The sequence below is a fragment of the Akebia trifoliata genome, chromosome 10 (genome assembly GCF_017979445.1).
Source record: "Akebia trifoliata isolate Shusen 1 chromosome 10, ASM1797944v1, whole genome shotgun sequence".
NCBI lineage: Eukaryota > Viridiplantae > Streptophyta > Magnoliopsida > Ranunculales > Lardizabalaceae > Akebia > Akebia trifoliata.
The window spans coordinates 29,739,645-29,810,477 of record NC_141384.1 but is presented as its reverse complement, the minus strand read 5'-3'; the positions used below and the strand labels follow the sequence as shown (position 1 = coordinate 29,810,477).

The window sequence follows — 70,833 nt, the reverse complement described above, 5'->3', positions numbered from 1 at the left end:
ATCCTGATCCTCTATACATATATATATATATATATATACACCAACTAATGTTGGGAGCCAACATTTTGTCCTATACGCGTTATAAGTTTCGAGATCTTCTTATTTTTTTGAGGATAATCTCTTCGCCATAGAGATAATTCTAAAAATATAAAAAAATCAGCCCATTCTAAAACTTCTAACCCTAACAAAAGTGATTTATAAGTTGAAGAATTGTAACCAATTAACTTTTACTGTTAATTTGTAAACCACTTTTGATGGGGTTAGAGGTTTAGAAATGGATTGATTTCCATGATAAAGAAATCATCCTCACAAAAAAAATTAGCCCATTTGAAAACTTCTAACACATATAAGAAAAAAAACGTCGGTTCCCAACATTACTTTTCTTCATTGACTGGCGAACTTGACTCAGGGAGTTATAGGAAAAAAGTGCTATAGAAGATTTGCTCTCAAATCTATGATAACATCGCCCATATGCTTTACTAAGCTACTTGGCACCTTGGTAGTGTATCTCATTATGATATCTTGAAGAAATAGATTAACAACAATTAGCACTAATTAGATTAGATTTTCCTTCCACATTAATGGATTTTGTTCAATCTTATATAAATTTGACATGCGTAATGTAATCCAAACATGAGGTACAAATCTTAATTGCTGGACCCTTTTCTCAAGGGAACCACTCTCACTTCAAAAGCTCGATCTCGCAATAAGGCCCTAACCACTAAGGGCTACATCTTCTACAAATGAAAATCAAGAACTAAGAAGCAAACGTAAAGATCAAAAATTTGTTTCATAGTTCAAAAGATGGACTATATAAATTTCAAATCTTAAATACAAGAACAAACCCCCAAATTAGGATTTTGACAGATTTTTTCATAATAAAAATACCTTTATTACACAACAGCTAATGGGCCTAGCATTTTTCGTTCTCCTATCTTGTCCTAACGTAAGGGCGTTCTACACTTTCTCCCATATAGTGCCTTGTTCGACGCCATCTAAATTCTGGCTTTATAGTTATAATTATATGCAAATTCTCTAAAGGGTATGTAGTTATGCTAATTACCTTTGAAATTCATGCAACATGTTTGGAGTTAATGAAGGAAATCGCAAATAAGATCCAACTGATTTGTACTAGATTGTAAGCCTCTCAGAGTAAGTAAAAAAACTGCGTTGATAGCAAAATGAGAGACCTCGAAATCCAAATCGAAGAGCACGTATTCTTAAACGTATGTCCATTGAGAAGGGTTAATAGATTTGGAAAGCAAAGTAAATTGAGTCCCCACTTCATAAGACCTTTTTAGGTATTAGCTAGAGTAAGGATAGTGACGTACGGACCATTGAGTTTAGTTTCACATCAAACACAAATTATCTTGTCTCTCTCCTTATAAGCTCCTGGGTCTCTTCACTCATTGCCAATTGGGTTTGAGTTGAACCCCAAAATTTATCATGATATTAGAGTGGTCATTTCTCTCCTCTATATCACCCAGTTCATATATCCACGTGCTTTGGTGCAGTCCAGTCCACACATGTGGAGGTGGAGGGGGAGGGGGAGGGGGGGGGTGAGTTTAGTCCCACATCGGACACAAATTATCTTGTCTCTCTCCTTATAAGCTCTTGGGACTCTCCACTCATAGCCAATTGATTTTGAGTTGGACCCCCAAAATTATCAGACTTGCACTACCACTTATACTAGTAAGGTGTATGACGTATTTCACATATCCTTATTGAGAAGATACTAGTTGCACCCAACCCACGTAATCCAACATAAGCAAATAGAGATGCATGGGGATTTGTCGTACCAAGAACGTCCTATTAAAATTGCAGATCGCAAAATCCAAGCACTCTGAAATGAGATAATTCTCCTAGTCAAGATAATTTGACAACACCATGGCCTAAAGGAAGCAACTTGAGAACAAGATAATTTGCCAACACCATAAATCTTTTTTCTTGAGTATCCCGAAGCAAAAGATCTACGGTTTTATGATGGAAGTGTATGAAAAAAGAGAGTCAGATTATCACGACTCTTAATAAATGGATATATTAACATATAGAACCGTGATAATCTGACTTTTTTTCTTTCTTATTAGTTATTAATTGAAAGTCTTCTAATTGGATTAGTGTTTTTTTTTTTTCCTTTATATTTGTTTTATTTCTGCTTTTTAAAATTAAAAAAATACATAAATAAGCAAACATAAGCCTTTTCGCTAAAAATCATACAATTCATTGTCATCATTTAAGCCTTATTGTAAAGATTTGGTGAAAACCACATCTTATGCCTTGGCAAGTACCGAATGAAATGAATGATTGGGATTCATTACAGTATGTGTCAAGTTTTTAATATCGATCGTGAACTTGACACTGTCTTTTCTTATTTGGGACCAACAATATAGTGCAAAGGAAACACTACACAGCCAAAGTAGGCTCCACATAGTGACCAAACAAAGTTTATAAAGTTCAGATCGGAATAGATCTTAACAAATCCCGATTTTGAATTCCCAAACGTGTCCTTAGAAATGTTATTCCCACATTTCTTTGGGTATTTTAGAAACACTCCCTATAAAATTTGTGATATTAGACTCACTTCCTTGTAAATTGCATGATTAGGCTTACCTCTTGACCATAAGTCAACATTGCATTTTCTTGATGATTTAATGCTGAAATTTTGAAGTTTTTGAAAATGTTGTTTAAATACTTAAATTACTAGATTAAAATTTGGAAAAGATCAAAATTTCTACGTTAAATCATTAAGAAAAAGCAAGGTTGATTTATGGTTTAGGGGGGTAAACATGATCTTGCATTTTGCAAGGTGGTATACCTAATATCACCAATTTTACAGGGTGATGTTTCTAAAATACCCTATTTCTTTTTATATTTCTCCCCTTGTTTGCAATTCGGAATATGGAAAAATTTTGATACATGAAAAATTCAAATTCTATTTGATTTTGGATTTGCAAAAATCAGGTCAAAATTTTGATAAACGAAAAATATACGACATATGCTTTATATGTGTATTATCTGTCTTATTTCAAGAATTCGAAAACCAAAAACCCGATTATATGACAGTGATGTTAATAGTGATGATGAAGGTGACGATACACTGGTGATTGTAATAATGATGGTTGTGAGCCCCATAATAAGTGCAGTGATGTTATTCTTCCATTGGTTTATAAAAGATGACCAAAGTCAAGGGATAAATCATCTATTCAGAAAATTAAGGTTATATTTTGCATAAATGTAGATGTGCATGTCATAATTTTTAAAAAGATGAAAAATCTAATATACAACATTTAAATATTGAAAAACGTTGATAAATATTTTTAGAAAGTATTGATAGCAAGAACTTGTTGATAATACGTTAAATCTACACACACACACACACAAAATCATTTTTTTGTTTGCTTATGTCAACTCTTCAAGGTCAACATGTATTAAGTCATGCCGATAAGATATATCTTACATGGATTAAACCATATAAGATGTGTCATTTCGACAATTTTTTGTTTTTTTTGTTTTTTGGTAGTTCTCGGGAATCATTCATTTGAGTTCAAACAAATGAAATAAATCAATAAGAAATTCTAGTAATAGAATGAGATTTCAATAGTAACCAACTTTCATTATCATAGTTAGTCGAAATATTGATTTTTAGAACCTTTTAAACTCTAAAATCAACAGAAAATGAAAGAACTAAGAGGAGTTCTTTTCGTCTTACCCAATGGATGAGCAAAAGTTTAGGGTTTTAGATTTCAAATGGTTAGTTATAATGGTGGGTCCAAGTACTAATACCAACGGGACCCATTCATCGTTGTCTTTTTTTTTAAAGTGGGTGTAGATGTCTCAAAAAGTGAGTGCCAGTATTCTCACTCAAACTAAAAATCACTTTTAGAACAAAACTAATTCCCGAGCACGATACCATATATCTCAATTCAGACTTCTTACTTGTACATTGCCTTGCTAATCTTTTAATCGAAAGGAAATTTTATTTGAAATTTATCAAATGATGGATCCTCACCTTATTATTAATAAGCAGTGATGACGATCTTGGGAGCATCTAATGAACAAACAACTGATCTCTCTCGTTTCGATGTGACGAGATCATCGGGCTGAGTTGCGATGATGGTTTCTCTAAGATTGTTTGCATGCTAAGGGTAGGACTGACAATGGATCAGTTGGGAATCGGATCAGAACCACTCCAATACTGATCCAAAATTTGTTAACCATGTACCCAATCCGATCCAATTGGATTAATGAATATGTGAACCTAATTCGATCAGTTTTAATTCATCCTTAACCCAAAATCGATCTAACCCAAACACATACCTTATTTTCAAATTATTAAGGTTCAAAAAATATAAAATCATATAAAATTTATAAAAAAAAAATCTACTTTCCAACTACAAATATAGAGAGAAAACAAAAAAGACTAAAATGTTTTATCTATATATATATTTATATGAAATTAAGAATAACAAAAAAATTATAAAAATATGTTTGGATCAAAAAATTTTCGGATTAGATTGGGGTACATCTGAATCTGATCCGAAATTGTTTCAGATCTAAGATTTCATCTAATTCGAAAATCCAAATTTTCATGTTTTTTCAGATCGAACTGATTTGGACATTAGATATATTTCAGATCATTGCCAACCTTAGTTAAGGGTAACATAAGCAAAAAAAATTGTCATCTCAAATAGATATTTTCAAAAAATTAAAAAAAAAAAAAAAAAAAATTTAAAAGGGAAAAAAAGAGTTAAAGGAAGTAATCTCTCCACCTCATTAGGTAGAACATTGTTAATTGTTAATTGTTAGTTGTTAAGCTTGAGATCGACTTATATTAGCAAACCCATTAAAAAGGGTAGATGGGAGTTATTAGCTGACTTTATGCACTCAATGAATCTGAGCTGACAATTTTAAGGGGAGGCAGGAATACTATGAGAGACAATGAGTGGTGTGTACATATCACACACGTCTTGTTTTATTGGCCAAAACCGAGCTGACAATTAATGCCCTTGTTATGGATCAACTAATATAACTTTCACTGCGTTTGACTAAATGGGTCTAGTCCAAATCAATGACGTTAGTCAGTGCCGACGCCATTAAAAGATTTCAAGCTTTTCTTCATCAATTGCTGGCTACCCACTTATTCGATTATTTATCAACAACAACAATAATAATAATAAAATCTTATCCTATAGATTTGGGATTAGTTAAACGAATCTTATTCTTTGATTTTATTCTTTCAAAATCCAAATCTTCTATTATTAAGAAACATGTTTATCAAAATAAATAAATTAGTGACCTATTAATCTTACTCTCTTATAGTTCATGAGGTTTGATGTATCTTAGAGGTGATGGTGAAAAAATTAAACATTTTTAATCAAGAATTTTAAAGAGATTTTATATGTAGACCAACTTGTATTTATAATAACACATCAATTCATGAATTTTTGTATAACACACCAAAAATATGTTACAAAGACACCTTAACTCCACCTTTTTTTTTTCCTTCTCACATCTCCTTGATCCCTCTTCCGATCTTAATTTTAGTTGCGGAGAAATCATGGTAGAGAAAGAATGCACAAGAATGAAAAATAAGAAAAGATTGGTGTCCCCATTAATCTAAATTAGAAATCAAATTACTGAAATCATTGATGTGATACAATGAAAGTTGGTGTGGCAATAAAAGTTCTTGATTTAAATTAAGTCATAATTTTCTTACTTAAGTATTTTCACTCAATTTAACATGACAAGGGTATGGAACGTTGATCATTTTTTCGGGATGCACAAGAAACTGATCAACGATTATGTGCACTTGCCATGTTAAACCGAGTGAAAATACTAGAGTCAGAAAATCATTAGCCTTAATTGAAGAAATTGGATCTTGAGCGAAGTTTCAACGTTGAAGGTGCTATATGAACGAGATTATAAATTTGGATTGATTGTAAAGTCTGTGTGGTAATACCACAAACGAAGATTAAAACCTCACCTTCACACTTAAACCAACAAAAATAAAAAAAAATTAATGAAACTCCTGGCTCATTGTTTCTTCGATGTGAAGGTTGTATTATTAGTTAGTGTGATCTGTAAAGATGATCGGTTCGCAATTAAATAACCTGTTTCTTGATAGTTAAGCCTTAATTTATGAATCATGCTTTTCTAACTATCTTTTTTCATACGCTCCTTAACCTGGCAATTGCAGAACCATAAATCTTTTTTTTTGGGTATCCTGCAGCAAATAATCTACATTTATATGATAGAAACATATGAAAAAAAAGAGTCAGATTATCACAACTCTTAATAAATTGACATATTAACATATAGAGCCGTGATAATCTGACTCTCTTTTTTCAGATGCCCCCATCACAAAATTGTAAATCCTTTGTTTCGGGATACACAAGAAAAACATTTATGGTTATGTAACTATCAGGTCAGGAAGCATTTGGGGGGCATTTGACAAAAGACCATTAGTCAAACATATATAATAGCCAGTAGATTACCAGTCCAAATATGCCATAACCATACACCACTATAACATGTGCCCACATTAAGGTGTATCAAATACACTTTGAAAATAAGCATTTGCGGGTATTTTTAGTATACAAATTTTGAGATACCCACTGCTCACATGTTAACAAAAACCTTTCAAATTTTATTACCCTTTTCTTCGTCTCCAAAATCCAGAAAAACTTGTATGGGTCATCGATTTTACCACTCAATTGAATTTGATGAGCGGGTGAATTGGTGTGCCTAACAGACCCATGTGCTTTTTGGCTAAAAATCATACAATTCATTGCCATCATTTAAGTCATATCTTAAAGATTTGGGGTTGGTTGAATAAAACAAAACACGTTAATCAATTGAATTATAGTGAAAACCACATGTTACACCTTGGCAAGTACCGAATGAAATATATGATCGGGATTCATTGCAGTATGTGTCAAGTTTTTAATACCGATTGTGAACTTGACACTATCCTTTCTTATTTGGGACCAATAATATAGGGCAAAGGAAACACTACACAGCCAAAGTAGGCTCCACATAGTGGCCAAACAAGGTTTATAAAGTTTAAATTGGAATCGATCTTGACTAACCCCGATTTTGAATTCCCAAACGTGTCCTTGGAAATGTTATTCCCACATTTCTTTGGGTATTTTTGAAACACTCATTATAAAATTTGTGATATCAGGTCCACCTCCTTGTAAAATGCATGATTAGGCTTGCCTCTTGATCGTAAGTCAACATTGCATTTTCTTGATAATTTAATGATAAAATTTTGATGTTTTTGAAAATGTTGTTTAAATACTTAAATTACTAGATTAGAATTTGGAAAAGATAAAAATTTCTATGTTAAATCATTAAGAAAAAGCAAGGTTGATTTATGGTCTAGGGGGGTAAACATGATCTTGCATTTTACAAGGGGGTAAACCTCATATCACCAATTTTACAAGGCGATGTTTCTAAAATACCCTATCTTTTTTTATATTTCTCCCCTTGTTAGTAATCTGGAATATGGAAAATTTTGAGTTTTATTCAATTTTTTATTGCAAAAATTCGATAAATGAATAATATGCAACATGCTTTATACGTGTATTATCTGTTTCATTTCAAGAATTCAATAATCAAAAACCGGATAACATGATAGTGATGATGTAGGTGATAATATAGTGGTGATTGTAATAATGATGGTGGTGAGCACCATAATGAGGACATTAAGGTCATTGTTCCATTGGTATATTAAAGAATACTTAAGTGAAGGGATAAATTATTAGTTTGAAAAATTAAGATTATATTTTACATAAATGTAAATATGTAGGTCATAAATTTTTAAAGAGGAAAATGACATTTATCACCTAAAAATGTGGATAACTCCAGATTTTTGAAGCAATGCATCCAATTTATGTTACATGTTCCAACTTGCAAGTTTACACTTTACAATATACAAGAAGTTATAATACCATTTTTTTCGATCGAGTTTTATAAAATTTCGTAAAAAAAAAAACTCATTTTATTCTTTTCTGTCTTTAAATACGTGAATTATTCTGAATAATTCAATATTCCGGAGAATAATTTGAAAAACAAAAAAACAAATGACAAAAATTCATGAATTTTTTGCAAATTAGACGGGAGATTGCTAACAAGGATTTCTACACGTCGAGAGCGTCGGATTTTGCTGAGTTAGGTTAACATTAATCTTTTGAGAAAACTACTTTCGATTATTTCAAGATTGAAGATTGAAGATTGAAGATATTTCCCTCCGCAATCGAGACCCAACAACAGGAAACTAAAAGAAGGGACATTTATTAGGCCACAACAGTGCCTCATGAAACCAATTAATGAATCTCAACTACATCACATGAACTGTAATATTTAAGATGCCCACAACCCTCTAACTCCTTACTTTCAATTCTCATCTTAATCTTCTCAATTGAGTTTGAATCATCAAATCATGGCCACTGACCAAGGCAAGAAGGAGGAGGTTATGAAGGTGAAGATCATTAACAAAACTAGTGTTACACCAAGTAAGAAACTAGGAAGACAAGAATGCCCTTTGGTTACATTTGATCTTCCCTATGTGACCTTCTATTACAACCAAAAGGTTTTAGTTTACAAAGGTGGTGATTTTGAGGAATTGGTGGGGAAATTGAAAGAAGGGTTAGGGGTAGTTTTGGTAGATTTTTATTTTCTTGCAGGTAGGTTGGGGAAAGACGAGGAAGGAGTGTTGAGGGTGGAATATGATGATGCTGATGAGGAAAATATTGGGGTAGAGGTGATTGAAGCAGTGGCTGAGGAGATAGAGGTATCTACACTGGCAGTGGAGAAAGCCTCTCCTGTTCTTCAAGAAATCGTGCCGTATACAGGTGTCATGAACTTAGAGGGTCTACATCGACCACTATTGGCTGTGCAGGTTAGTTTCTCTTATTTTTTACTACTTAATTTCTTACCTATTTCAAGGTTGCATTTGCGTTCATAGTCACTTTAAACATACGTGGGAATCTGATAGAACTTACTTAAATGACTCAAAAATCCAAAATACTACTAAAGGTCGGATTCAGTTGACTCAAAACATAACACATGATCCCAACCATGTAAGAATGACGTCCAAAGGTTGAGATTTTGTGTAAGATAATACATATCTTGATGATACTTATCTCGGGATCATGTATTATTTCTTGAGTCAACAAAACAATAATTTTTCCACACTTACATTATTATGGTAATTTTACAATCCATATATGTTTATACTATTATTAGGTAGGTGGCTGAAATTTGTTTTTTTTAATTATATGGACAAAATTAATCTTTAGATAATCTTGGAATATTTTCAAAATATAATTTTTTTTTTTTTTTTGTTTTGACGATGTATCAATGATTTAAAGACACTCCAAGTAGGTTTAAATTGCACCAGGAACAATTGAAGAAAGGATGGTGAGTTTTGTTTAGTTAAGCCTATGATTTGGTATTGGTGTGTGTATATTAAATTGGATCTAAGTGAGCTTCTACTGGCGCACCAACTTTAACTATAACACACCAGTTCTTTTCAGACTAAATGCTTATTCATATCTATATTGGCATGTTAAAAGTAAAAGTTGGTGTGTTAATAGAAACTCTCTTAAATAATATTGGTGGTCATTTATGATTTGGTTGTCATTCTTTTAAGACCCCTCATAAATTTCTGAGGTCTGTATTTAATAACCCTATCAACATTTTAAATGAAAGTCAAGATTTCTTGGTGAAATCTATACACATAACAAACATTTGTATCCATTTTTGGAGTTGTTAATAGTGGCGGTCCATGATGGTGTCCCATTCCTATAGCAACCTATGATGTTTATGTGGCACGTGTTTATTAGTTATTGGGGATTAAACACATCAAATTGCGTGTGACTAGAAAAATGACTTGGTTGGGATCGCGATGCGTTTAAAACTCCAATCAAAACATATGCCACAAAGACCAAACACAATTTATACTCTATAGGAATTGGACAGTGAATGTGACTTTTATTCATTGTTTATATGTGTCTTAAGAGCACACCTTAAAAGTGCATTATTCCCTAAGTGTTTAATGCACTTTAACATGAGCCCTTGAGATAAAAAAAACTTTGAAGGGGTTAATCCACATCAAAATTTTGGAAGAACCACCCTCTTTAGATTACACGTGTTGAATTGAGGGAGGTATTTCAAATATTAATAAAAAATAAGAGAGTGAAATAAACATGAAAAGTCACATGTCAAGTTGAGAAGAAGGTTCCTCGGGATAAGTGTAGACCCATCCCCTTAACTGCTCAAAAATGGCTTTGAACGTCCAAATCATCCATATTCAAAAGTTCTCTCTAAATGTAAGCCCAATTATTTAATGGATTAGTACAAGGATCGAAACATGGTAATACATGACGGGTCAGGTCAAAACCCGATCCATTGACCGCCATTACTGTACTGATCCAATCTCCTTGGTTGGTTAAATCAGGTTATATTGGGTCACCATCTAATAGATGAGTAATTATGTAATATGACTCGTCAGGTGGCATATTCAATGGACTCTCTCTGACGTGATAAGTTGAGAACCGTAGATCTGTGTGCCTCGGGATATATGTTACACTTTTTCGTATAAAAAAAAATTATATCCCAAGACGTACAGATCTACGATTAATATGTGCTGTGTATCTCGAGGAAATAGATTTATGATTCCGTGTTCGTGCCACGTCAGTCGATTATTAAACGAGTGAAAGACTTACTGGTTAGAATATCATTAATCATTTGGTACTGTGCGCAGTTCACCAAACTGAAAGACGGAATCGCGATAGGGTGCGCTTTCAACCACGCCATCCTAGATGGAAACTCCACGTGGCACTTCATGGGCTCCTGGGCTGAAATCTGTCGTGGATCCCAAACCATCTCGGTCCCACCTTTCCTCGACCGTACCAAAGCCAGAAACACTCGTGTGAAGCTGGACCTACCAGAATCCGCTGCGGCCTTCGAGATGTCTACTCCATCATCCAACGGTGAAATCAAGCCAGTCCCACATCTAGTAGAAAAGATCTTCAGATTCTCTGGGCCCACAGTCGACAAAATCAAATCAGCAATCAACTCAAACCAATCCAACGGCTCAAAACCATTCTCCACCTTTCAATCTTTAGGGGTCCATCTGTGGCGCGCCGTCACACGTTCACGCCATCTAAAGCCGGAGGATTACACCGTCTTCACAGTCTTCGTTGACTGCCGTAAACGAGTTGATCCACCGATGCCGGAAAACTACTTCGGAAACTTAATTCAGGCGATATTTACGGTGACGGCGGCCGGACTATTGTTGCATAATCCGCCGGAGTTCGGTGCGTCGATGTTGCAGAAGGTCATAGAATCTCATGATTGGAAGGCGATCGATGATCGGAGCAAAGAGTGGGAGAAATCTCCGAAGCTGTTTCAGTTCAAGGACGCCGGAATCAACTGTGTGGCGATCGGAAGTTCGCCGAGGTTTAAGGTTTACGAAGTGGATTTCGGGTGGGGGAAGCCCGAGACGGTGAGGAGTGGATCGAATAACAAGTTTGATGGGATGGTGTATTTATATCAGGGGAAGGAAGGAGGGAGGGGTGTGGATGTGGAAGTGACTTTGGAGGCTGGGGCTATGGAGAATTTAGAGAAAGATGAGGGGTTTCTTATGATTTAGTTTAGTAGTATATAGCTTTTTTTTAAGGAGATCTTTTGTTGTTGTTGTCGTTGTGGTTGTTGTTGCGTGACTTGTGTGATGTGTTTATGTGGGACTTCTTTCTGTTTGACTATGTTTCCTGACCATCTTCTACAATAATTGGTGAAACGTTTTTATTTTTTTAATTATTTTCTCTGCTTAGATTTATTATTGGAGCTGTTTTTTTTTATGCCTATATAAATTATAATACCTATTTGACAGAGTTAAATTGGGGATTATGGGTGCATTTGCAATAATGTTTATGAGATGCATTCTATCATTATTGTGGTGCATTTTTTTATTTTTTATTATTGGAAAATATATTTTTAATGAGTTCAATAACTCGACGTTGGAGGGATTTCAACGTTGATCTTTGATATCATCACTCATAGGTTTTACCAACTAAGGCAATTGACACCTGCATATTATTTTATGTTATTCTGATGAAGGCAAGAATCACCCAAGTCTATGGGAAGCAGATCCTCCTTTGTAACACACTTTTACTATTGTTCCTTGTAGCACATTTTAACAATTGAGAGAGTGCCACGTCATCAAGATATTAAAGATTTTATCGTTTAAATTTTGAAATTTAATGACCATCCATTTTTAAAGTTTTCTTATCAGACCAAGATATATATATATATATATATATACCAACCAATGTTGGGAGCCAACATTTTGTCCTATATGGGTTAGAAGTTTCGAAATCTTTTTTTTTTTTTTTTTTAGAATAATCTCTTCACCGTAAAGATCATTTAAAAAAAAAAAAAATCAGCCCATTCTAAAACTTCTAACCCTAACAAAAATGATTTATAAGTTGAAGAATTATGAACAATTAACTTTTATTATTAATTTGTAAATCACTTTTGATGGGGTTAGAGATTTAGGAATGGACTGAATTTCAATGACAAAGAGATCATCTTCACAAAAAACAATTAGTCCATTTGAAAACTTTTAACCCATATAAGAAAAAAAACATTCATTCGTTACTTTCTTCATTGAGTGGCAAACCTTACCTAAGGAGTTATAGGTATAAAGTGTTATTGATGATTTGCTCTCAGATCTATGATAACATTGCCCATATACTTTACTAAGCTACCTGGCACCTTTGTTATAGTGTATCTATCTTAAAGAAATAGATTAACAACAATTAGCACTAATTAGATAAAGAACCAAACGTAAAGATAAAAAATTTGTTCCATAGTTCAAAAGATGGACTGTATAAATTTCAAATCTTAAATACAAGAACAAACCCCCAAATTAGGATTTTGACAGATTTTCTCATAATAAAAATACCTTTATTATACAACAGGTTATGGGCCAAGCATTTTTCGTTCTCCTATCTTGTCCTAATGTAAGGGCGTTCTACTCTTTCTCCCGTATAGTGCCTTGTTCGACGGGATCTAAATTCTAGCTTTATAGCTATAATTATACGTAAATTCTATAAAGGGTATGTAGTTATGCCAATTACCTTTGAAATCCATGCAACATGTTTGGAGTTAATCAAGGAAATCACAAGTAAGATCTGACTGATTCATACTAAATTGTAAGCCTCCAAGAGTAAGCGAAAGAACTGCGTTGATGGCAAAATGAGAAATCTTGAAATCCAAACATATTCTGAAACGTATGTCCATTGAGAAGGGTCAAAAGATTTGGAAAGCAAAGTAAGTTGAGTCCCTGCTTCGTAAGACTATTTTAAGTATTGGCTAAAGTAGGGATAGTGGCATACGGACTATTGAGTTTAGTCTCACATCAAACACAAATTGCCTTGTCTCTTTCCTTATAAGCTCCTGGGCCTCTTCGCTCATTACCAATTGGTTTTGAGTTGGACCCCAAATTTATCAAACTTGCATTACTACCTACACTAGGTAAGGTGCATGACGTATTTCACATATCTTTGTTGAGAAGGTACATGTTGGACCCAACCCACGCAATTCAACATAAGCAAATAGAGATGCATGGTGATTTGTTGTATCAAGAAAGTCCTATTAAAATTGTAGATTGCAAAATCCAAACTCTTCGAAATAAGATAATTCTCCAAATCAAAATAATTTGACAACACCATGGCCTAAAGGAAACAACTTGAGAACACAAGAATGAAATACGGAAGAAACCAACCCCGAAGGGTTGGCTTAATGGCAATTTCAAATCCAATAAGTGACAAGAGTCTGTAGATTGTGTGTTCGATACCCAATATGAGCAACGACCTCTTAAAGCCACTCACGAGGGTATACCTTCACTTGGTGAGTGCAATGTACGGGTGTTACATGTGCCCAAGGGAGGGACCCATATGCTTTGGACCAGGTTCTGGGTGTCTCCCGTATTAATCACCTTAGGTAAGCAAGGACCTTTCATTTTGGGACCTTTCATGGATTTAAGTTTTTGAGGCATTGAGTAAGATTTTAACTATGATTTGGACATCTCAATTATTGTCTAAGATATTAGTTTTCGTTTGCCTAGTCATGTGTGTACGAGATAAGTCCTCCACGTCAACTTGGTCTTGCTGCGGTGTCAAGAATGGGATTCGAAAACTACGTTGGGGATCACCTAGAAAATTTACAAAAGTCAATCCTTTATTTAATTATTATTAAATTAATATATAGACTTTGTCTCAAGTTCTTCCATTCCCATCAAAGGAGAAAGAGAATGATTAGTCTTGTAAAAAAAGGATTTGCACTTACTTGGGGAACATTTTATAATGACTTGCGGATTAAGTTTTGAACCAATCAAAAGAAGCATTTTAACTGTTTTTAGAAAAAAAAAAAAAAAAAAAATTTTGAAACGGGCAGACTGCATCAAAAGTTTAAAGTAATCCTCTTCATTGTATTACACGTGACATTTTTAAGGAGGTATTTCAAATTTTAATAAAAATGTAAGGGCGTGAAGTAAATTTAAAATGCCACGTGTCTTATAACAAAAATGATTTCATCAAAATTTTGAAGCGGGCCACCCTCTTCAAAGGTGGACCCTGCCCTTTATGTAATGGGTATTAGGATTTGAATTCAGATCATTAAAAGGAGTGGTAGTCAAGTATTGAAAGCATCCTTAGCAATATGTATAGTCAATCAAGGCATCTATACTCTTATAATGAAGAGTACTGATTTTCTAACTCAATTTAATAGAATAACACAAGAATCATAGATTTTTTTCCCCTTGGGATGCACAAAGCACAACTGCACATGTTTATGGGGATGTGCAATTGTGTATCCCAAGAGAAAAATCAATGATTCTTACACATGCCACGTCATTGAGTTATTCTGTCTGAGTTGAGTTAGAAAATCATTACACTATAATGAAGCAACTTACCTTTAACATATGAAGGTCATTTTTAGGTCAAAAGTCTATAATTTCAATCTCACGACCTCCCAAACACGTTAGTTACTTTCTATCTTTATAAAATGACTCCTCCCTTTGACAAACTCCCCCCCGAAACTCTCCTAACATAATTGTGCATAAAACCATAGATTTTTTCTCAAGATATATAATTGAACATATTTATGGGGATATGCAATTGTGTATCATGAGAAAAAATCTATGATTCTATGCACAGCCAAGTCAAGGGAGTTTGTCGGGGAGTTAGAAAATCATAGACTCTTATAAAATTAAAATCACCTTATTTAATATTTATCTAATTTGCTATTGGTCCAAGTGTATTGAAGGCATTTCGACATGGGTATTTTTTCCAGAAATCATTTTGTTGTGGAATTTATTTTCCCAGGACTATTTTTCCCATGAGCAAGCATTTGGTGAGGGGGTATTATGTAAATGGTGCCTAAGTTTGAGGGCTGCACAGTAAAAGACTAAATATTATTCCACAAGTGCTCACTCCTCAAGTCAAGAAACGTACAACTGCCTACAGCCGGTAAAACCGTAACGGTTGAAGTGTTGAACACGCTATTACTGGTCAAGCCGGTTTCCTTTTATCTCTTGCTCGGTATAAAAACTTCTCTCTATCCTCTCTGTGAATTTTTTCTAACAGTTCAACTCTCGTCTGATTTTATCTGGAAAAAACCCTAAAATTATCCCCTTTTATTGCCGAAGAGCACCAACGACAGTTACTTTTTCGGTATATTTTGAATAATTTCTTATTTTATTTCTTTTGTAGAACAGATCTATAAAAAATTATTGATCTTATCTGATGCATATTGTTTGATTTCCTGGTTGATGTTTTACGTTTTTCTTTTATATTTTAGTTCGGTTTGAATTGGTTAATTTTATGTTTTTCGATTATAGTTGGATCTGTATGTCTTTGTTTTCGATGGAAAGGCTCTTTGAGAACGGTTAATTAGGGTTTGATTTGTTTTCTGATTAATTGATTGTAGATACAATAAGAATTCTCATAGAGCGGATAGAAAGCAAATTTTCTTATTTTAAATCTGAACTTAATATCATTTTTTATGGAGATTATATCATGTATTTTTCAATTATATTTGGAAAAATCTCTTTACTTGTCAAGAATTTATTCATCAAAAGAGCTGTGTTGATCACTTGCTTTTGATTGATTACATTGATTTCCCCTAAGATTTGATATGTTTCAGACGATCTTGATTGGTTCATGGAGGGAATTTCTTGGTTTCGATTCCGTTTATGTTTGGTACACTTGGATCGATGTAGTAGATCATCCTAAAGTTGTTTGTGGAGCTAAAGTTATGAAATTTGTCATAGTTATGTGTCAGAAAATGTTTTCATATTTTGAATGAAATGTCGTAATATTTTTATTTTTGTAGTTCATGTGGAATCATGGTTTTAAAACTCGTTTTGACATCTCGTCTCGTCTCGACTATGAAAGAGACCGAGTCGTCTCGGACGAGATTTTAAAAAATGCCTTAAATTAGAACAAACCTTATCTTTGAGATGATTTGTCAATTCATCTCATTGGTGGACGATACCGAGACAACTCGGACAAGTCATCTCGGTCTCAGACAAGATTTAAAACCATGTGTTCTTGATTTAGTGTTGCATACTTGTTTGATCACTTTTCAATGCTAGAAATGATTTTTCTTGATTTATTTTGTGCCAGAAGGCATTGGTTGTGATCCTTTGAGTTTTAGAGTAAAATGGGTTATATAAATTTTTTACTTCATTTCCATTCTTCCACATTTGTATCGTAGCAATCTTTTCTTTTTCACCAATTATTTTGGTATTAGTAAGCTTATCTAAAGGAAATTCTGTCATATTGACAGATTTTGTATTTGAAAATCAATGATCCATTATTTCTATTGAGTCCCTACTAATCCAATCAAACTTTCAATTTGCCCCATGGTGAATGATAATAAGGTCTCGTTTTCCAGTTTTTGGCCTTGAAAGCTTTTCATACAAAGGGATGCCATCTGCAGGGCCTAATCCTAATTGTTAACAACTGTTGATGTTGTTTCAATGTGTTATAATGCTTTGTAATATTGGAACTTGAAATAATAAGTTGAACCAAACCTTTGTAACGTTTGAATGGTGTCTTTTAATCGTTAACTAAGGTGTGATAAATAATATAAGAAGTTGGGGGGCCAATACCAATTCTCTTATTTATTTATCAATTTTATAAAATTAGTTTATGGTTTAGTGCTTTCTCTAGTTTGTTGTGTATCAAATAATGTATTCTGACTTTTCTTTTCTGATTTATTTGGTATCATATTGAAGTGTTAATGTTTAGGTAACACTAGGTGTAAAAAAATGGACAATGAGAAGGAGCCTGAGGAAACTTCCAACCGTGGAAATGAATGGGAAGTTGTGTCTTTGACGGCATCAACATATGCCGCGGCCCCTGGTCCAAAAGGGTTTGAGCCAAGTGACGATAATCACAGTGACGAGTCCAGTAGAAATAAAGAGGAAACCTCACATGCAATGTTCATGTCCGGCCATTTTGAGTTTCCACCTAACCAACATGAGAATCTACCATTGGATCCTGATGACAGTAAGATCTATGATGAACCCGGGGTTGATGGTGGGGATCCCAACGAAGAGCTTGGATCAGATCTGGTGGAAGGGGATCGATCTGGCAAAAATAATGAAGAAATTTGGAATCTCAAAGGAATGACATTACCGGACGAGTTGCATGCAATTCCGTTCTTTGATGAAAAGGGTAAGGGGTTGCAAGGAATAGATTTGGTTGAAGAAGAGAAGGGTATATATGACGCTCCTAAGCTTAGTTCTTTTCACGATGAAGCCGATATTGGTGGATCGACCATTTACGATGAAAACATAGTTATTCCCGAACCTAGTGATTCTTCCCAGTTAAACATGGATTCTCCTTCAGATTCTTCAGTGTCTCCGAGTCCTAGAAAAGAAAATAAATATAATGGATCTGGGCTTCCTTGCGAAGCATGGTGGAAGAGACAGGCAGCTTCCTTGTATGCTCAAGCAAAGGATGCAAATACATTTTGGTCTGTTTTTGTTGCTGCGGCTTTGATGGGTCTTGTAATTCTTGGGCAACAGTGGCAGACTCAACACATCAAGTGGCAATTCAGCATTAACGATGAGGTATGCTTTGCTAATCGGAATAAGTTTGTTTTGTTATGTAGCTTATAATTATGCTCTTTAAGGATAAATTGTAGATTCTAGATGTTAATTTAAATTGTTTTAAGTCATTGAAAAGCATTTACCTATTTTCCGTCTTCGAGTTGGGAATAGCTTAAGCTGCTACACCCGTTAGTGGTGGAATATATATTCTTCTTCTTCTGGAAAAATCTTAATTTATTGATTTTTTTTTTTTTGTTTTTCCCTATTATTTGCATGCTTTTGTTTATGATTGTAACCTATATCAACATATTTAAGTACATTATTTTGTCTTGCTTCATCATTGAAGCCTTGTTCCATGATTAAGGACATGAAATGTGACCAAACAATATGTGCACAATACAAATGATTAGAACATGATTGATTTGACTCCCCAAATGGTAAAAACCATGAAGGCAGGGACCGTAGAAATCCCATTTTCGCAATACAGAGATGATGGAAAGAAATAGAGCTAGTGGGGGACCCCAACTAAAAATATGATGAGGAGGAATGTGTAGGAGCTGAAGAACACTGAGGAACCCTAACTCTCTTCTTCATTTTTTTTCCAATTGGTATAGGAGTTCTCCCATTAATATTTTCTAGAAGGTGGCATGTGCGCAAACACACATCTATCTGAAGAGCTTATTTGTAACTTAAAATATCAATTAAAGGGTGGTTTTGAAGATTATATAGTAAAAAAAAGAATGATATTTTGGTAATTTTGAAAACTAACCAACGTGATTTTAGAGACATGAGCATTTTTAGAATCCAAATTTTAGTGTCAAACCACTTCTACGCCATCTTTCTCTCATTATGATAGTAAAGATGTTAGCATTGTTGGTGCTATTAATTATTATCTAAGTAATCACTGTTGAGTTATCACTTTATCAGTGCCATATAAGAAATTCTCTTCCCTTACTGCCCCCTGGTACTGGTGAATTTTTTTTTTTTTTTTTTGAATGGTAGTACTGAAATTCTTTGTTTACTTTTTGGCAGAAGATGAACTGGATGATGGGTTCCATTTCTCGACTTAAAGATGTAATTGTGGGTGGCCATCGACGGGGTTCTATTATCAAGGGCAATACCCCCACCGATCGTTAAGATGATGATGAAAGAAGTAAGTAACAGGGGAGTTGTTTGTGTAGTTTCACTTCTCTTCTTATGACACAATGTGTAGATACTTGGATTGTTTATTTGTCACTTAAGTTTTTACTGTGGCAGCCCCACTTACTATATACATATATAGGAATTAATAGAAACCTTACTTGATTTATTGGGTTTTACCTTGATCACGTTCCCCATCACCGTTGTTTTTAAACACAATGACAAGAGTATATTGGTTGGGGAACTTGGGATTTAATTTTTTATTTGTATTTTTGTTATAAGTCTTCATCATCATCAAGGCCTAATCGCATCCTAAGACTTTGGGGGTCGCTTGAAAGAATCTTATCACTCCATTAAATTTTGTCTAAAGCTTTGCCTTGTGTTATTTCTGTTGTGATAATATCTGCTTTCATTGCTTCAATCCACGTTCTTCCCCCCCTCCCTGTTGTTCTTTTGATCTTTTCTAAATCTTGATGAGTTGGCGAAGTTCAATTAAGAATTTGATTCTTCCCAGGTTTGATTTCAAATGGAGTTATGTGATTCATGCACAAAGGTTCTTTGTTTAAGCTGAGTTTTGTACAATCTATGATGAAATGTTGCATGAAAATTATGGTTCCTTGGGAAATGGGTTTCCAAGATTTCGAACTTTCATGCCAGAAACCAATAATAAAAAATCTCTTATTCCATTCGATTTCTGCTAATTTCTTAAAACCCAACATTTGTTATCTCTATTAAAGAAATAAAGAAAGCCAATTGGTTGTAGTGGACAACAGAGTGGTTTCTCGAGAGAGATAGCTGCAAATGTTAACAAAACTCATTTCCCATTCCACTTATTCGGGATTCAATTAATATTTGTAAATTTAAGGGTAAATTTTCAAATAATTACAAAAAAAATTGATATTTTTGAAATATTGACAATTTAATTATATTTTACCAACATTATGTAGTACTTGTGTTAACATTAGCAAAATTTTGGAAATATCATAAAATTTTGTAATTATTTGAGAATGGACCTCTCTCTCTCTCTGTTTATTTGTTTCCTTTTAACATGTAGCCTATTATTACCTTGTTTTTCTTCACCCTCTCTTACTTTCTATGTTTTCTCTTTTACATTCTTAACTCTCTTATGGTTTATAATCTTTTAAACCCCCCCGACTTCAAATAATATTCTTCTAATTATTTATTTTTTTAAACTTTTATCCTTTAACCTTAAAGAAGATTTCTATCATATAGGTATGGATAAATTTTAATATATATATAATGAAACACAACGGTGGATCTCAATCTTGTTGTAATTTTTATAGAGATAAACATCTCAAACTAGTTACAATGAAGTGGGATCAATACTACATACTTTACCTTTTTAATCCTTTAATTTTATCGTCTTTCCTTTCCTATTCCTCACCATTTTTAATAATACCCCTCTAACTTTATCATATTTTCTTTTTTACCATTTTAATTCCAAAGTGGATGCTCATGTATATGTATATATATTATATTCTACATAATAAAGAGAGATTTTATTGGGGAAACATATCTTTTATAATTTTATTACAAAAACTCTCCTATTTTTACAAGTTTTTTACTCAACAAATCTTTCTTCTTGAGTCAAACTTGCCTGACTAATTTAGTAAGATATCAAATTTTACAAAGGGTTGTTGGGCCCACATGAATTATCACATTGGCAATCCAACACCATAGACTTCTAGATTTCATGGAAAAAACTTAAATTCAAAAAGGAAAAAAAAAAAAAAACATTTTTGAGTTTGATCCATGGTGTTGAAAATGAACGAAATCCCAAATTTAGAATTAAAATTCAACCATCAAAATTAACTTTTTTTTAAAGATTATTTTTCAAAGCTTTTAGAATCATGTCTTCTACGACCTCATGACATCATATCCTCTCTTTTTTTTATGCAATAAATAGATGCGTTGAGAAAACCTTTCTTACTGACTTGGTAAGAAAGTGTTTTTATTTCTTAACAAATCACGGGGTGGATCTTTCATATAATACCACTAATACACTCAATTCTTTTCGATAAAATGAGTATTTAATTAAAAAGAACTGAGGGTATTATAAGTATTTAATAATTTATAATGATGTGACCCATTTTGAGATTTTTTGAATAGCAAACTTATAATATTATAGGAGTTTTTTTATTAAATAACAACAAATAATTCTGCCTGGTAAGCCCTCTATAATAACACACAATCATGGGTCTCACTCCAACTACAATTGTAGAGAATAAATTTTTAGGAGCAGATCCTTTATTATGCATTTTTCAATACATTTGAAATAGTGAAGAAGGCATGTTGAAAAATACAAACTAACACATTAGTCATGTTATGATCCTAATTTAGATATAAAAAAAATTAAAAATTATTTTTAAGCTTGATCAGAGACATTTAAAGTAAATGGTCAATCCCACTCCCAAATTTCAAATATGTGATTTTGATGTCTCTTGCACGTGGCGTTCTCTCAACCATCAAACTGAAATACAAGGAATTACAAGAAAAATGCACTACAAACTATAGAGGATCCACTATCTAAATGTCCCATCCAGTTATAGTGGAGCAGAGTCGACATTACCCCCACTTTACTGTCTTTCCTCTCCCCTCTCTACCTCTCCCATTTTTCAATAATATGCCTCCAATTTTACTCTCTTTTTTTTCTTTTACCTACTTTACCAATAACACCCATTTTAATTTTATTATATTTTCTCTTTAACCTTTAACTAAAAGGTGGCATGTGCGAACACACGTGTATCTAAAGGATTTATTTATAATTTAAAATTTTAATTAAAGGGTGATTTGGAAGATTATATAGTAAGAGATATTTTCTTAATTTTAAAAATTAATTACTGTGATTTCACGGACGTTCACACTTTTTTTTTTATTTTGACTAAAATGACTTTTATTATATTAAGTTTAAGCTTTAAAATAGAGGCATTTTTTAAATCCAAAATTTTGGTTGGTGTCCAACCATGGTTTTAAAAATTGGTTTCGCGTCTCATCTCATCCAAGCTCGATACCGAGTCATCTCGGACGAGTTTTTCAATACATTTGAGACGACTTGTGAGACAAATAAAAAAATTGAACGTGAGTCCTAAATCTCGAAAAAAAAAATGACTTTGTGAGTTGGTCTCATTTAACTCCGATACTGAGTTAACACGGATGATAGTCGAACGAGTTTTAAAACGTCGTTTGTTTTAAGAAAAGTCATTTTAGTCAAAATTAAGAAAAGTGAGGCAGATATTAATGTTAATTCGACTTCAAGAAGCACTCGTTTGTTTGAAAACGTCGGGTGCAATGGAAATATTAATGTTTATTCAAAACGTGGAGAGATGTCCAAAGACTAAATCACCCAAAAATAAAATAAAGGGGATTTTGGAATGAAGTTAAAAAAAAGTAAGGTTCTAAGAGAGTTTTTCTAACTTAGGGGAAGATAATATAAATAGTGCTTGAGTTTAGGGTCTGCCCAGTAAAATACTCTGAAAATCTCTGGTATGTCTTCTCCTCTTTCGTCTCCGTTGAGAGTTCTAACTTCTGACCTCAGAAAACGATTTTGGTGGATTCTAGGGTTTCTCTTGATCTCAAATCAAAGTAGCGGACTCTCTTCTCTTCTTATCTGTGCCTGAGTAATCTCTCTCTCTCTCTCTCTTCTTTGCATTTAATTTCATCATATTTTCTTTGATGAATAAATTGTTCTGTTTGATCGAATTCATGCATGATTTTTGGTATCGTTATTATTAGTTTTAGGTTTTGATCAAATGTTTAGGGTTTCTTCATTTTGTGATGATCTGATGTAGATTTGATTTGTGAAGGATCGATTTGGTTGTTTAGGGTTTAGTAAATTATGTCCATTCATTGGGTTGTGTTTATCTAATTATTTTTATGGGTTGGTTTAACGTAGTAACCTAGCTGCAAGTGTTGGATTGAATTTTTGGGGTTTTAACTTAGATCATCATGAACTAGTATGCCTTGTTTCCAATCGTGGAGGAAAATTGTGACCCATTCTTTGTTTTAGGGTTTATTTGGTAAGGTATTTAAAAAGTTTACATTTTTTTCCTAGGAATGGATGCACCCGAACACCGTCGAAATTACTCTAAATGGGATGTCGAGGAGAGCTTGGACACAAAAGGCGATAAGGTTGGAGACGAGGAAGACTGGGAAGGCAGTGATAAGAGGAGGCCATCGAGCAAGTCTATCAAGCATAGCATTGTAGAAGAAACCGAAGGATGGGACAACAGTGGGAAGAGGAAGAGTTCAGGGAACAGAACTGAGGGTAGGAAGAGAACGGGTGGATCGAGTAGGGTTGGTAGTGTGGATGAGGATGATTACGACACGAAAAAGGAATTACGGTCCAAGCAAGCAAACAAAAATCAAGATGAGAGGACTGAGAAGAGATCAGATAGTGGGTATCAGGATAGAGAATTGGAAAGCACTCGAAAGGGCAGAGATGTTTCAGGGAGTAGAGGGGAAGGGCCAGTTGATGAAAGTGAGAGGAACTTGTTAAGAAAAATGAGCTCAAAGACGTCAGATCGCGAGAGTTCTCAAAGTAAAAGTAGAAGTAAAGTGGATAGTTCCCATGACCGTGACCAAGAAAAGACGGGGAATAGAGATTCAAAGTATTCAGAGAGGAAGGAGAGCAGTAGAGACAAAGGTAGTGGATCTCGTGATCAAGATAGGAAGCCAAAGAGGCGATGGGATGAATCTGACTCAGTCAGAAAGGCCGAAGAGAGTAATTATGTGGATGTAGCTGATTCTAGGAGTGGGAAAGCTTCTGAAGTTAAGCATGGTGAGACCAAAAGCAGGGCTGTGGATTCAGCTAGTGATAAGGGCATCAAATCCGTTAAGGCGGACGAAAGAAGAGTGGAAGAGAAGAGTAAGAGCAAAGGACGGTCAGAGGCTCAGGAAGAGTATCATAGGTCGAGTTTTGCAACTCCCGAAGAGAGGTCGGGGGGTCTTAGAGATGATAAACAGAGGAGGGATCGAGAGGAACCAAGTGAATTGATGAAGGATGTTGAATCTAGTGCTGCTCATAGGTCAAGCATGAGGGGTCATGGCGGGCATGACTTTATTGAAAGTCGAGCGAGGTCTGTTAACACAAATAGGAGTGTGAGAGAAGGTAGGCACTCAAAACAATCATGGACTCCTGAGAGGGGTGGGATTCGTTGCCCAGAATCAGATGATTCTGAGTCGGACAATGAAAGAAGTATTAGGGATGACAGATCAAAAGGTCGAGTTAGTAGCTGGAGTGAGAGGAATAGAGATCAGGAAGGTTCTAAGGACAATTGGAAGAAAAGGCCTCACAGCAACACTGATAAAGAAACAAAAGATGGGGATGTTGACTTTCGTCATGAAAAGGAGTGGGAATTGCGAAGGCTAGAGCGTGAGAAGACTGACAATGAAAAGCTTCAGTCTCAGTCTGGATATAAGAAAACAAGGAGTAGAACCGAAGGTGTAAAAACCTCATCGAACTATGGGAATTCTAATGATATGGTAGAGTGTGGAAGAGATGAGTCTGGATCAACCTATGTTGGGAGCAAAGTTGAAATGGGTGGTCGACAGTCTGATTTTACGTCTGAAGATGAATGGGGATATCTTCCTGAAGACAGAACAAGAATAACTGATGTTTACAGTCCGGGTGATGATTTACAGGAAAGGTTTCCCGATGATGGTTTTCCTATGCTAGATCAAAATTCGGGGAGGAAGAACATTGACATGGAAGGAGGAAAAGGAAAAGGACAAAACATTGTTTCAAGTTCTAATCGTAATAGTGGCTCAATACCACCATTTGGAAATAACCAGGGCGGAGGTTCTTTCAATAGAATGCCTCCTCAAGGAGCAAAAACGATGAGATTTGGGAGAGGCGGAAGAGGAAGGATTACTGGGAGGGATGGTGGTCAAGGGGTTGGCATCCCACTCCCTATGATGGGGACTCCTTTTGGCCCTCTTGGGTTGCCATCGGGACCCATGCAGCCACTTGGCCCGAATATATCTCCAGCTCATGGTCCACCAATTGGACTTGGTGTATTTATTCCACCATTTCTGGGGCCTAACGTTTGGCCTGGAGCTAGAGGTGTTGATATGAATATGTTATCCGTATCACCTGGCCTTTCTTCCATTCCTCCTGGATTATCGATGCCTAGATTTTCTCCCAACATGGGAACTAATTCGAACCCCGCGACGTATTTTAATCAATCGGGCCCCACAAGAGGATTCCCCCTGAGTTCTCCTGGCTCAAGTTTTAATTCTATGGGAACAATGGGACGAGGAATGCCTCGTGATAAAACTCTAGGAGGCTGGGGTCCTAGAACTGGTAAAGCCCCTTCAAGAGGGGAACAAAATGATTACTCCCAAAATTTTGTTGACACTGGTATGCGGCCCCAGAATTTTATTAGGGAGTTGGAGCTCACCAATGTTGTGGAAGACTACCCAAAGTTGCGGGAACTTATTCAGAAGAAAGATGAGATCGTGGCTAAATCTGCTTCGCCTCCCATGTATTACAAGTGTGACCTGCGTGAGTTTGTTTTAACGTCTGAATTTTTTGGAACCAAGTTTGATGTTATTCTCATCGATCCCCCTTGGGAGGAATATGTTCATCGAGCACCCGGAGTTGCAGATCATATGGAGTATTGGACATTTGAAGAAATATTAGGCCTTAAGATTGAGGTACACGTTGTGCTCCTCTTTCTTCCTTGCTATATATATGTTTAAATGTATTGTTTCTTCCCCTAATAACCTGCAATTCATATTTGTCTTTAGAGAGAATTGAATGATGGAACAAAATTTGTTGTACTGACCCCAAATATTTCTAACCTAAACCTTTGTCCCTTGTGTTTTCAGGCAATTGCAGACATACCTTCTGTTATCTTCCTCTGGGTTGGTGATGGTGTGGGTCTTGAGCAGGGCCGACAATGTCTAAAGAAGGTATATATCCATTGAGTCCAACAAAACAAAAACAAAAAGTCAGTATTTAACCAAAACAGTCTTTCATTAACCGGTATTGACCTAGTTTGACCTATTCCTTGGAGGAGCCTTAGAACAAATGAAAAAAGGTAATAAAGAGAACACTTGAATTGCACCTCTTGAATTGGATTGTGCTGGTTGTTTTTTCAATAATTATTAGACTGGAGGTGAGTCTCCAACATCTTTCTCATGCTATGTTTCTAGATTTAAAAAACATATAAATATTAAATTTTATTATGAAAATATTGTTATCATATAGATAACTAACTTGTTTTTCTTTAAACTCCCCAAGACAGCATCATGTTTCATGGAATTTTGATTTTTACAAGTTTTGTAATGGAAACTTTTAACTTTTCCTATTTTTTTATTTTTATATATATTTTCCTTGCAAAAGGAAGACCAAAAATTACCTGCATTATGGTTGTAAGAGATATGAAATAACATACCTTGGCTGAAGGTATGGTTCATTATAGAGTTAAATGGAGAAATACGATTCGTGTTCCTAACCCCAGTGATTGGGTTAAGGTGTAAAAGACCGATGATATTTTTCTTGCAAAAGATTAAAAAAAATTATTATTTAACCTTGTGATAAATTACAGAATCTCCTATTTATTTTTCTTGCCCAAACATTCCTGTGAACTTGTTTTGTAATTGCATCCTCAAATGCATTAGTTATCATTTTATCTGTCCAAGGTGGATCTGTTTGGGTTTTTAAATGGTTTCTGTTATGTAGTGGGGTTTTCGAAGGTGTGAGGATATATGTTGGGTGAAGACAAACAAAACAAATGCAGCTCCGAGCTTGCGGCACGATTCTCATACTTTGTTTCAGCACTCAAAGGTTGGTTATTGGTATGATATTCTGATAATTCTTCTATGTTAATATTACTGATGTATGGGAATTTTTTATTTCTTAAAACATCTGTTGTCTTTCTTCTGCAATGAAGGAACATTGTTTGATGGGAATAAAAGGAATGATTCGCCGTAGCACTGATGGTCATATTATCCATGCCAACATTGACACAGACATTATAATTGCGGAAGAACCTCCTTATGGTTAGATGTTTGCATGATTATTTCCGCTTGCAGTTCTGTCAAATTGTTTTGAAATTTTGGTTTTTATTTTCTATGCTAAACTTAGTGGCGAACTTTTCTGCCAATTGAATTCCAGGTTCCACCAAGAAGCCTGATGATATGTACAGGATTATTGAGCATTTCTCCCTCGGCCGCAGGAGGCTCGAGCTGTTTGGTGAAGACCATAACATTCGGTCGGGTTGGCTGACTGTCGGGAAAGGTTTATCTTCCTCAAATTTTAATGCAGAGGTACATTATCAAGTGAACGCCTTCCAATGCTCCTTGACACAATTTTTTTCGTAGGATACAAATCCACCTGGTTACCGACTAATGGGTTGCATAGGGATGCAACTTGGCCCGGTTCAAATGAGAACTGAACCAAACTGATAGCTTTGGGCTGGTTTGATTCGGTTTGGAACAAGTTATGGTTTGGTTCTGGGTTGAGAAAATGGAGAACCGGTCAGTTTGGTTCAGTTCTCAGCTCTCGGTTCATTGCTTGTTTAGAACCAAACCCTTAATGACTTACTACTTTTTAGGAGTTATGACATAGATTAATGACCTTTTTTTTTTATAGATTAATGATATTTTTTATGGGTAGATTAATGACTTCCTATATGAAATTTCATGTTCATTATTTATTTATTTTCATTAAAAATATGTTGTTCCAAGGAGTTTTATAGGATATTTTCAGTAGTTCGGTTTGGTTAGGTTCGGTTCTATGAGATATACGGTTCCGATTGGGTTTTATTTTGTAGAACCGATCTATGTCAGTTTGGTTCCAATTTGACCCCAAACTGATCCAAGTTGCACCTCGAGGTTTTCATGCATGGTTCTACCTATAATGGATCAATATGTTATGATTCGGACAATAATTTTGTAAAACATGGAGACTTGCAGGCGTATGTGAGGAACTTTGCTGACAAGGATGGAAAAGTTTGGCAAGGAGGGGGAGGACAGAATCCACCACCAGAATCACCCCATCTTGTGATGACGACACCTGAGATAGAGTGCCTTAGGCCGAAGTCCCCACCTCCAAAGAATCAGCAACAGCAGCAGTTGACATTCCTCTCACAGACAACAGTCAATTCCACCAACAGAAGACCTGTTGGGAATTCCCCACAGAAGCCGGCTGTTCTTGGTCTGACCCAAGAAGCTAACAGCTCCAACCCTTTAACCCCTGCCCATTGGGCGCCCATTAGAGGACCAGATGTCAGGAATGTGGGTTCGGATGATAAGTTGTTTGATGGTTATGGATACAATCCAGCGTGCGGACAATCTAGTGGAGAACATCTAGAATTTGAGTCTCAAGGATCTCTCAATTTGTTGTAATTTAAGTTTCCAAGCACCCCAATGTGGTGCTGTTGAGGCCTGTAATTATTTTTCTTAATATATAAATGGAAAGAAAATGCCTTTGTTATCCATTTCTGTTACCTCTCATCACTTGCTTTTTATATCATGGTACTGCCGTCTACTATTGCCCAAGGGGTGAATATTTTACGATTTGCTAATAATTCATGGCTTCATGCCCGAATGGTATAGAAAAAAAATAACAGTGAAAGGTACTTTTGCCACTCAAAAAATTATGAGTTGGGAGTCTGAGTTTGGACGAGACCATTGGACCACAAACCTGGTTTGGCGAGACCTGAAAAAAAAAAAAAAAAGGAAGTTAGGGTCTTGATCTCAAGCCCAAAAAATTAGGGTTCGGCAACTAATTATCTAAAAATGTCAAAATCCCCGAGGGTTGGAGTTAAACCCATTTTTGGATTTGGCAACCCATATTTGGGAAATAGACATACCTTTGAAAAACACATTTTTTCATGGGTTGAAGATGAGAAAAAACCCATTTTTGAAAGTGTTTATCTTCAACCCTAAATTCCAAAGCAGAGGTTAATCGATCAAAGAAATAGAATGGGTAACCCATATGTAGAAACTAATGGAATTTTGTGCAGAAAAATTAAAATAATTTATCGACATCTTGAAGACAATGGATAATGGCTTTTCGTTGGCTAGAGGTTGAACATGAGCTTGAAGTCCTTTATACACATCTTGCACATTAAAAATAAATAATAAAGAAACAAACTCTGTAACCCAAGAGTTTGGGGATGCTTAAGATGTTAACTAAAAATTCATGATCTTCAAGGACTTGGTAAACTTTATTAAGCTTACATGATCCCTATCTCTGAACCCAAGGAACCTTGAAAATTCCCCAAGTTGATTTGGTACTAAACCCTACACAACTTGTTCACTTTTGATTTTATTGCAGAGGTTTCATCTCGCTTTCAGGCTTAGTGGACGGCGACGTTGAAGTAACAATCTCTGAAGCAACAGCTGTTACAAATCATACTTGATAAATTTGATGACAACTAAGTGAATAATAAATGTTGGAAGTCATGAAAGAATCACAAACCTTGAGGCTGCTGAGATTGAGGTTCAGACAGGTCTTGTTGAGGGGGTGGTGTCTGTTCTTGCTGTTGTGAGGTAGACGTTTTTACCTTAGCTTCCACTAAGAACTCTCCAAGATTAAACGATTTGTTTAGGGATGGGTCATCATCTGCATGTCTAAGAAAACTACATTAGCTTGCATTCTTGCAGAAAACTAATATTTGGGATAAGTCATAGATGACAATGACACAACATTAGTGTGTACTCTCTAAAACTCTTCTCTGGGCCCAATGTGTTTTAAACTCCTACCAAAACGTGCAATGTAGATATTGTTCCTATTCTATAGGAACGGGACACCGTACTCAATCACAAGTCTTTCGTATATTTAGGTTTTATGATTTTGAGATGAAATTTAAAATTTAAAAAAAAAAAGGGTGTGAGCTTTTTTTGTACATTGTATGTCTACTTTTTTTGGGAACATTTGCAGTAGTTTAGGTAAACAGCGATGGGATTGTGAGAGCTGATGTTCCTTTTCGAAGGGCATAATCGAAGTATAGTGTCGAACAAGTAGGGGTAACTGTTGAGTTCTATGGTGGCGAACTCAACGGCGTTAGTTATAGCGATCCCGCTACTGTGAAAAAATGTTCTGGACGTGCTCAATTGGACAGTTGACTACATAATAAATACATCAAGAATTAGCAGAGAACTACAACAGAGAGAGAGTTAAGCATGATGAGAGTAAGAAATTTTTTTTTTTTTTTTTTAACTTTCCCTTCATTCTATTGGCAGTAGGAAAACCTTGGGTTGGACATTAACATAAAGATACAAAGGCCTTGTTGTGGAGTTTTCAAAGCGATGTTTGTACATATATTTCACATAAGGTTCATCTTTAATTATCTCATTTGGAAAAAAAAAAAAAAATAGAAAATGAAGGTTGAAGTTTAAATGTGTCTTGGACAAGAAGTGAGTTTCCTTAGAAGTTATGGAAGAACACAAACCTTGAGGCTGGGGTTGACTTTCAGCTTGGTCTTCTTGAGAGGGTGTCTGCTGTTGGGTAGCATAAGATTTAAGCTGCTCTTCTGTGGTCTTTAAGTACTCTTCACTGGAAGGATTAACATCTGCACATATAAGAATAATATTCTTAGTTTGTTTTCTTTTCTTTGACCCTTTAAATGTAGAAAAATAGAAATACGGTATAGAGGGGAAGAGGCAAACAGAACATTAGCAATGGTACTATTGTGGAAACAAAGTGATGAACAACAATGAGAGAAAAAAGATGAAAAAATGAGACATCATCAGTGTTTCGGAATGTGCTGATTTTTTGTGAGGATGATCTCTATGGTGAGAAGATCATCCTCACAAAAAAACAGCCCGTTCCGAAACTTCTAACCCCATAAAAAGTGGTTACAAACTAACGGTAAAAAATTGACAGTCCACGATTCTTCAACTAGTAAACAAGGGTTATAAATTTCAGAATGGACTGGTTTTTGGTGAGGATGATCTCCTCACCATAGAGATCATCCTCGCAAAAAATCAGGCCATTCTGAAACTTTTATCTCATATAGGACAAAACACTTTGTCTAGTACTTTGCCTACAATTTTGTCTACTGAACTCGACCTATATGGGCTGGGATTGGGGGACAACTATTTGTTATAAAAAAAATTGCATTTCCCAGATGCCGTCCATTTTACAAGATCCAGCGGTTATGTAAAAAACAATGAAAACATGGACGACACCTAGGCGGCATTGTAAAAAAAGTTGTAAATAGTTGTCCCCCGATGCTGACCCTATATATATAAAACCCATTCCAAGAATTAGATGTTTGAGATCTGAATTACTCACTAGGATTAACCATAGCCTCAGAATCCTCGCTGTTGGAAGAAGAGGACAACGTGGTGGTAGCTCTGGAGGTGGTGGAACTATAAGTGTTCTGCGTTGAAGGTGAAATCTCATCGAGACCAATCTCCCGTTCAAGGGTGCTCTTGAAATCCCTTGAAACTTCCTAGAGAAAAATGATGAATCGTGAAGCTCATTAATACGACATCAAAGGAGCACGAAAAATATAACCTAAAATGAACTTCATGAAGTCACCTGAAGCTCTTTGATTGTCGGTTGAAAAGCACGCAAAGTTTTTCCCAGATTCCGAGCTACCTATGTTTAGACAACTCAATTGAGAAGTCAGAAAACAAAAGACAAATAAAGACTTTTCTCACATTTTGAAAAAAGAGAGAAAGAAAACAGCAATACCTCTCAAAATCGATATCTAAGGTCAGTGGCTTTGAAAGTTAATGGAAATATTTGTATATTTTGCCTATCCCCCCTTTTTCACTTTGAAGAAAATCAATATTCAGCATAAGAGACTTCCACAAAAAAATTACCTCTTTTGGTACAGGTTTTAAGGATCGTGTGTATCGCTATTATTCCTCCAAGTTAAACACCAAATAAACTGTCATCTAAATTTACTCATCCAGGATAGAGCTATCCCTTCACCTAAACACCCCTTAATTCCTTCATTATCCATCTTCTACTTTTAAGAAAATCCTCTGCAAAACGGTACAAAACCAGTAGTTGGTATTAACTATTGTATTTTATAGGTTATCCATTATTCCATTTTGCACATGGGATCAAACGGATTTACAAGAAATTTATTTTATTTTGGATAGTTAGCATTTTCAAGTATTTTATCAATTTGGGGAGTATATCTATGAATAATGATTTTCTGACTCCCTACGCTCCCTGACATGGCATGTGCTAGAACCATCGATTTTCCTCGGGATGCACAACTGCACATATTTATGGTGATGTACAGTTGTGTATCCCCGAGGAAAAATCTATGGTTCTAGCACATGCCACGTCAGGGGTATTAGAAAATCACAACTCTATATCTATTTCAAAAATCATTTATCTACGACCTATGATTTTGGGGGTTTTGTGGATAAGACCTTGAATGAATGTACATGAAGAAAATAAAATGAGGTGGTTCTGAACACCCCTACCCCACCAAAAAAAAACCGAGAAGATGGACATTTGGAGGTTGTTGCATGAGTCAAAAAGAAAGAAAACGAAGGAGGAGAGGTTCCATGAGAGGATGAGAGAGAGAGAAGATGAGGTTAGGACTAAAAATTGAGCCCCCCTCTTTTGTGTCATAAAATCTTCTTTTATAAGCAATTAAGGTTGAGATGACTGAAATTCTCTTCGCTCATCTAATGACCGATTTTAATGATTTTCTTTAAATAGAAGGTGAAGAACATGCCAACACATGGGTTGTGATAATCCCTTGGCCTCCAAACTTACATCCTCTTTTATCCCCCATGTTGAATATGCTTTTACCACCTCATTCATGATCAGCCCACGTGGCATAGACCCATTCATGTTGCACCATCTACAACCTACAAACCCCATGGACCAAATTTCTATTGGTTTTGAGATGATGTCTGTTTTGAATATTATGGTAATATGTTGTAACTAGCATTCTTTTTCTCTTGTTTTTTTTTTTTAAGCCACATTTCTCTCATTAATAATAATATTTATAAAAACTAAAAATTAAAAAAACTAAATTAAATATACAAGCTAACTAGTAAAAATGAGCATTTCCTACTCAAGTCTTGTCTGTGGAAATGGAGATCATGGTGGAGCAAGTTTTTATCTGAATTGAGAGTACACTTGTTCTAAAAGCTATTTCTTCACAAGTAAATAAATAAAGAGAGTTACTATTGCCAGACCAACTTTTACTAACGCCGCACCAAATGTGTTCAATTCTTTGATGATTTACATAGGAATTTGTGTGGCATTAGTAAAAGTTGGTCTGGCAATAGCAGCTCTCTAAATAAATCATCGTCAAAATCATGATTTTAGCAACACAAATGAACAGCTCACCTCAGCAAGACCTTTGGGGCCAAAAACCAACAAAGCCACCACCCCAATAACCAGAGCTTCAGGAGCTCCAACTCCAAATAAAGAAGCATAAACAACCTTACCTCTACATCTTCCCTTTCTTTCTGCACCACAAATTTTACAAACCTAAAAGTAAAAAAAATCACTAAAACCCAATATAATTTACAACTTTATATACCAAACTTTACTGAAATTTACTCAAAAAAGAGAGACCCAGATTGAAAAAAGTACCTGTTTTGACTGATTTTTGTCTGAGTGAGATACCCAGATGTCTCAAACCGTTCCATGGTGAAAAACAAGTAAGAGTCAGTCTAGGAATAGCTGTGGAGAGATGAGATTTGGGGCTTTTAGAGCATAAAACAACAGAAGCGGAGATGGTGGAAGCCATGAGTGTGGTCAGTCGCAAATTGCGTAGTCCTCACCTTGTTGGTTTTGAGAGAAAAAAACAGTTAAGGGTATTTTCGTCAATTAAAAAATTATGAGCTGGTAGGCCGAGTTTGATCCGACTCCGTTGGACCACTAACCCGGTTCGTCCGGGCCAAAAAAAAAAGGCTAATGCCTTGATCTTAAAGCCCACAAAGGTAGGGTTGGGCGACCTATTAAATCCGGATCGGGTTAGGACCTAAAAATGTCAAACCTGAAGTTGGATTTGGTAACCCTTATTTGGGAAATAAATATATGTTTGAAAAACACATTTATTTTTATTTTTATGGGTTGAAGAGAAGATAAACCCATTTTTGAAAACGTTTATCTTCAACTCTACATTTCAAAGCGTTAATGGATCAAAGAATGGGTAACCCATATTTGATAAACCCATATCAAATTTATCAAACCCTAAACTTAAGGGAAGTAGAAAGTGATGAAATTTTGGATAAAATAATTTACATAATGTTTTTGGTTGGGTTGAGGTAAAAAGTGAGGTATTTAGGTCATTTTGTATTAGTCTATTAGAGAAACCAAGTTCAAAGGATTCTCGCTTTAAAAAAAGGCTCAGTTCATATGGGAACTATTAATGGATCAAACTTGGGCTTGAAATGATGATTTATAACAGGCCATATCATATTAGTAGATTACGTTTAACTCCATATAGTTGATTGATTTAGATCATCCAATTGATCCAATTCATGGTAATTTGATTTAGAGATTTAGAAGCTTTGTCATTGGAAGATGAGAAAAGACATTTTAAAGAAGAGTCGTGGTATTCTGGCTCGAAAATTTTCGCTCGGTTGACATGACAATTGCACAGAACCATAGATCTTTTTCTTCGAGATACACAAGGAAAAGATTTACGGCTATGTGCACTTGCCCCAAAATAGAAATAATCAATAAAAAAATTAGAGAAAATGAAATAGAGACTTAAACAAATAATATGATTTAAAATTGAGTAATTAAAAAAACCCTTAAATAATTGTTGATATTTGAGATACCTCCTATGTTGCATGATTTAAAACAACACGTTAATGACAAAATAATTAAACGTGTCAAAATGAGTTAAGTGGATTGACGCCTCTAACTCAAACCCGACCCATTTAATGATCATCTTAGACGAGTCGATACTATTATCACCCAAACCCACCTAATTCATGTCATTTTCGAGTTGTGTTAAGATAGCCACCTCTCTCTCTCTCTCTCTCATCTTACGAGCATGAGAAGCACCCTTGTTGAAAGGCTTTTAGACAGAAAGTCTAAAAATATTAGAAAATGACGTTGATAATTGCATGGAGCTTTTATTGCGACATCAATTTTTCCTAAGAGAACCTTAAGATGTGTGCTAAATTCTTCTTTGATATCACATGAATTGGGATGCCCTTAATAAAAGTTGGTGTGGCAATAGAATTTCTCTAAATATAATTGTTGGGAGGTATTATGATAGTCAAGATAAGCATACTTATCTTATATGCATATAATGGCTAAAGATTTTTGGACCCGATTTTTCTTTTTTTCATTCGGTCTGTACTCAATTGTCGTGGCAAGTGCACAAAACCATAGATATTTCATTGTGTATCCCAAAGAAAACGATCTATGGTTCTATGCCCTTGCCACATCAGCCGAGTACAGACCAAGTAAAAAAAAAAAAAAATCGAGTCCAAAAATCACGACTCGTATATAATATAACAACAAACGCCCTTATTTTAACAAAGATCAGTGTGACATGGACAAAGGTTAGGAGTCAAACCGACCAGAGACACACATGTTCTTAGTTGCTCACCATGTAGACCAGTCCCCTTCATTCTCTTCCCTTCTACATATATTTTTTGACACAAGTGCATGCACCTAGTGCTGTCAAGGGACCGAGATTGGGCCTGGCCGTAAATGGCCCATTCCTGATGGGTCCTCCAAAATCCTAGCCTGGTCCCCAAATTTTCTTATACTTGGTTATAGTATGTTAAAATAAAAATTAAATATTAGTTATGGGTCGGGTCGGGTCATATGGCTGGTCTAGTTCCCTTGCCCGAATCTGACCCTAAATATGATTGGGTTAGCCTGGTTTGATAACTAAATGGGCCTAGTGGCACTAACCAAACCTGATCCACGATGGACCGAGCCAAAACCCATCTCTTTGACAGCTCTACATGTACCCAGTATCCATGGACCATAATTTAGCAGTCCTAGTAACTAGGGGTGCAACTTGGTCCGGTTCAAACCAAGAACCGAACCAAACCGATGGCTTTGAGGTGGTTTGGTTTGGTTTGGAACAAGTTGCGGTTCGGTTCCGGGTTACAAAAATGGAGAACCGATCAATTTGGTTCGGTTCTTGGATCAAGCTTGTATAGAACCGAACCAAACCGAGAACCGAACTCCTATGCAATAAATAAATATATATGTATATAATAATTATTATGAATTATTTTAAGAGTTATTACATAGATTAGTGATCTTTTATGGATAAACTAATGATTTTTTTTGGATAGATTTGTGATTTATTATATGAAATTTTATGTTTATTTTTTCATTAAAAAATATTATTTATAATTTATAAAATATTTGTAATCCGTGGAACCGAACCGAACCAAACCGACTTTAATTTGGTTTGGGTTGGTTTGGTTCCAATAGAATTTGGTTCGGTTCTGGTTCTTATTTAGTGGAACCCACCTATGTTGGTTCGGTTCCAATTTAACCTCAAACCGAACCAAGTTGCACCCCTACTAGTAACTAACTTCATAACCTTAGGTGATAACATCACAATACCCTAATTCAAGTCATGAGCATTTTTAGGGGAATTTATACATATCCCTCCGGATTTTTGGTAATATTAGAGATACCCTCTGCATATTATTGAAACGATAGTATACCCCTTAATTATAATCGTTAATGATAGAAATGACCGAAATATACTCGTACTCAACCTCTTGTCGAGTCCTTAATTTTTCCACCAAATCTTGCATCTTCGACTCATTCAATCATTGGGCTAAAAACTTTGAGATGGGTATGTCAAAATTATCTTTTTTAAAAAGAATTAGGCTTCGTGAGTCATAAAAAGATATATGATTTTTTTTTATACGTAAGCCTATTTTTAGTTCATTAACACGATGTTGGTGGGATTTGAACCCAAGTCTTTGATGTCATCACCCAAAGACTTTACTAATTAAGCTAGATCGCACCTGCAATAACATGAAATCTTACTTTTGAGATTTAGCATAAGAAAACATGGTATATCATCATATTATATGCATTCCAACTTCTCTCTTCGAACACAAAATATTGAGACCTAACCCCGAGGGGTAGGCTCAATGGCAATTTCAAACAGATAAGCGGTTAATGCATGTAGGTTGTGAGTTCGATACCCAGTATGAGCATTAATTCTTTAAGGGCCACTCACGAGAGCACACCCTCACTTAATTGGTGTGTGTGATGTGTAGGCATTGCATGTGCCTTGGGACTAGTCCTTGGACAACACCATGTCATATGGACCCGACAAACCCCAAAATACTAAGAGCCTTTGTTGTCCCAACTAACTTTTTCTATCACACACCTATTATAGAATTATTTTTGGCACAAACAAAAAATAAATAATTGAAAGACCAAGCAAAGGGTTTGGATTTTTTTTTTTTTTTTTGAAAAGAAAAAAAAGGAAAAGGAAGGGGGTGATCTGGACATATATATACCTTTTATGAGAGATTAACCTAAAATGACCTAAATTCCCTAATCTTTAATCTTTGGCCAGAAACCTTTGATTTTCTCCCAAAAAATCATTATGTTCAAACTCTCCAACCTCTAGAATGTTTTGTCGAAAACCCTTGATTTTTTCTATCAAATTTTTTTTATCTTTTACTTACCAAAAAAATCTATCTTTCCTTGCGGTTTGGAGGATTATGGAAATGGAACCTTGAAGTTGAAGATGAGGGGAAAAAAAAGTGTAAGCGTACACGTTGAAAAAGACAAGCATTAAAAAGAAAATCAAGGATTTTTAGGACTACAGCTTTGAGAGAAGGGTATTTATGTTACTTCGAAAAGATCGAGATCAAGGGGGATATGGATACATCTAAATCGACACCTCCCACCACCCACCCACACACACACATGTAAAAAAAATAAATAAATAAATAAATAAAGAAGGAAAGGAAGCAATTATGACAACAATATGACAATAACCCAACTTCAATTTCTTCATCAACCATTAACCATCCCTGCGCGAGTACAAATTTGATGTTAAGAAATTTTTGTACTAAGCTGATGAACCAATGGCACGGTGCCACATGTATTGAAAAAGTACCTAAAATGAAACTTCTAATTGTTCAGAAATTTTCTCTCCACCAACCAATCACGGTCGCTTTTTTGATATACATGACATCATGCCATTGGTTCATCAGCTTAGTACATAAATTTGTTAGACTAATAATAATTTGATGCTCCTTTTTTCAAATGCTCCCCTGCGCTCCCCTGACCTATCTTTGGCTCTGTAATGCGGGCATCTATAAAATAAAACGTCAAATTATCACGACTCAATTTCTTAATAGTAAATTCATACTCCTCTCTCTCTCTCTCTCTCTCTCTCTATATATATATATATATATATATATATATATATATCAAAATCAATTCCTTTATGATTTGAAGGACTTTTTTCTTGGAGGAGTGAAATTTGAACTGAGGACCTTCTTCTAGGAAGAAGAATAAATGAAAAGAAACATTATTAAGAAAATAAATCATTATCCACACCTCAAAAATGATATTTAACTTTATTATTAATTATTATATAATAAATAATAAAAATTTGGTGTGAACAATAGAATAGAAGCTCTCGAATTTTAAGAAACAAGAGTTATGGTCTTGAGAAATAGACCATTAGGGCATAAAAGCTAGTTTGTTTGTTTTCAAACGTGTAGCCTTTATTACGAGCTATGAACTTTTAATATCTCTCTCAAAAAGTTAACCAAGAAAGTAAAAGATGAAAAAGTTTTAAAAGTTAAAATTTGCTTTTGTGGAAAGGTACGTGCGTGCGTGTTAGCGATAGAAGTTAGTGCGACCAAAAGAGACCACCCGTGTAAATTGGATAAAATAAGGGTAAAATATAGAGAATGGACCTTATCCTACGCACGAGGGGGTGCGCATGATCAGTGATCACTCAACCAATCCATTACCACACGTGCACTGATTGATTAAAAAATTGTAATTTCTTCGCATGGTCTATATGAAAAATATAACCTTGGGCTAAATATACGATTTTGCTTTAAAAAAATACTCAAAATCTATAATATAGTTGTGATTTTGATTTGATTTCTCTAAGACTCTGAATCCAGTACAGTGTCCCATTCCTATAAAAGTAGTTAGGTGTCTACGTGACACGCTTTAGTTGGTGTTTAAAACACCCAATGTGTGTATATTTCTTATATGCATCTTTCGTATCTAGAGAAACACAACACTATATGGGATCTCGACTCTTTCTCTAATGCCACGTTTCTGACTTTGACTTTAAATGCATCAGAGTCATGTCATATCTCATATCTCATATCTCAAGGTGACATCATACGTGTTATCTCCTCAAAACATAGCAATTTTTTCTATCAAAAAAATAATTATGTTGTTATGTCACTAGAACGTCCTCGCATGGTGGTTAAGCCCTGTAGAGGGAATTTCCATAGTTTATGACAACTTTGAAATGGACACAATATGACGAAGATGGCTAGGGTGTTGACACATAAGTTGGAGTAGCCGACATCACACATATGGATGAATTTAGGCCTCATCAACAGGAGAACGACAAAGGATGAAGCATTGTCGAGTCCCTTAAAATGTTAAATGCTGAATTACATGTTTGTCGAGCGACCGTCAATCTTCATGGGTAAGAGGCAATGTGATTATGCTAGTTGAGCCATTTGACATCCGACACATTGCTCCCTTTTATTTGCCCCGTCAAGCTATAAATAGTGGAAGATGGTGAAAGAAAATGATAACGAGACAAGAGAACAACAGTCCTTATCTACATGATTACACTGTTACAATCATAAATCAAGTAAAAGTTTGTTGAGATGATAAGATTATGTTTAAGATGGCTAACTACAGCTTCACCAAAAAAAAAAAAAAAAAACACAAGGTTATCTCAAATATTCACTAAAATGTAAGGAGGGCAGATGTAAATTATCAATAATTTTCCTATTTTTGTTGGGTTGACTCTATAATTTGCACGTTAGACATGTAAATGCCATCCCACTTCTATAGGTACTTGATGACATTAAATGTATAAATTTTTTTTTTTTTTTTGAGAATAAAGAGCAAACGGAGGCAATCGATTCAAGCTGTAGTGTGTTAGTAGCAAACTCCCCCTCTCACCAAGTAGGACCTAGTCAAGTCACAGCACGTCAATAAAAATGCCCCTCCAACACGTGTTAGGTTGTTTTGGTTTTATCGTGATGCACAAGAGTGCACTTCTGTTTTCTATGTCGGAGTCGATTCATTGAAAAAATGGTTGACTAAAATATGACGGAGTCGTGCTCAAGTACCACGACGACATCCACTTTAATTTGATGGAATTGCAACTCCCAATCCTAATAATAAAGTGAAGAAATTACAATTCCACCAAGCCCATTTCCCTATAACCTCGGCCATTTCAAACTCAGGCAGTCATGCAATCCTTTGGTGATCATTACGTTCAGTGCTCCCACTTGCCTTTATATGTCCTACTCTAAAAATGTGTTTAAGTAGGTAGGTGCACTGAGTATAACTAGAGGGTGCAAATAGAATGATCCCTAGAATGTAAGAATGGAATATGATTCGTTTAATCAAACCTAAATATTTGGGAGAAGGCTTTGTTGTTGGTCTTTGAGGTGTTGCATATATGGTAAAAAAATAAATAAATATATATATATATATATATATATATATATTATATATATATATATATATATATATATATATATAATATTGTGAAGAACAATCTTAAAAGTTTAAAGGAAAATGTTGGAATGATATAAACGGAGACACAAAGGTGACAAAAATGATGTGGTGACGCATACATAACCATATATGCTTTTTACTCGTATCTCACGGAAAAGCATCTACGGTATGTGCACGACACCACGAGTTTTGGTCACCCTTGTATCTCCCTTTGTGTCACGCCAGCAAGACTCAAGTTTAAATCACATTTTTCTGAGAAAACTATTTTTCCACCTATTTTTGATTTGGACTTGAGAGATTGTGGCCCATTGTTATCGAACACTAAAACAACTCATATTATAGCAGGACCACTAGCCCATTTGTTTCGTTTGACATGGACAACCATACCGAGTCACGCCAACCAGACACATAAATGTTCTTAGTTGAATAGTAGGCCACCCTGTAGACTAGTCCACTTCAGGACCCAATTGTCACCTACTTATAGGTACATCTTGACTTTATCATACCCCACATTGATGATAAATCACAAAACTTGATCTGGTTATTCCAATCGATTTGGGATCAATCCAATAAGGATTGACTCGTGATAATCTGACAACCACCCTCTGACATTCGCCTATCATAGAACCGTAGATCATTTGCCTTGGGATACACAAGAAAAATATTTATTATTCTACATATCTTGAGGCACATGATCTACACTTCTGTGATGGGTATGTCACAGGGGAAAGGGGAAAGGGGTTGGATTGGATTTTTATCAAATCTCAATATTAAGATCTACATTGATCCACTAACAATTGTATCAAATCCGAATTAGAACAAATTCGATCTCATATACAAAATATAAAAAAACTTCATATATTTAAATGAAATATAGATAATTTCTCACTTATATAAGATTGGAGCCAGTTACATTGGGATATGGTTGATCTAGAATAAATTTGGTAATTTATCAAATTCAATTGTTATCAGATCGGATCCTTGTCAGAGTCCAAATCGTCAATACATATCCAATTAAAGTTATTGAATCAAAATGGATTGAGTTTCGGATTAATTTGATCCAATGACAACCTTAAGTCATCTTAGGTTTCTTCTCGTTGTCTCTTTCTTCTCTCTTCATTATCATTTTTTTTCTTATTCAAAGGAACTCTAAAAAACTCTGAGTTGTATGTTTTCTTCTCAAGAATCGTGTATCATTCAATCTTATCCTTGGACAATCCTCGTTCAATCATGCATTGTTCACTATAGACGCCCTAAGATAAAGAAAGAAACTTTTTGCTCTTAATCACTACTAAGTAGTACTATTATGTCCTCTAGGTACTCCATAAAAAAGGTTCTTTCTCTCACTTGTTTTCGTTCATCAATTGCACTTTCATGATTAAGGAAAATGAATTTTAAACCCATGAAACAATATGATTATATGTCAATTTAGCAAATCAATACCTTAATCCAACTTGAACATGTGGTATGTTAGATTATGACCAAACCACCCCACAATGGTTCCAAGTGTGAAATTGCCTTTAGTGCCTTGACATGATGCATACTCTCTAGGACCACATAACTTCAGTCCTCCAACATAAAATATTAGAGCACTCAAGTTTGAGAGTTGAGACCATGGTTAAAAATATCGGTTTGTCTTGTAATTTTTTGTACGAAACATTTTAATTCTTTGAAAATCCGAAATGAAATATGTTTGAATTGAAAATATCTAAAATTTTGATCATTTTTTGAAAAATCAAAGAAGAAGGAAAGGAGGGAGATCTGAAAAATCATAGAAGAAAGAGGAAAAGGGAGAGAACCTGGGCGAGGTCATTGGAGTTACACCGTCGGATTTGAATCCTTAAGGTATCTCTTCCTCTTTCTCTTCTTTCTCTTTAATTTTTTCTACTTATTTTCTAAAAAGAAAGAGGATGGTTCAGTTGTTTTAATGAAAACATGCTATTGACTTTAGTCTTTTTATAGAAGATTGTGACTATTTATGTAAAACCTCCTATATTTTGTAAATATTTGAGAAATCCTATGTTTTCAAACTGATGATATAACCCTTGATCACAATCTTCTTTGAAAAACTTCATTTCAGAGGGTAATTTAATATTTAAAATGTATCAAATGTTTTGAGAATATTTTATAATGTGACAGCATTATTTCAGTATCATTTCGATTTTTAAAAAAATCGAAACACTGAATCAAAACAAGATTTTAAATCATAATTGAGACACATAACTCTAGGGCACAAAAGTTAGGGTTTTGAAATATTTAGCCTTTTTATTACATTGTTATTTGAGCTTTAAAGTGAACCTCTAATATCTCTATAAAGGTTAATAAAAAAATGTTAAAAGGTAAGAAGTTACTTTGTGGCAGTGCGTGTGTGTTTGATGCGCATGTTAGCAAGGTTAGTGGGGCCTAAGAAAAGGGGCGGTGGGGGCAGTGCTTTTAATATCATTATCGCAATTCGCTAAGTCTGAAAAGGATACTTGAGTGTAGAATATAGATGAACCACCCGTGCAAGTTAGTTAAAATAAGGGAAGAATATAGAGAGGGACCTTATCTTACGCACGAGGGGGTGCGCATTATCACTCATTAAACCAATTGAAACACCACACGTGCACAGCTCCACGAAAGTCCATGTAAAATATGGAGGAAGACAAAAGGAAATTGCAATAAAGTAATATTTTAAATATTTTGGAGTTGCAAGTTGTTTGGATATTTATAGGACGAAAATAACCTTCGGTAATTACTAAAATTATATCATGAGGGGTGGGGTTTGGTTTTCTAAGATTATTGGGAAATAAATCTTAATCAATTAAATTGAAAAAATGTAGGAAAAACATCGAAAGATAATAAAATAAATGAAAATCGATCGAGATGGTTTGGTTACATGTAGAGGTGTACAAAATATCCGCACCTGTCCGAAAAACTCATAATCAACCTGTAAAATACCTGATAGTAAAATACTTGATACTCATACCCATTACCCAATACTTATAAAATGTTTAGATTTTGAAGTTAAAAATATTTAGAAATGTTTCATGTTATTTGCATATATTTTATTTTTTTATAAAATTTTCTAGTATAGTAAGATTTTATATTTATAAATTTGAACTTTAGTCTAGATTTAAACTTTAAACTTTAAAGTTAAACTAACCTATATAAATAAATCAAATTTATATTAAAATATTTTAAAATTTAATATATTTTAATATATGTTCGAACCCATATTCGAACTGAACCTGTACCCAAAATACTAACCTAAGCACTATTTGGTCTAATGGGTTAAGGTATCCAATGGGTCTAACAACTGAGTTCAATTGGATAACTAAATGGACCTAGTTCGAACTCGATCCACCATGGTTCGAACAAAAACTTGACACATTGGCCATCATGAGTATAGTAGAGTTAGCAAAATGCATGAATTCAAATAAAATTAAATAAAATAATAAAATTTATCACGGAGGCCTCAATTTTTTTAGCGTAAGACTTTGATGGTGATGAGAAGAAGATATCATTTTTAAATATTGTGTTATATTCTTTTGGGTCTATCACCATCATTCTCGTAAAACCTTAATCCTAAAGCTCTATTTAGATTGAGAGAAATGGAGAGAAGAAAAGAGAAAATAAATGAATTTCTCTCCATTTTTCTTATTTGAATTGTTGAGTGTGGAGATAAGAGAAAAGAATTAGAGAGAAGATGAAAGAGAAAAATGTGAGTTTTCTCTCTCCAAAAGTGGAGAGAAGCCCTGTTAAAATATTTTATAATTTCAATTCTGTCCCTAAATCTCTTTTTAGGGTATTTTAAAATTTCGAAGTTGTCCCAAATTCTCTCTTGTCAATCCAAAACATGGTGGAGAGTAATTGAATTTATCTTCTCTTAGTGAGTTTCTTTTCTCTCTACTTCTCTCAATCCAACCATAGCATTTAGGTTTGGATTAGGTTAGATGAATCATATTCCTCCATTCAATTCTTACAAGAACCACTTTGCCGTTTATTGATTTCAAGCCATTAAGTATGTGATTTTGATAGAACCCTCCAGAGATTACTCTTGTCCCTAGGGAAGTCTTCCAAATGATAATGAAAAGTTTTTGTTAACGTGTGTTTTAGGACACACATTAAAGTGCAATAAATGCATCTTGAGAATAAGCATATGAAAGTATTGTGAAAAAAAATAAAATTTAAGGACATTTTTTATACAAAATCCAATTTATGAAGTGTGTTTATTGCACTTTAACGTGTGTCCTTAGGGCACACCTTAAGAAGACCCTTAATAAAAAGGTATTAAGGGTTCTACCAAAGTTTTGAAAGTTGGACTAGTGATTTTTTTGCCTAGACTCAATGATCCTACATGCAAAAATCACTAAAGGGTGATTTCAAAGTAGTTATATTTGAGAGTTGCTATCGACACTCCAACTTTAATTTATCACACCATTAAAAATAAAGAAAATAAGTAATTAGTTGAAAATAAGTAAAAAAGTTAGAGTGCCAATAGAAACTGTCTCATTTTTTTCTCAATTTTTTTTGGGATTTAATATTTTATAATCTGAACCTAACCTTGATAATGGTTGAAGATTGTGCTTTTAATCTTTAATTGGGGTGTGACAAATAATTTAAAAAATTAAGGCGTAATAAATAAAAGTTGGGGTGCCAGTAGCAACTCTATTATATTTTGAGAGTATTTCAATTATGGGCCAGTTTCATCCCCCCACCTCTACCCCTAAATCACTAATCAAGTTAACTGGGTTGAGTTTTGTGGCCCAACATATATGTGCCACGTGGATTTTTGGGGACACGACAGTCTTATCTTATGCAAATATTGTTATTTAATAATAACAGAAAAAACCTCTCCATAAAAACTGATTTATATTACTTTTGGATGTATTAATAGTAAAATAAAAGGGCAATTATGTAATTTCACGTGACACTCGATACAAAGATTGAAACCATTAATAGCCTACTCCTAAGCTTGGAACATTGTTAATTATTTAGAAATCAAGTTATTGACGTGTTTGACCTCAACACCTATAATTACAGAATCTCCAACACACAGAGAGAAAGAGAGAGAGATCATTTCTTACTTTCTTTCCGTAGAAATTTTCTCTCTCTGAAGTCGTCGTTTTTTTTCTTTTTTTAATCTGATAAAATTTTCTGCTCAGGTGTTCGATTCTCATCGGTAATTTGTCAGTTTTTCAACAAGATTTTAACAGAGATAGTTGGATTTACAGTCATTTTCGGACAGGAAAGAAGAATTTAAGAGAAAATTAGGGTTTTTTTTTTATAGAGAGAAGAAGCGATGAGAGGTGTAAATAGCAGTGTGGAGACTATAAATGCTGCTGCGACAGCGATTATCACGGCTGAGGGTCGTGTCCAGCAAGCCACGGTTCAGGTAATCTCTTGTTTGATCCATTTATTGATTTTCATTTTCGGTGTAATTTTTAGTGTAGTTTTCTTGAAATCCTGCTTGTTTTGGTTGAATTTCAAATCGATTCGTATATTTGTTGATTTTCATTTTCTGTGTAATTTTTAGTGTTGTTCTCTTGAAATCCTGCTTGTTGGTTGAATTTCAAATCGATTCGTATATTTCTTGATTGATCTATTTGTTGATATTCATTTTCTGTGTAATTTTTAGTGTAGCTTGTTTTGGTTGAATTTCTAATCGATTCCTATATCTTTCGATTGATCCATTTGTTGATTTTCATTTTCTGTTTAATTTTTAGTGTAGTTTTCTTGAAATCCTGCTTGTTTTGGTTGAATTTCTAATCGAGTCGTATATGATCCAGGTCTGAGATTCTAGATCTGTGGAGTTTTTAAGGTTTTTGTTCGTTAATTAGTTTTTTTTGTTGTTGGTGAATTTGAGATCTAATTTTAGATGGATGAGAGAAGTTCTTGACTTGATTTCTTTGTGGCGATTCTATATTATTTTTAGTGTTAGTAATTATCCCTTACTGTTCTTTGTAGTTTTCTTTGGTAATTTCGAAGGTTGACTTGTTCACCGAGGATCTGTTAGCTTTAGATGTAGAATTTTTGTTTTAGTGGTTTGTTCTGGTGATCTGAAGTTTCATGTACTATGAACTGGAAGTATGTAGAGTTTTATAAAGTAGAAACTTCACGAATCAAATAGAAATCCATGCTTTTGATGAAGTAAGAAGTGTCTTAGATCACCTACCTTATGCAGCCCCTGTATTTTTTTTAATCAATAGTTCTCAGGCGATGTTCTTTCAGTGGTTGTCATGTTCGGTTAATCTTCACATTACCACCATAACATAGCAAGATTCTTGACCATTGAATTTGGAAAGATTATACCTTTAGGTTGTATTTTGGATTAGAAATGAATTCTTTAAGACTCCTATTAAAATACAGACTATAGTTGGTCAGGAAGCTCTTTTCTGAAGAGAAATTCCCATTCATCTTTTGGCTTTCAAAACAAAACGATATGTTTCTTACTTCTGCCTACCTACTGTGGGAGCTGAAAGTAACTATATAGGAAAGAAAGTCTATAATTAGGTGTGAAGCCAGCTAACAGTGTCTTACTTGAAAAGAGAGTCTGAGAGCTTATGAACAACGAAAGTAATTCTCTAAAGGGTGAGGCGGCCCTTCCTTGGTGCACCAATTGACCTTAAACGGTCGACAAGCCAAGCCATTTTCTAGTTTCTAAATTATGGGAAATATTGATATCTTCATTTAACTTATGAAAATTCCGAATTCATTGAAGCTTTTCATTTGCCAAAGGCCTTCATTTACTAAATATGGTGGACTTTTAGACCTTGTTTTTAGTTTTTGAGTCTCACTTCACCACACACATAGATGTGATATGTTGGTACTCATTTGGTTTATTCTTTGTTCCCCTTATATGTGTATGTATATTCTAGTTCCTGTTGTTAAGTGATCCAAGTACGGTAGGGTTTGATGTCTACTAGATGTGTTCCCTCCCACATGCACATAGTGTGGGGAATTTTTGTTCATGGATAGTAAGGGAGGATAAGTGGTAGCTAAATTTTGACGTTGGCGAATACTAGAATCTGAAACACTTGAATTATTTATTTATTTATTTGTTGGGGGTGGGGGTGGGGGTGGGGGTGGTGGGGGGGTGATAATTCGATTGAGTTATGGAATCATGTATGTAGTGAATTTTCTGGGTTTCTACTAGATCTTTCTTGATCTTAGGTTAGACAAACGAACCGGGTAATATGAATTATGCTAGATATCAGAATATTCCAAGCCATGCTAGTTAGCTGTATTTGCTTAACTTGGATGTTTACGTGACTAAGGTGAGAATTAATGGTATTTCGCTTCATATGGAGCTTTTTATCTTGGATGACTTTTGATGAGAATAGTGTTTCTCCAGCTGCTATTGTTACCATGTCCCCGATTCTGGTTTCCTCTGTCTAAGGATTCTTTAGCCCTTGAGTCAATTATAGAGGAACAACAAAATCTATTCTTCTTTTTATTGTAGAATAGGTTTCTGTACTTGGAAGTGTTCTCCATAGGGGTTCTGGCCAGTCTGTCCTTATGGTGGTCCTCTGCTTCTATGTTTTTGTTGAAATTTTTTTCATAAAAGCCTCGGGGTGTAGCTTATGTTACCCGTGCAGTTAATGGGGATAATAATTGGTGGAATGATGGCGCCATTTCAGGAAATAGTGTTTCCGTCTGTTCAAAGGTTGTTATCCAACTCGAATTGCTGACTTTTCTCTTTTTTTCCTTTCTAATGTCTGAAATTGTATGTAGTTTTCCAACACACCATGTAGATTGATATTTGCATGTGATTGTGTATCTTAATTATCAGGATAGTGTTTTCTGGGGCTTGGATTTGTTCAGTGTGCTAAATCCTTTTGGAGTTTTGCTCCATGGTATGGTCATTTGGGGAAGTCTAGAGATTTTCATTGTAGTGCCATGGTTTTTGTATAAGAGTTCTAGATTTGTCATAATGGAGTTCTAGAATGTGGAGCTTCCTAGAGATTTCTGAAAGATTCCACGGCTTTGGATTGTCACCATGTGGCTTGATCCTAGCTATTTATATCACCTCCCCAATTTTGTAAGCATAGACGTATTCATTTTGTTATCATCCTCTTGTGCAATACGACTTCTCTAAGTGTTTTCTTGAGTTTGGATGAGTGCCTTAGGAGTTAGGGGAGAACTCCTAGGAAAACTTGGGGGAAGGCTAACTTTGGCTACATTGGGGGTTTTAGCTTGAGTGCCACATGAGTGCTACACCTGAGAGAAGTTAGGTCTGTGGCAAGTGGTCACTTTCAATAGTTGGGAGTTGGTTGATACCAAGGCGTATCAGGTAAAGTTGCAGGTGGGGAGACTAAATCTCACTACCTTGGGGAGCACACTCAGGTCTCTTTGGGCGTATTTTTTTTCCTTTGTGAAAATATGTTCTCGAAATTTTTTTCTGTTGGTTCAAAAACTCCTTGAAAATCCCAAAACTAAACCTAATTTCCTTTTTTAAGCTTTCATATGTGGAATTGCATTAGGTTAAACTGCTTCATCACTTACTAAATTTGGGTATGCTTCACAAAAAACTGAATATAGTTCTTCCTCATATAAACTAATCTATTTATAGTCTCTCTGTTATGTGTTGTACATTACAGAGGAGAAGATGGGGAAGCTGTTGGAGTGGATACTGGTGTTTTGGAAGTCAAAGAAACGGGAAGCGAATCGGTCATGCCATCCTTCTCCCTGAATCGGCAATGGTTGGCACTGCAGCACCTGCCCCTGAAAACGCGATCCGTCCACCCACCATTGTTCTACCCTTTGTCGCACCACCATCCTCTCCTGCTTCATTCCTCCAATCCGAACCCCATTCTTCTACCCAATCACCGACGGGATTATTATCCCTCTCAGCTAACACTTATTCCCCTGGTCCTAATTCCATTTTTGCCATTGGACCTTATGCACACGAGACCCAGTTAGTCTCACCACCGGTATTCTCTACCGTCACCACTGAACCATCCACTCCCTTCACACCCCCACCCGAGCATCTGACGACGCCTTCATCACCAGAGGTGCCATTCGCTCGGTTACTGACCTCATCGCTTGATCGAAACTGCAAAACCAGTGGACCGTGTCAAAAATTCACACCATCTCACTATGAGTTCCAATCGTATCAGTTGTACCCAGGAAGTCCGGTCGGCCACCTCATATCACCTAGTTCAGTGATCTCGGAGTCTGGCACCTCTTCACCTTTCCCTGATCGGGAGTTCTCTTCGGGTGGACACCCTTTTCTCGAATTTCGCACTGGAGAGCCCCCAAAACTTTGGAGCTTTGACGGGCTTTCTACTCGTAAGTGGGTACCTCATCAAGGTTCTGGCTCTCTTACACCACCCGATCCTGCTGGGCCCACATCCCGGGACAGTTTTCTTGTGGAGAATCAGATTTCGGAAGTTGCATCACTTGCTAACTCCAACAATGGGTCCCAAAACAATGAGATTGTGATCGATCACAGAGTTTCATTCGAGTTAACTGCTGAAGAGACTCCAAGCTGTGTGGAAAAGGAACCAATGATGGCATCCCTAGAAGCAAAATCAGTGACTCCACTGGATAAGACGACTTTAGCAACAGTCACACCTGAAAGAGATGGGCTTTCTAGTGAAGCAGAGAACACATGTGTAGGGGAAACTTCCAGCAACGTGTCTGGGAAAGCTTTTGGGGATGGTGACGATGAGGTCCCACATCATCGACAACAGCCTTCCCTCACCACTATTGGTTCTGTCAAAGAATTCAAATTCGACAATACAGATGGAGGGACCTCTGATAGATCGGACTGGTGGGCCAATGAGAAGGTGGTTGTTACGAAGGAGGCTGGGCCCCATGATAACTGGACCTTCTTTCCTATGATGCAGCCAGGTGTCAGCTGATGGTGTAAAATACCATATGGTGTGTGCTATCTCATTCTTGGCTGCCCACCCATACAAGGAATTTGTTGGCATTGCTTCAAGAGATTCAAGATGGATCACCCAGATCAGATGAAAATCAAAGCGACACCCGGCACATGGAGAAGCAAATGTGTCGATGTTGCAGATTACTATCTACCATCATCGGATGGAATGATAATGACTCTTGTGGTAAAATCCACAAGGGGCTGAAAGAATGTATATATAGATAGATAGATAGATAAATGGGGAAAAAACCATAAGTAACTAGAGTAGTGTATTAATTTTCTTTTTGTGAGTTTCTAGCTTTAGAAAAATTACTGCAGCATTTACTTGACAGTGGGTTGTTAATATGTTACATATGTAGTAATAGTAACAAGAATAAAAAGAAGAAACTGCTAATTTTTCCAGGTGTGTGTCGTGCTGTTTTTGCTAATCTTTGGTGGTATGATGGGCTGTCGGCCGCTGCCCAACCAATGCAATTCTCTCGAGAGCTGATGATGGAAAAGATCAAATCCCAACCTTCCCCATAGCTTGCCACCACTCGTCCGTGAGAGAGAAAATTTCTTCGAAAGCCTAAGAGAAGAAACCTTAAAAAGGGTGAGAACAGAAAAGTGAAACACTTTCCTTAAAGTAGGAAGATTTTAAACCTTAGTAAAGGGATAAATTTCATCTAAAAACTTACCTAAAAATAATTCAGAAAACAATTTCTCTCGAGCTTGAGGTTTTGAAAATGGATGACTATCAAACTTCCACCTAATTCCCAAATTTAAAATTAGAATTCAACATAAAAGTTAACTTTTTTCAGAATTTTTTTTTTCAATGTTCATAGAATTTTATTTTCGTCAATCCTAAAGCATTAGATCGTGTTTTTGGATGACACAACATGAGCCCAAGGACTTTAGTAAGGCTAGTTGAGCTCACATGAGAAAGAGGGAAAATGAATTTAATTTTAGAAAACAATTTTTAAACCTATAAGAAATTCTAAATTTGAACAAATCATTTTTTAATAAAATAAGTCATGCAAAAATCCAATATTTCATAAATCCTCCGTTATCACTCTTCAAAGACAAACTTAAAAGATAGCATTTTGTAGAGAAAAAATAAATCCGATCTCTCTTCCTAGATTTAAGCCCCCACCTACCCCCCCCCCCCCCCCCCCCCCCCAACCCACAAATGAAATTATTCTATTTCCCTCGCTCTGGAACATTACAAACGTCTAACAGTACAATTAAAATTGGGCTCACAAAAGGTCTTAAATCTAACAAATATAAATCTAAATAAAAAGAGGGAGACTTATTTTTTTGGGTGAATATGATGAAATGTCAAATCCGATGCACCGTTCATTTTAATTCTCAAAACAAGTGACACATTCACCGAAAAAATACCAGGGATTTTTTCATATTAACGATTTTGCTGGTAATTTATCAGTGAATTCGTTGATTATAAAAATGAGGAATTCACTAAAAAAACAAATATTTTGGGAGTTAAAATGAACAATGTATCATAATTGAAATTTTGTCGTAAGTTGTGCACACGTGAGAAATATCTCTTTTTAAAATGGAAAAAAAATTGGGATGTAAAAATAAGTAAAAGTTGGGATGCCATTAACACCTCTAGAAACAATAGGGTGCCATAATAAAAAAGAAAAAAGAAAAAAAAAGAAGAGATTACATTGCCACACCAACTCATTCACCAAAGAATTAGCACACATCATGGTGTGGCATTCGGAAAAGTTGGTGTGGCAATAGAAGTTCTCTAAAAAAAATAAATGAAAATTTACATCCTAGAAATTTATTTAATTTAAATTAAAATTTAGTTGGTGTGTTAATAGAAGTTATTTCCAATAACTAAGTTCGCCCATTTCGCGGGTTGGATCATTTCCCAATCTTTTCCTTCAAAGAGCATACACTGCAGTTCCCGGTGAAATCTGGACGTTTTCTGTTCCTCTCTACAAAGCAACAAAGAATCGTTTCGGTCTAGAGCTTAAATCTCGTGTTTCGGTAAGTCGATTATTGAATTTTAAGGTTTAGTCTGAATTTTAATCCTGTTTTCTTGTTTCAATCTTCGAAATCTAGGGTTTCCTTTTCTGCAATTCTTGATCTCCATGAAAAACAAAAAAGTTGCAGAGCTGGGATAGAGGAGCTTCACTGCAGATTAGGGTTTCCACATTTGAAAATATTATATCGCATTACATTAAAATTCGAAAGAAAGATCGAGAACTTTAAACTCTGATGCATCTATTCAAATTCTGTACAAATTATTAGTTGGAACAAGATCCATAGCTTCCCCAATATAAGGGCCTGTTTTGGGATTCTCTCTGTGGAGGGAAAAATGATATTTTTCACACAATAACAGTAATCCAACCTGACATTAAGCTTAATGAATGTGGATTCGAGTAAAGATTTGGTTTCATTTTGTTAAGCTATTTCTTATTCATTGATATACAATCTAAGAGCCAAGAAAGAAAAATATTATTTTTCTGTAATTTTGTTGGATTGGGATCCCATCATTGAGATTGATTCAGATGCACAGTGATAAAAATGACATTTTGATAGTTCTGGAGTTGGATTTTTTAGTGTCCATATAAGACACTAAATTTTTAAGTGTAATGTGGTTTTAATGCTGTATGACTTTGGTAATTAATGTGATAAGGAAGGTTGGTGATGGGGTCAATAGAACTTTAGCCATTAGGGTTAGGGGGGGAGGGTGTGTATGGTTTAAGAGGCTCTGAGTAGTTCTAGAGGTTCATGACCGTGTTTGACAGGGAGAGAATTTTATGAAAGTTTATTCCCTTTTGTGGTTTATTGAGGCCTATGGACAAAGAGAAATGGTAGGATCTTTGAAAGGAAAGACCATTCTTTGCAGGAGGTCATCATTAGGATTTTGTGTTTTGTGTTCTATTAATATTACTTGTTTAGAAGTATTTTTCTCGATGATCATCTCTTTAGATTGGTCTTCGTTTGTAAAGGTAGTGGTTAGTCTTGATTTGTTTTATTCTTGGAGGTCATCTCGTCCTCCTTTTCTATAAAAGTTTATAATTGTCAAAAAAAAAGTAATTTTGCCTGAATTCACAATTATAGATTACTATTGAATATTAGAATTCAGAATCAACTATTTTTCTTATAGATACCTAATACAAAAAATGAAAGGATAATCAAAGCAGCAATCAACCATCAAGACAACCAAAACCACACCTTACAATCTCTCCTTACACATAAGCTCCCAAAAAAAAAAATGCCCTCAAATTTATCGAAGGATGTGCAGCTCCAACTTGTTCATTGCACATTAATAAGGAACAAATTTTACATACCACTTTACTTGGATTATGAATTCACACTGTTCTCAATTTTCTACAGTTGGATTCACTAATTGTATATATAGTTTAAATTTCCTATTGGCACCCCTACTTTTACTTATTACACCCCAATTTCTTAAATTATTTATCACACCCAATAAGATTAAAATACGCCATTCAAACGTTACAAAAGTTTGGTTCAAGTTATTACCTCAACATGCATTATAACATATTCAAACAACTTCAGCAGTTGTTTACAATTTTTTTTTTTTTTTTTTTAGAGAAGTATAATATATTGAAAAAAGGCAAATAAAATACAAGGAGGCCGAGAGAGCCTCTCGAAAAGTATCAAAAAAAGAAAAAGAAAACTACAACATTAATAATTACATAAGGAGTGCCATCTAAAAACAAAGTCCTCAAAAGTAGCCCCTGCAAATTCTATACTCTGTCTCGACCACAGGTATAAAAAACCCAAGATCTCCAAGAAATGAAAGCTGTTAATCCTGTTATTGAACACTCTATTATTACGCTCAATCCAAACCCCCCAAGCAATAGCTAAGGGGAGCAAAGCCCACAGGATCCGTTTTCTGGTGTGGAAAGCATTACTAGTCCATTCTACTAACAATGAGGAGAAATTACAAGGAAGGACCCAATTAATATTAAAGAGACCAAAGAAAGTAGACCAAATATTATAAGAAAAAGAACAATGGATTAGCAAATGATCTACAGACTCTCCATCTTTCAAACAAATCGGACAATAGTTGGGAGTGATCCAACCCCGCACAATCAAATTATCCAACGTAAGAATCCTACCAAGGGATGCTAACCAAACAAAAAAGGATATTTTAGATGGAACCAACCTAGACCGTATGATGGAACCAGATATGGGTCGCTCTGCACTGGGAAAAAGCCAGTCATAGAAAGACCTAACCGAGAATCTCAAATCCTTAACCCTTATCCACTCCCATTTATCCTGATCACTATCATTAAGATGAAATGTATGCAGGAGATCAAGGAAAGATGTTACTTCAGTTAGTTCCCAATTATTAAAGTTTCTCCTGAATCCCAAATCTTGCCGGACTCGTTGCGAATCAAACAATGCTGGATAGAGCAGTTCTTCTTTAAAGAACAGGTGTACAAGGACGGAAATTGAGTTGTCAGGGGCGATGTGCCACACCATCTATCCTCCAAAAATCTAATTTTATCTCCCACACCCGCCTTAAACCTAATCCCTTTCTCGAAGTCCTCGCTCACTTTAAGAATCCCTCTCCACACACTACACCTGTACGAATATTTACACTCGCCACTAAACCAGTCTAATCTCTTCTCCCCATATTTGGTCCTAATAACCTTCCTCCACAAACTACTCTTCTCCTCGCCAAATCTCCACAACCATTTTCCTAAAAGAGCTCTATTAGCTAACCTAAGCCCCCTAATGCCTAGCCCCCCTTTCTCCTTGGGCTTACAGATCACTTTCCAGCTAACCAAATGATACCTCCTCCTACCATTCCTATCATTCCATAAGAAATTCCTCATAAGCCTTTTCATTCTGATTTCGACAGACCTTGGAAGCGTGAATAACGATAGAAAGTAAATCGGAATACTCATTAAAGTGCTTTTGATTAATGTAACTTTCTCTCCTTTTGACAAATAATTGGCCTTCCATGTGCTCAACCTTTTCTCCAGTTTCTCAATCACACCATCCCAAATTTTTATACTATTGTACAGTGCTCCCAGTGGTAATCCAAGATAAGACGTGGGCAGGGTATCATACCCACAGCCCAACGTTATGGCCAACAAATGAATATCATTCACCTCTCCTACCTCGAAGAGCTTACTTTTTTGCAAATTTATGTGTAAACCTGACATTGCCTCAAAGCAACATAACAACACACGAAGCACCTTCACCTGATCCTTTGAATTCTCCAGAAAAACTAGTATATCGTCCGCAAATTGTTGATGAGATATCAATGGACCGTCATTCACCCTAAACCCCGAAAGCTTTCTTAAGTCAACCGCTCTTTTAAACAATCTACCCAAGGCTTCAGCTATAATAAGGAACAAAAACGGGGACAAGGGGTTCCCTTGCCTTAGCCCTGTCGAACCCCTAAAAAAACTTGCTGGACTCCTATTGACAAGAATCGAATAAGACACCGTAGTGATACATTTCATTATCCAACTGATCCACCTCTCTCCAAAGCCCATCCTCCCCATCATATACTCTAAGAAATCTCAACTCACGTGATCATAAGCTTTTCTCAAATCAATCTTCCCTAACATTCCTTCTTTCTTGTTCTTAATCCTAGAGTCAACACACTCGTTAGCCATCAATACTCCATCTAGAATTTGTCTTCCATCTAGAAGTTGTTTACAATTAGCAAATGTATATTCTCAACTTCTACTTATTCTCAACCATTGATTTATTTATTCTTTAATTTTAATTGGGGTGTAACAAGTAACAGTTGGGTGTGTGCCAATAACAGCTCTCTTCTTTTTTGATAAATATTTTTGAGCTTCCTTTCAGCTATTTTAACTTAAACTGAACCAGGAATTGCATGGATTAGTTAGAGAGAATTATTTCCCTTTTTTGGTCTTATTATTGCTATTCCGATAATCAAATGACAAGATGCCAATACTTTGGACTTTCTTTTTGCCACTCTTTCCCTGTCGATCGTTAAGATATGTATAATTATTGATTCTGCTTGTATACTTTAAAGAGATATTCAAATTCACAGACTGCAGGGTGGCAGGTGAAGCATGGCTTTGGTCGATGTCACCAAATCTTGCTTGGATTCCATTCACGAAGTAAGTTTCGTCAAAAGTGTGACTCCCATTGTTTCTACATGTTGGTCTTTGTAGTTAGTTAACAGTTGCATTTATTTTTGTAAGGAATCTGTTGTTGATGCAGCTATAGATATGGATCCAGTCATTTATGTAAATTTTAAATTTGCGGTACTCTTGAAAAATTTTAAAGCAAGTGAAGTGTTTTTATTCAAATGGGGTTTGATCTTAATAGGCTGTTTTTATGAAGCTTTGTGCTACAGACTTTGGAGACCTTTTTTTCCCCATAATTTTGGGTATGAAGGCGGATGTTTGATCTCAAGTCTGAGGTATTACTATACAAAGACTTAATAGACTTTACCACCTCGCCAAGGTGGCACCTTCCACAGACTTTGTGGACTTGTTATTAAGTTTGTTGTACAAAATGCGCTGAATATTGCCAATTTGGTATATATATATATGCTTCTTGAATGTGCATTTGATCTCATAGAAAACAATAGTTTTGTTGTTCAGCTTGAGATTGCTACAGTGAAGTACTTGGCAGGTTGTGCTGCTTTGTCACTATTACATGTGATATGGTCTTGAGTTCACGTGCAAAGGAGTTGTGCCATTTTCTTTCTTTGTTCTGATCACCTTGGGTCTTTCCAAATTCCATTTAGGTTTTGTTTCAAAGTTGTCAGTCAAAAGCCTTTTCTCATAGGGAGAGATTATTATGAACCCTAACTCCTTATTGTAGGCTGGGACATATGGAAGGAAAGGAATAGTAGAATATTTGAAGGGAATGAGCACTCAATCTAGGAGGTCATCACAAGTATTTTTTGGTGCAAGCTTTTTGAGGAGTTTAGTGGGGTATTTTTTGAGGAGTTTCTGTTTAAATGGGATCTCTTGTTCATTTTTGTACTCCTTTTTTTCCCCTGCCCTCATGTACATTTAATTGAAATAATATTCATAAGAACATCGGATGATGTATTTTCCATATATATATATATAGGGTCCCGTTCAACACCCTATGCTTTACCCTACACTTTACCAAACGTGTTTTGTCCTACATGGGTTAGAAGTTTTGGAATAGGCTGATTTTTGGTGAGGAGATCATCCTCATCAAAAATCAGCCCTTTCCAAAACTTCTAACCCCATAAAAAATGGTTTACAAAAAATCGACGGTACACGATTTTTCAACTTGTAAACATGGGGCTAGAAATTTCGGAATGGACTGATTTTTGGTGAGGAGGATCTTCTAACCGTAGAGATCATCCTCGCCAAAAATCAGCCCATTCCAAAACTTCTAACCCATATAGGACAAAACACGTTTGGTAAAGCGTAGGGTAAAGTGTAGGGTGTTGAACATTTCCCATATATATATATATATAGTTTGAAATGTCCTCAGATTGTATTTTTTATTTGAATTTTCACTAATTAGCTGAATGGCATCTTGGGCTTGATATAAATGTGAAGTTCAAATCTGATTTACATGTGACCAATTTCTTCATCAGTGTTGGACATGAAAATATGTTGATACGGTATAAGGTTTGAAATTTCTCAATTGAATATTTTCTAAGTTATCCTCTCAATATTGTTTAGATATCAGAGCATATTGAAGATGCCATGCTATACCTGGATGCTGGTTGTACGGAGGCTTTCCAATTTATGGGAGCGTTTCCGCTACTGTTGGAACTTGGAGTGCGTGCTGTTTGCAGCTTAGAAAACATTTCTTCTTTTGATACTGTAAGTGCAAGTTTGGATGCATTTTTTATTGATAAGATGGTTTCCACAATGTTGCCCATGATTTCTCGTAACATTACGTGCAACCTATCATCAACTTCTCTTAACTATCATAATTAAATTTTTTTTTTTTTTTTTAAAAGATGTCAAATGTTTAGAATAAAAATTGTGCTGGTTAATGTTTTGTGATTGATTATTTCCATCTAGGCCGCTGATTGGAACTCAAAGTTTGATCTTGCAAAGAAAATGGTGGTCATCACATCACGTCTTCTAAGTGATGCACATCGGTATATTTTACGTTGCCTGTGCGCGCATCAAAACGTTCTTCGTTGCACTATATTTACATCTATATCAGAGGTTCTTCTTTGGTTCTATACCTGATTCTGATTACTATGGTTTAATAGCTTTTGTCTTGGGTTTCTTCCACATCAAATGACTTCAATCATGCTTATAGTAAACTTGCTCACATATTTTGTTATACTCATAAGTTTCAAGTCTATTTAACCGATCCAACCAGTTGCTTTAGTCATGCATATTACAATAACAATTATTTCCATTAATTTTCCACTCTATTTATATATTAATTCCCTTTTCCAATTGCCACTGAACACCAGTGAAACTATCCTGTGCACTTTTGGCAATATAGCCTTTACATGTATTGGCATGGAATGGCCCCATATAATATAAAACAGTTCTCCGACAACTTCTTTTGTTACAGATTAGAAAGGTATGTCTAAGATGAGCAACTCAAAGGAGAAACTATGAAAAAAGTCACAAGGAATTTCACCAAGTTCGAAGACTGGAACAAAATTGGCAGATCTGTGGTAGTTTTTTGCTATAAATGATAATCATGGAAAAATTTTGTTTTTCATTATTATTATTATTATAACTTTTTTTTTTTTGGTTGGGGGGGGGGAGGAGGGTTTGAAAATGAGAAGATGATGCTGGATAAAGTTTTTTTTTTGTGTGTGTGACTACCATTAATGATCATAGTGATTCTAGATCATAAAAATGCAGATTGAATACTCTTTCTTAAGGAGAAGTCCTTTCTTGAGATCCTCTTTTCGTTCCCAGTGTAATTTTCACAGTGCTAGTGGTTCAGCCAACTCTTAGAAAACAAAGTTGTGAATGAAAAAATGTTATGTAAGACTAATTCTTTTCCCTAGTTTTGAGTTTACAAGATGAATCTTGCCTAATTGGGGAAAAAAAAAAAACAAAGTTCCTTTCTTTCACACGCAAAAAAGAACGTCTTTATTGGGGTTGCACAAGTAAAAAAATATTCAAGTTAGATGTATGTATCATAGAAATGATTCAAGGCTCATATACAATTTATATCATTCCCATAAAGAGAAATAAAAGTTTGCATACTCTGTTACCAAATTTGAAAAATATTGAATCTATTACTTAGATTTATTAAGAAGTGAACCTTGACCAATAAATTTTAAGTTTATTTCTACTAAATTCAGGTTCGATGTGTCCCTTTTTATTTGATGGTTAAATCTTACCTTACTGCTCTTTTGAATGACAGATAGCTCACTCAGCTTATACTGATTCACCTCTGGGACCAGATGCTTTTCGTGAATATGAATCCTTACTTCTCCAAGATTATGAAGAGCTTGTAAGGAAGACTAGTACGAAAGAACATAATTCACCTCAACTTAGTAAATTCAGACAATCGGAAGAAATTTTGGCTTCGGAAGATGAAGGCTGGTCACAACTGACTTCAAGTGAAGGAGACATTCCTCATCCTGAAGCTAGTACTAGTGGAAGAGATTTAGATGAAACTAACTCAAGGAGTTGTAACAAAGAGGGATGGCCACGATTGGTCATTTCTGTGCATCATTTTCCTTTGATTTTGTGTCCTCTTTCACCCAAAGTCTTTGTCTTACCTTCAGAGGGAACAGTTGCGGAAGCATACTTATCAAACAAACATGAGGACTCACTTAGCCCTGGGTTGCCTCCCATAAGTACTGGGCTGCTTTCTGATGGTGAGGACACTCCTCCGGGTGCAACTCTTACTGCTCATTTTCTTTACCATCTTGCAGCCAAGGTAGTAAACTGGCCCAAACATAGAACTCTTTTATTAATTTGTCTATTTTTCATGATAAGTGCTCTCTCTGTGCTCACTCTGACCCTAAATTTTGTTTTCTAAAACAATTCTTTAGATGGATCTGAAGATGGAAATATTTTCTCATGGTGATTTGTCCAAAACTATTGGGAAGATTTTGATGGACATGTCAAGCCTTTATGATGTAGGCCGGCGTAAAAGATCGGCTGGTTTATTACTTATTGACCGTACACTTGATCTTGTTACCCCATGTTGTCATGGGGACTCACTCGTCGATCGTATGTTCTCATCTCTGCCTCGTAGGGAAAGAACAGCATCCCCTTCTCATGTAATCCAAAATAAACATGGCCCTGCTTGTTTACAGCGTGCTCCGCTTGATGTTCAGATACCACTCGGAGGAATTCTCAGCAAAGAAGGACCCGTAAAAGATAAAATTCTGTTGGAGGAAACAATCGAAGCTTTTCTATGTGGCTGGAATTCAATAAACTCGGGATCTCAAATTACTGATTCGACCGATCTTAGTAGAATTAATTGTGAAAACTCCATACAATCTGACTGTGGGTTGCTAAATGGGTCATTTGTCTCAACCGAGCATTATCAAGGAGCACGATACTTGGAATTTATACTAAATAGAAGAACAAAAGAAGGGACTTTACTAATAAAGAAGTGGCTTCAGGAAATTTTACGTCGGGAAAAATTGTCTGTAAATGTGAGAACACGTGCAGGATTTGTTACAACTACAGAATTGCAATCTATGGTTGAAGCTATGATTAAAGATGAGTCATCTTTAGTAAGAAACAGAGGGATCATCCAATTGGGAGTAGCCACGGTGTTTGCTCTGAGTGAACCTCATAGTTCCAGATGGGATGCATTTGTAAGCGCTGAGAGGATATTGAGAGTAAGTGCTGACGATACGAGTCAGAATCTTTCTGCTCAAATTCGTGATCTCATCGGTAAGAGTGTTTTAGTCTCCCATGAAAAGAAGAACCAAAAAATAGAATCCTCCTGTGGTCTTCTCTCTTTCCAAGATGTGCTTCTCCTAACAATCATTGGATATATTTTGGCTGGTGAAAGCTTTTCAACATCTGGGTCTGGTGGCCCTTTTTCTTGGGAAGAGGAGCATTTCTTGAAGGAAGATATAGTGGACGCTATCCTGGAAAATCCGACGGCCACAACTTTGAAGTTCCTACATGGTATAGAAGAAGAGCTTGAAGCCAACTTAAACAAGATAAAGTCTGAGAAGCCCAAGGAAGATTCTTCCAACCAATCAACTATTGATGATTTTGATGACGACGAGTGGGGTAGTTGGGGTAATGAAGATACAGATCATAGTAGTGAACAAGTATATGGTGACATGCAATTGAAGTTGGAGTTGCGTGACAGGGTGGATGGCCTTTTTAAATTTCTACACAAGTTATCCAGTTTGAAGAGGAGGAATATACCGCTAAGAGAAGGGTCATTTGCCTTGGAAAGTAATTTTGGTTCCGACCCTTACATGGGTAAGGGATTGCTTTATAAACTTCTGAGCATGGTGTTGGCCAAGTACGAAGTACCTGGGTTGGAGTACCATTCTTCTACGGTTGGACGACTGTTTAAAAGTGGATTTGGTAGATTTGGCCTTGGTCAGGTACAGTTTTTCTTTCCAAAGCTTTTTACGGTTTCCTGTACATAGAATAGCTAGGGCATAAAATGGGTTGGATTTTATTCAAAATCCGGGTGACCCAAATCCAAATTTAGCAGGTTTGGACCTTGGAGTAGACTCAAATAAAAAAGATGGGTCGAATATGGGTTGATGTTGCTTGATCCTAGTCCGATCCGGGTCAGACATGAATCCATCCCTATATCTGCCTAGATCCGAATGATATATTACATTGAAAATTATATTTTTTATGTTCTTCAAAATCTCTTTTTTTTACTACTTTAATATAACACGAATTCTTATAAAATAAAAGAATTATAATTGTAAAATAGAATAGTATAGCAATTAGGAAAAAAAAATATATAGCAAAAAAAAGTTCAAACGGTTCTAAATTATCCGACCTGAATCAAGTAATTCAGTCGGACCTGGATCTGGATTTAGTGAAAGCAAAATGGTTCGGATATGGTTTTAGCTAATAGGATCTGAGTCGGAATTGGATCCGGATTTGAATAAAAATTCGAATCTGGATATAGACATACTTGATCCAACCCATTTGAAGTCCTAAATAGCCGGGCAGCCGCTGCACACTTGAAATGCTGCAACAGGGGTTTTTTTCTGCCACACGGAGGGATGACATTGCCAATCCAGTCCACCCAATCTGGTTGGGGAACATTGGGATCGTCCATGTGGATGGTGCCTTCTTCCACAGTGTCACCATCCCTCCCATGTATTGGACTTTATCCTTGTGAAAGACAGCCATAACTTGTTCTACTTTTTCTAAAACAGTGATTTCCAAACTCTGCAGGCGAAACCAAGTCTTGCTGACCAAAGTGTTATTCTGGTATTTGTTGTGGGAGGGATTAATGGTCACGAGGTTTGAACTTCTAAACTTTCTGCCACTTCAATCACAAAACTTTCATCCTCCTGTTCTACTATGTTTTAATTGAATTTCTTGACTTGGGATTTCAGATCCAAAATCATTATGAATTAGAAGAAATGCCCATATATTCTTTTGATTAACAACGAATGGTATTCTCTTTGTATTTGTAGGTCCTTGAAGTTCAGGAAGCACTCACACAAAGTGGGAGGCCAGACATAGAGTTGATTTTCGGTGGTACAACTCTTCTAACTCCGGATGACATGTTTGATTTGCTGTTGGGTTCTTCTAGCTACCTTTAATCCTAACTGACAATTTTTTTTAAAAAGAAAACGAAAAATGAAAAATAATGGTATTTATTGGTCATGCCATTGGGCTATGTTTGTAATATTCACGTGATATATGTACCTGTTGTAAGCAGTTAACTTTTACATATAAACAACTCTTCTTGAAATGCCAAATTGGCTTCTCAGAAAGAAGAGAACATCAAAGGGATGCAATTTTCATAACCCTATATATTGTGATTGTCTTTTTCAATATGGAAATGGATTAATTGGTTTTGTTTTTATCGGTAATCTGGACTTGAACTCACGACCTCAAAGTTGCATTTCAATTTGTCAACCAACTGTGCTATGAGGAACCCTGCATTCATCTCTGTTTAAATTGTATTGATGCTTGGGACGTTTTCGTCTGGACAAATTCCTGTCTGATCTTAAGTGGGATCGACCTGCATATTAGCCCTAGCATCCATGTAACCATGTTTCCATGCTACTTTTGTGACATTGAAGTTGCAGAATCCTGGCATGGCTACATATCCTTGCATATTGTATTGTCTTACTGCTTTTTAAGAAACTTATCTGTGAACTTTTGACGGGTTTGTATGGGTTGATGGGTGTGCATTAGAATCTTTTGAGATGGTATTTGAAACAGTGAAGTTCTATTGTCGAGGAAATGAGAAATGGGCGATGAAACGAGCAGGGAATGATAAGGAAATGCATGTAAGACACTGAAATTATATTTGCATGACTTGTTTTACAGTACTTCATATAGAGTTCCCCCCATTTATGAAACTGTTGGTTACCCAGGGTTAGTCTTTTATCACTAGATATCAAGGTCATTGGACACATTTTTTGATCGAGTATTTGGGTATTTTCATAATTTTACCTGTGTCTAAAATTTTCAAGCGTGCGGCCTAGTTTTTTGGTTTCTATGCCCCATGATGGGGGTGTGATTCGTTGGCATCAAAAATTAGTTAGAAGAGTTCTCTCTCGATTATCCTTTTATTCTCTTTCTTTCTATGGGTTACATGTAATTTTAGCTCATTTTGGATAATGTGAAAGTTTATACTCTTCTCGGAGTATATAGTAATTTAAATTCATCTCATAATGCTTATAATAGTTTACAATTCATTTTTATAGTAGTTTACAATTCATTTTAGAGTTCTTGGGTGATCACCTTTGACGAATCGGCGAATCAAGAGGAAGTAAAGAATGGGGTGTCCACAAAGGATGTAGGGCTGGTGATAGTGGTAGGACTTGTCCAAACATTTTACAAAATAAATCCACATCAGTTATATGTTAGAATTACAAAAAGAAAATAAATAAATAAATAAAATAAAATAATTGATAATCGAATATCCTGTAGACACCCTCACATCATAGTCCTGTGATGTGAGGGTGCTCTCATGGGTGGTTCCCAAGGAATTAATGCTCATACGGTATTGAACTCATGGCCTACGCTTTATCTTGTCGGTTCGAAATTGCCATTAAGCCAACCCCACAGGGTTTACAAAATTATTATATTAAATGACAATAAATTTATAAAATTATATTTTCTATTTAAAATTTTCAATAATCTCTCATATTAATTATAAATATTATTATAACCTTACATAAATACTAATTTTAATAACTAACACTGGCCATCCACCAGTTGGTTTAAAGTCACATCAAATAAAAAAGAAAATGATGTGAAGGGAAGGTGATTTGTGGGGACTTTTTGTCTACTACTAATAACCCATAAAGGAGGTGGTGATTAATGGCATGTTACCCCCCCAGCCCCCCCCCCATAAAGGAGGTGGTGATTAATGGCATGTTACCCCCCCCCCCCCCCCCCCCCCCGGCAAGAAAACATAAGATAGCTCTGCCTCACCCTCAACTCAACTCATTTGAACTCACCAACACTAACACTATGTTTGGATTTTGAGAGAAGTGGAGAGGAGAAATTCAATTTCTCTCCACCCAGTATGGATTGACTAGAGAGAAATTGGGATAACTTTGAAATTTTAAAATATCCTTAAAAAATTTTAGGGGCATAGCTGAAATTATAAAATATTAATATTTTTCTCCAAATCTCTTCACTTTTAGAGAGAAAGAAAACTCACATTTTTTTCTTTTATTTTTTTTCTCTTCTCTCCCCCACTTTGCAATCCAAACAAGAGAAATGGAGAGAAATTCATTTATTTTCTCTTCTCTTCTCTTCTCTCCATTTCTCTCAATCCAAATACAACGTAAATATGTGGCTTTCCATTGATAATCCTATGTATAAAAAATTATCTCCAGTGGTTGTATTCGAACAATCTTTCTTTCTTCTTATTTTTTTATAGGCTTGCAACACTGCGAGTCAACTCAAAACCTAATAGAGTAGGCTCAATTGGATTTTTAGACAACTCGGTCATAAAATTTGATGGACCAACTTCATAAACTAACTCAGCAAATCATTGAGTAAATTTGTTGTCGAGTTAGCTTGAAAATGCACTAAGTTAGGTTAGAAACTCAATAGAGGTATTTGGCTATGTAGAAGATTTTTTATGGAGAATAAAATCAATATTTTTATATTTTTAAAAAAATTAAAATTGTTTTTAGAATAATTGTTTCACTTATCCTAGTAGACTTGACTTGACTCTGGACCATTAAGTTGAGTCGAATTTTAAAACTATGACTTGGATTGGTGCAAAAACGAGTGATAAAATATTTTATGAAAATAAGTTAGAATCCATGGCATACTTTTGATGGATTTAAATAAATATTTATACTTCAATATAATTATCTTTTCTGTTATAACTTGAATAAATATATTCTCTCATGTTTAATATGAATTATAAAAAGATTTAAAATTTTTAAAAAATATTATTATTTAATCCAAGAAAATATCTAAAATCTAAGCAAGTCGACTTGGATGAATTTTTAAAAGATTAAAGCTCCTCAAGATTGTTCCTCTCATCACACGTCTTGACGTGAAAGTGTATGGGAGCCATAGATGTTTTTCATTGAGATACGAGTGAAAAATATCTTTGATTGCCATTTACTTTCACATCAAGATGTGCTATATGAGGTACAAGCTTGAGGTCACTCTGACAACTCAACGACATAGGCGATGATTAGACAGTATAATTTGTCAAAAGTAAGACGCTAGATTAATGCTGGAGTGACCTCAGTGGGGGGACATCTTGATGTGGTGGCATGCACATGCCCATAGATGTATTTTCTTTGAGATACAAATAAAAAACATCTACGGACATATGTGCCACCACGTCAAGATGTCCCTTGTGTGTCCCCCATTGAGGTCACTCTAGCATAACTCAAAACATTAACTTCAAGGGAAAATTACTTAAAGGACCTTGGTAGAGGGATTTTTTTCTAAATAGTCTCTAAATTTTGGGCAATCTCTTAATAGTCCATTTAATAAAATTTTCTTTTCTTAGTAGTCCCTAGATCTCATCTCAAGTTTATAATGTTTTTGAAATACCCGAACTACCTTTTCTCATTTTCTTTACTTTGGTTTTTCGATGGCGATTGAGATTATTTCCGAAGATCTTTGATCATGGATGACATATGGAGAATAATATTGTCTTAATTTTCGACATTTAGATTTTTTTTTTCAATGTTTCATTAAAAAAAATGAAGAGTGAAGTTAAGATTCTAAATTTTTTGATGATTACATCTTAACTTTTGATTTGCAACTATGATATACGCATTTTGGGTATTTCAAGGAGACTTGCCAAGTATTGAAGTTGAAAAAAAAAACGAAAAAAATTCCTTTCACATTACATTGTTGAGGTCACCAATTTTTATTGTCTAGTTCAACATTTGTATTGTCAAATTCACTACTTAGTGTCATGTTCGTCGTTACTTTTTATTGTCTAGTTCAACTTTTAATTACTTAGTATCGAATTCACCACTTTTTATTGTTTTGTTCAACATTTATTACTTAGTGTTGAGTTCATCACTTTTTATTGTCTAGTTCAACATTTAATTAGAGTTGAGTTCGACAATATTTTCATATAAAAAATAACCATCGATCTCGACAGTAATAAAATGTTAAATTAGACAATAAAAAATGGTGAGTTCGATAATAAAAATATTTAAATAGATAATAAAAAGTGGTGAACTCTACATTGTAAATGTAATTGAAAATTTTCATTTTTTTTAGTTAGATACTGGGTAAATCTTCTCGAAATACCCAAAATACATAAATCATAATTGCAAATAAAAAATTACAATATAATTATCAAAAAAATTAGAATCTCAATTTTGTTCTTTATTTTTTATTATAAATCATTACAATATATGAATAAAAAAATACGTCTAAATATTTAAAATTTAGAGAATATCAATCTCCATTCATCATTCATGATGATAATAAAAAAGAATTGTGGAAAATAATCGCAATCGTCATTGAAAGACCTCACTATATGAAAAAGATGAGAAAAAGATATTTTAGATATTTTAAAGATATTATAAATGGAGTCGTGCTAGAGTGACACAAACAGAGACACAAAAGTGACAAAATGATGTAGTGTCGCACACATTACACATTACCGTAGATGCTTTTCCACCAGATACAAGTAAAAAAGCATCTACGGTTATGTGTGCAACGCCACATCATTTTTGGTCACCTATGTGTCATTCCAGCATTTTCCTTACAAACGAGACATGAGGTCAAGGACAATATAAAATAAAATAAAAACACGTCTCTTGTGAGGGGAAATGCCACAATCCGAAAGTCAAAACTTACCAATCAGTTTGTACAAATCAACTAAAAAGAATACCAAACATTTATGGGGGTAGTGGACTAGAGAGACTGCATTACGTACGTGGCAAACTACTGACTTATTACTAGGGAATGTAATTTAATAACAAGGACATAGAATCAAAACTTCTTTGAACCAATACTCATAAGTCTCTCCTAAAATGAAAAATTCTACACATCAAAGAAGAAATCAATTTCCATTACTGGAATCCATTTTATTACCTGAATAGCAGTCAAGATAGATGGAAAATCACAAATGAGACTCCCTTGATTCAGCAAAATATTCAAGTAAATGCCATCCTCTTTGTTAATTTCTTCAACTCTGAGAATGAAAGTAAAGAGAGAGAGAGTGTATTTTTCTTTGGTTGAACAATTTGACAAGGGATACCCCTCGAAAATGCCACAAGCCAAAAAAAATTTAAGTGTCATTTAACTTGAAATTGGGGGTATTTTCGTAAAAATAATTTGAATTTGCCCATTTCGAGGGAGAGGGACCTAAGTTTTTGGATTCTAAGTCTGAAAATGTGACAGCTTGTCAAGTTTTATTGAAAACGGAGATCGTTTTGACACGTGTTCTCTTCAAATTATCATTTTTGTTGGATTTCAACAATTTGCATACATCTCAGGATTCTGAGAGTCTAAGCACATCATTTCCTATGATTTAACTAGTTTTACCCTAATTGAGAGGTGTAGACATTCCAATTTGCACGAATCCATTAAAAAATATTCAAAATTTCAAATCTTAAGTTGATTTTAATTAAGGTCTAAAGCACTTCAACGGGTCCATATTGCATAATAATTGTCACTCGACACATTTCTTTGTGCATACATTCACACATGCATCATTTCATATTAACTGGCATGCCCCAAATCTTACCCCTAGTCCAATCCCATCCAACTTCATAACTCATTTTGTATCCAACTCCATAACCCATTTTCAACCCAATTTCATACCCATTTCCCAATTTCATATCCACTCTTTATTATCCATACCCTAACCTAATACTAAGCCCATTTTCAAGCTTAGTCCAAATACCTAAACTTAAATCATCCTAAGCTCATAACCTAAATCCAAAATCAAAATCCAATCCAAACTTATTCTAAGACCATGGTCTTACACCTCCCCCAAGAAAGAACACATGTTGGTCTTTAATAAGCATCAACATCCAAGAAGACTTCTTATTGGTGGGCCAATGCTTCAACCTAATTAAAGAGTCAACTCTTTTAAAAAATTTTAAAAATGCCCTCCTCAATAAGTGAGGTCAAACCAAAAAAGTATTTTAGTCTTTGGTAAAAATCTAAAAAATTGTAAGAACTTCCAATCCTACCTTAAAAAGTGAAAATCTTAAAATACATACATGGAGTTCTCCTACTGGTTCATTTCAAAAATATACATTCACCCTTGATTTATGAATTATTTACGAAAGAATCAAGATCTACTTTTTTACCTATCACTCCACCTTTACACATATCACTCTCCTACTCACCTTCTCAAAAATATTTTTGTTCTAACCTCTATTTATTAAAAAAAAAACAAATGTCAAAAATACTTTTAGGGTTTCTTATCACAAATTTCACATTTATCCTCATAAAAATGAAAAATCTAAAAATAAATAATCTAAATCTCATGTCATTTTTTTAAGATTGAACCATTTTACCCCCAAAAGTTCTCCAAAAACTCTTTAAATAGCCATATTTTCTATTAGCATTTCATGCTCTCAAGCTCCCATCTCCCAACCTAAAACTCTACAAAAATCCCTATTTTACCTCTCTAACCCTATCTTAACTCAATCCTCAACTCAAAAACTCTCATCCATCTCTCCATTCTCAAACAAGAACATTCTATTAAAATACTAAGTTTCTAGCCTTACATACATGCATTAAGGTTATGACATTAAGGGAACTCCACTATGGAACCTTTCTAAAAACTCAAACCAATATTCTTGTTCATGAAAAAATAATGTAGACTAGATAGGTCATCATTTTTCATAGTATATTTCCAATCTCACATTGATAGTAAAATTCTTTTCTAAGAGAATATTTTTACATATTGCACACACCACCTCTAAACATGCATTTTTGATATTCGTAAATTTTTCAAAAGATTGACAAGTCTCAAGGTAAACCACTTTTGGCGGAGAGGATGGGGTGCTTAGCACCTTCCTTATCTTTTAATCGGACCTCCCTACTTAGATCCTAGGTAGACAATGTATTTTCCAATAAATGAGAGTTACTACGACGATAAATCAATTTCAAAATTATTTCGAGTACCTATTCACACCTATTTCTAAAAAAGAATTGTGGCAACTCCAAATAATGTAGTATAGAGGTTCTATGCTAAACACCTCATGTCTACAATAGGTTCTATGATATGTGATAGAAATCAATGTCATTTGATGTATTTCCTGATCAAGTAGTGTCTTAGGTCATTTTCGTAATTTTATTTATGTCAAAATTTTCCAAGCATGCGGTCTAGTTTCTGGTTTCTATGTCTCATGATGGGTGTGTGTTTCAAATTTTGTTGAGAACAAAAGTTAGTTATCTCGATTGTCCTCTTATTCTTTTTTTTTTTTCCTCTTTTCACTCTTTCTATGAATTATATATAATTTTAATTTATTTCAAAACATGT

General features: G+C 35.1%; 6 protein-coding genes across 13 annotated transcripts; 5 read left to right on the top strand and 1 right to left on the bottom strand.

Moving 5' to 3' along the window:
• Window positions 1-8,352: 8,352 nt before the first annotated feature.
• Window positions 8,353-11,823, top strand: LOC147393729 (BAHD acyltransferase DCR-like). The gene is made up of 2 exons (XM_086455949.1): window positions 8,353-8,902; window positions 10,769-11,823. Exons 1-2 carry the CDS (start codon window positions 8,444-8,446, stop codon window positions 11,657-11,659), a joined length of 1,350 nt encoding a protein of 449 aa, XP_086312075.1. The 5' UTR covers window positions 8,353-8,443; the 3' UTR covers window positions 11,660-11,823.
• Window positions 11,824-15,585: 3,762 nt separating this feature from the next.
• On the top strand, window positions 15,586-19,449 carry LOC147393728 (ATG8-interacting protein 2-like). 2 transcript variants are annotated; one of them, XM_086456291.1, is made up of 3 exons: window positions 15,586-15,743; window positions 17,312-18,151; window positions 19,163-19,449. In XM_086456291.1, exons 2-3 carry the CDS (start codon window positions 17,345-17,347, stop codon window positions 19,265-19,267), a joined length of 912 nt encoding a protein of 303 aa, XP_086312417.1. In that variant the 5' UTR covers window positions 15,586-15,743; window positions 17,312-17,344; the 3' UTR covers window positions 19,268-19,449. The 2 variants fall into 2 exon arrangements, with proteins under 2 accessions (XP_086312417.1, XP_086312418.1); XM_086456292.1 differs by having other exon boundaries at window positions 15,598-15,743; window positions 17,325-18,151.
• A 3,258-nt stretch (window positions 19,450-22,707) lies between these two features.
• On the top strand, window positions 22,708-28,734 carry LOC147393727 (uncharacterized). The gene is made up of 7 exons (XM_086455315.1): window positions 22,708-22,908; window positions 23,343-25,945; window positions 26,120-26,203; window positions 26,976-27,080; window positions 27,187-27,295; window positions 27,411-27,562; window positions 28,211-28,734. The coding sequence occupies exons 2-7, from the start codon at window positions 23,345-23,347 to the stop codon at window positions 28,640-28,642; spliced, it is 3,483 nt and encodes a 1,160-aa protein (XP_086311441.1). The 5' UTR covers window positions 22,708-22,908; window positions 23,343-23,344; the 3' UTR covers window positions 28,643-28,734.
• A 79-nt stretch (window positions 28,735-28,813) lies between these two features.
• LOC147393726 (sec-independent protein translocase protein TATB, chloroplastic-like) lies at window positions 28,814-34,013 on the bottom strand. Of its 3 annotated transcripts, XR_015181980.1 has the most exons (8): window positions 33,822-34,013; window positions 33,573-33,694; window positions 31,788-31,847; window positions 31,539-31,698; window positions 30,694-30,813; window positions 29,721-29,864; window positions 29,480-29,641; window positions 28,814-28,955 (listed from the first exon to the last, which is right to left on the bottom strand). XR_015181980.1 is itself a non-coding variant. In XM_086455317.1 (7 exons), the coding sequence occupies exons 1-7, from the start codon at window positions 33,976-33,978 to the stop codon at window positions 28,894-28,896; spliced, it is 825 nt and encodes a 274-aa protein (XP_086311443.1). In that variant the 5' UTR covers window positions 33,979-34,013; the 3' UTR covers window positions 28,814-28,893. The 3 variants fall into 3 exon arrangements, 2 of the variants coding, with proteins under 2 accessions (XP_086311443.1, XP_086311442.1); XM_086455317.1 differs by lacking the exon at window positions 29,480-29,641; XM_086455316.1 differs by lacking the exon at window positions 28,814-28,955 and having other exon boundaries at window positions 29,253-29,641.
• An 11,912-nt stretch (window positions 34,014-45,925) lies between these two features.
• LOC147393725 (uncharacterized) lies at window positions 45,926-51,198 on the top strand. Of its 3 annotated transcripts, none has more exons than XM_086456310.1 (2): window positions 45,926-46,302; window positions 49,480-51,198. In XM_086456310.1, the coding sequence occupies exons 1-2, from the start codon at window positions 46,244-46,246 to the stop codon at window positions 50,771-50,773; spliced, it is 1,353 nt and encodes a 450-aa protein (XP_086312436.1). In that variant the 5' UTR covers window positions 45,926-46,243; the 3' UTR covers window positions 50,774-51,198. The 3 variants fall into 3 exon arrangements, with proteins under 3 accessions (XP_086312436.1, XP_086312435.1, XP_086312437.1); XM_086456309.1 differs by having other exon boundaries at window positions 45,928-46,302; window positions 49,508-51,198; XM_086456311.1 differs by lacking the exon at window positions 45,926-46,302 and adding an exon at window positions 48,031-48,573 and having other exon boundaries at window positions 49,508-51,198.
• A 1,439-nt stretch (window positions 51,199-52,637) lies between these two features.
• On the top strand, window positions 52,638-63,739 carry LOC147393724 (vesicle docking protein). 3 transcript variants are annotated; one of them, XM_086455726.1, is made up of 8 exons: window positions 52,638-52,791; window positions 56,822-56,891; window positions 58,449-58,592; window positions 58,797-58,946; window positions 60,118-60,639; window positions 60,755-62,284; window positions 63,102-63,170; window positions 63,347-63,739. In XM_086455726.1, exons 2-8 carry the CDS (start codon window positions 56,844-56,846, stop codon window positions 63,473-63,475), a joined length of 2,592 nt encoding a protein of 863 aa, XP_086311852.1. In that variant the 5' UTR covers window positions 52,638-52,791; window positions 56,822-56,843; the 3' UTR covers window positions 63,476-63,739. The 3 variants fall into 3 exon arrangements, with proteins under 3 accessions (XP_086311852.1, XP_086311853.1, XP_086311854.1); XM_086455727.1 differs by having other exon boundaries at window positions 52,655-52,791; window positions 56,829-56,891; XM_086455728.1 differs by having other exon boundaries at window positions 52,687-52,791; window positions 56,837-56,891.
• The last annotated feature ends 7,094 nt before the right edge of the window (window positions 63,740-70,833 follow it).

What these genes read in the sequence shown, in the direction of transcription:
- LOC147393727 (XM_086455315.1), top strand. Translation starts at nt 23,345, where the DNA reads ATGGATGCACCCGAACACCGTCGAAATTACTCTAAATGGGATGTCGAG. An exon ending in GCCGACAATGTCTAAAGAAG is followed by an intron (nt 26,204 to 26,975) that starts GTATATATCCAT and finishes TCTGTTATGTAG; the next exon opens with TGGGGTTTTCGAAGGTGTGA. An exon ending in CCTCAAATTTTAATGCAGAG is followed by an intron (nt 27,563 to 28,210) that starts GTACATTATCAA and finishes GGAGACTTGCAG; the next exon opens with GCGTATGTGAGGAACTTTGC.
- LOC147393724 (XM_086455726.1), top strand. Translation starts at nt 56,844, where the DNA reads ATGGCTTTGGTCGATGTCACCAAATCTTGCTTGGATTCCATTCACGAA. An exon ending in GCTTGGATTCCATTCACGAA is followed by an intron (nt 56,892 to 58,448) that starts GTAAGTTTCGTC and finishes AATATTGTTTAG; the next exon opens with ATATCAGAGCATATTGAAGA. An exon ending in TATTTACATCTATATCAGAG is followed by an intron (nt 58,947 to 60,117) that starts GTTCTTCTTTGG and finishes TTTGAATGACAG; the next exon opens with ATAGCTCACTCAGCTTATAC.
- LOC147393725 (XM_086456309.1), top strand. Translation starts at nt 46,210, where the DNA reads ATGAGAGGTGTAAATAGCAGTGTGGAGACTATAAATGCTGCTGCGACA. An exon ending in TCCAGCAAGCCACGGTTCAG is followed by an intron (nt 46,303 to 49,507) that starts GTAATCTCTTGT and finishes TGTACATTACAG; the next exon opens with AGGAGAAGATGGGGAAGCTG.
- LOC147393728 (XM_086456291.1), top strand. Translation starts at nt 17,345, where the DNA reads ATGGACAATGAGAAGGAGCCTGAGGAAACTTCCAACCGTGGAAATGAA. An exon ending in AATTCAGCATTAACGATGAG is followed by an intron (nt 18,152 to 19,162) that starts GTATGCTTTGCT and finishes ACTTTTTGGCAG; the next exon opens with AAGATGAACTGGATGATGGG.
- LOC147393729 (XM_086455949.1), top strand. Translation starts at nt 8,444, where the DNA reads ATGGCCACTGACCAAGGCAAGAAGGAGGAGGTTATGAAGGTGAAGATC. An exon ending in GACCACTATTGGCTGTGCAG is followed by an intron (nt 8,903 to 10,768) that starts GTTAGTTTCTCT and finishes TACTGTGCGCAG; the next exon opens with TTCACCAAACTGAAAGACGG.
- LOC147393726 (XM_086455316.1), bottom strand. Translation starts at nt 33,978, where the DNA reads ATGGCTTCCACCATCTCCGCTTCTGTTGTTTTATGCTCTAAAAGCCCC. An exon ending in CGACAATCAAAGAGCTTCAG is followed by an intron (nt 31,699 to 31,787) that starts GTGACTTCATGA and finishes ATTTTTCTCTAG; the next exon opens with GAAGTTTCAAGGGATTTCAA. An exon ending in TCAATCTCAGCAGCCTCAAG is followed by an intron (nt 29,642 to 29,720) that starts GTTTGTGATTCT and finishes GATTTGTAACAG; the next exon opens with CTGTTGCTTCAGAGATTGTT.